The 72,089-nt window shown below is 36.6% G+C and overlaps 1 long non-coding RNA gene across 1 annotated transcript; it reads left to right on the top strand.

Annotated features, from left to right (window-relative positions):
- The first annotated feature begins 17,853 nt into the window (after positions 1 to 17,853).
- On the top strand, positions 17,854 to 21,685 carry LOC140248007 (uncharacterized). The gene is made up of 3 exons (XR_011902796.1): positions 17,854 to 17,907; positions 18,610 to 18,729; positions 21,639 to 21,685. It is a non-coding gene; the product is annotated as an uncharacterized lncRNA (long non-coding RNA).
- Positions 21,686 to 72,089: the final 50,404 nt, after the last annotated feature.

Here is a 72,089-nt window from a genome sequence, read left to right as displayed (position 1 = left end):
GTCTATTCTAGGTATCCTTAGAAGTTACAGCATCTTTTTTGTGCAATATGGTCTTAATTACTTAACATCTGGATTTTTGCTTTTTGTTTTAATTCCCTGACCCTAGCACCAGAGAAACGTATTCATCCACTACTATCCACAACCCATTGTTTTAAAATACTTAGGCAAACGATCTCAGCACATGTCTGTGTAACACCTAGCACAACAGTATCGAATAAAGATGTAATACAAATTATGAATATATTTGGAAGATATTTTTGACCTTAGGCAGGTTCAAGATTGAAATGAGAATGAGCATAAAATCTTATGCTAAATTTAAAGTTTTTAGTTGAAACTGTTCCCATTAAAGCTCATATAGGTCCTTAAGTTTGTGATTTTTGTAAAGAAAACATGTTTTAATCTTTCAGTAACATCTCTGAGATCTTAGACAATCCTTGCTGTCAGTTGAAAAAAAAAAAAAAAAAAAAAAAAAAAAGAGGAAAAAAGAGGAAAGAGGAATGTTTGCTGAAAAGGGAATTATCTGTTCTTGATTTTTGATTGAGAAAGCAAAATTCCTGGATCTGATATACCATAACTAGGATGCAAAAGATGCAGAAGAATGCAGCAACCATTTGGCTATACTACAGTTTGGTGTTTTGTTTTTTTTTTATTTGTTTTGTTTTCATCTGTATGTGTGCTTGCCTTTTGAGCTGAAATTCTCAAGATATAATTAAAAGAAAAACAAAAAAAAAACAACAACAAACAAAACAAAACAAAACAAAACAAAAAAAAAAAAAGAAAGAAAAAACAGCAAAAATAAGTTCACCCAGAGATCACAAAAATACGTACACACCCCCTTGGAATTCATATTCATTCCAGGCCTCTGAGGAGAATGGTGTTGATAACCTACAAAAGTTAAGGAGGTTCTAGTCCCTACACTGCCTGTTCCAGTGCCTAACTGCCCTTTCTGTAAAGAAGTTTTTCCTGATATCCAACCTAAACTTACCCTGGCATAACCTGAGGCCATTTCCCCTTGTCCTGTCACCTGTCACCAGCGAGAAGAGGCCAGCCCCACTCTTGCTGCAATCACGTTTTGGGAATTTGAAGAGAGCAATTAGGTCTCCCCCCAGCCTCTTCTTCCCCAGACTAAACAGCCCCAGTTCCTGTAGTCACTCTTTATAGGGCATTTGTTAGAATTAACAACTAGCCTTAAAAACAACAACAACAACAGCAATAACAACAAAAACTAGATTAACATTTACCAATAAATAAATCTTTCTTGGAAGTTATGTTCCAGAACTAAAATCATGCAGTATAGCAAAATTTTTCAGTTACTGTTCACTATGTTCTTGTTGAAATCCATGCCTGCATACACAAAATTTTGCAATCTTAACCTTTTATATGTTTGCAATTTTAGAATATTATTTGGAAGACAAACATTCAACTGCAGAAAAGCTCCAAGATGAAATTTACACAAGATGCACTTAGTTTAATGTTCTGTAACTGCTGAACACTGAAGAAAGCTCTTCTTTATTGTTGTTATCATGACTACACAGTATAAATCACCAATAAATGTGATAATGACTAGATCTATAAGACTGGGAAACATGAGATTATCATTAAGAAAGAGCTAAAAAATACAATAATATATAAGGGCATTTTTTCTTTCTCTTGTACTTATTGCCTTAAAAGAGCTCCATAGTCTAGTTCCTAAGAACATGAGCATAGGCAAACAGCAGATTTTTGTATTTTCACCATTAGCTAGGAACCCATTCTAGTAACAGAGAAAAGCAATTACATTTTTTTTTTTTTTTTAAATTGGAATGTTCACACTATTTCAAGTATTATTGTTTTTGTTTTAAAAAAATCTACTCATAAGGTCTGAATGCTTATACATCTACGTTGAGTATTTTAAATCAGAATGTTAATTTACTGTTTTTGCAAGTGACGGTGGATCTGGCATATAAACAAGTGCACCTGACAGACACATTTAGTGCATCATAGTAGCACGAGCTGAAAGATGCTTCTTTTTATTATAATAGATTCATAGAATCACAGAATGACTTGAGTTGGAAAGGACCTCAAGGATCAAGTTCCAGCCTCCTTGCTACAGGCAGGGTTGCCAACCACTAGATAAAGTAGATAAGATTGCCCAGGGGCTTATCCAAGCTGGCTTTAAACATCTCCAAGTATGGGGCATCCACAACATCTCTGGGCAACCTGTTCTAACACCTCAACACTCTCTCAGTGAAAATTTTCCACTGGACATCTAATCTAAATCTTCCTTCTCTTAGTTTCTCAAGGCATCATAAAAGTCTCATGTGAATTAGAATAAAAATAGCAGCGGGCTAACATTTTTCCAGTGACTGTCTTATAGCAGTAATGTAAAAGTTATTTGAGTTTGATTCTGCTGTTCTAAGGAATGTGTTGTCTCTGGGAAGTGTCAGCAAACAAGAACACTGTTGATATAAGACATTAACTCTTGTGGCCAATTTGTGTCTCTTTTAAAATATTGCTGTGAGAGCCTCACTGTCACCTACTAAACCCGTGGTGCCAGGCTATACTCCCTTAGTTGTGTGAATGTAAGTGCACTGAGGAGATGAAGCTTGATCTGACCCAGATTTCTTGACTGCATCATCTGAAACTTTTCCTTATCTTTCTGTGTCAGCTTGTGTCATAGGAGTTGCTGTTGACTCTGGCTCTCACTGGATCCATACTCTAAAAGGGTTTGTGAGTGGGATGAGAACTGCTGAGTTTTCTAGTGACTTTATCCACATCATCATGGTCATAGGATAAGGATCTTGAGTATCTTATATATCACCAGCCCAACATGCTCTTTTAAATCTGATTAAGTTGAAGTACTGATTATTCCTAAATAAAGTAGAACAGGAGCTGTTTAGTGTTGGTTTTCTTTTTTTTTCTTCTTCATTTCTTTTTTTTTTTTTTTCTTTTTTTTCTTTTTTTCTTTTTTTTCTTTTTTTCTTTTTTCGGCTCCCAATCTTTGTTGTTTCTCACATAGCTGAACTTCTCTTCCCAAATATATTGATCACATATCTCTAGGAATAGTTCCTGACTTGTACAACACATTCAAGTGACTCCCAAGAATAATCTGAAAGAGAAGTAATTGAGTCAAAACTGTGATGAGAACTGTGCTGATATTATTAATAAGTGTGCTGTTTGAGAACTGCAGACTAGAATATTTACCAGCATATAACCGCAGACTAAGGTCAGTTCTACTGATATTAAAATAGACCTCTTTTTTTAATTGGACATCTGTGTGGTCCCAGTGTGCTTGAATAAGGAAAATTTAAGCATAGACCCAGAGACCTCAGCTGGACAAAGCCTCTGTGTACTGGGCCACAAGTAACTTTTTTCTATGCAAAGTATGTCTCACCACAGCGAGTCAAGAGGATTAACTTGCTCTTCCATGTGTAGTGGAGCAAAAAGAAACCTTTAGTCTCATAAAAATTAGTGACAAGAGAATCTTGTGTCAGCAAACCAAGCAAAACAAAAATCTGCATTCTTCCTAAAGTCTTTAATACAGTCACAACAGTGAACACAGAGCAATAAATTTCACTTCACTCTTAGTTGGTGACAACTTACAAATCCAAAGGTGTTACAGTCTTTCTGTGTGAGGTCCAGGACAAGATAAAATAGGCTAACAGTATAGACTTTCTATATTTGCTTTGTAAAAAGTGCCAATAAAGACAATGGAATTCTGAGGATGACCTGGAAAATGGGGTAATCATCTTCTGGAAAGGGAAGCTGATGATAAAATTTGCATGGTATTACAAATGTGCAGAGGATGAGACAGCATAAAATGATCTCTTACAGGTGATGAACTAGGCAAATCTCATCCAAGGGTCCGCTGAATGGTGGCTCATTCATACCTCTGAGCCATACAGCAAATACATCAACACTTCCATCTTCTAATTACTGCAAGATAGTAAAAAGTGAGATGCAAAAATGTCATTTTTTTAACTTAGTCCAATGACTTTCATATACTTAGTCATTTGTTAAACAAGTAAAAAAAAAATCAATAAGATAAAGGAAAGGGGCTCGTTTTAAGAAGTATAATCAACCTGCTTAGGGGTAAAAATGGGGAAAACTAACAAATGTAGTGTGAATAGCTCTTTTTCTGCCTTTCTCTTATAGATCAGCTGATCTCTTTTCTGTTTTCTTTTTAAACTACCTTATATGGTGAGAAAGTGTAAATATCTGGGTATGCTTGTTCTAAGAAACTCCTTTAAAAAAACCCTGTAGCTCACAGACATGTGGGCAGTGATATTTGTTAAATGAAAATCAGAGCCAAAGGGATGGTTAGATGATCTTCCAGACCCCACCATTCTGAGATTTTATGCCTAACTAAAGCTCTTGGTGTGTTGTTGGATAGGAATCTCCCTGTTGGAAACATAAGTGGACAACAAGAAAACAAGTTGAAGAATGTGTGTGAAAAAAAAATATATGCTAATTATGAATGACACATTTGCAGCATTATAAAATATCAAACAATAATGACAGAACACCAATAAATCACAACAGAGTTTGGGAAGATATTATTTTTCCTTTCTTTTTCCAGCACTTGCTTAAGCACTGTATACTAAACTGAAAAATGACAAAACAAGCAATTTATGTCATTTAAAGTTTTTAGTTTGTTTTCTTCCTTCTTTATTCTCTTGGACCAGTTATTTATCTGTCTATTTCTGTAGGCTGAGCTAACAGATATTACATATGCAGAAAGGCAATTGACCTGCAATTACTGACTCCTTTAGAAATAATACATCACAGCATCATTCTTGAAGATAATGACTACTCAGTGTCATAGATTGCAATTTGGTTTTGCAAAGTTTTTTTTTTTTTTTTTGGGGGGGGGGTTTGTTTTTCCCCATTGATCCACAGTGAACTGAGTACTGGTCTCAAAGCTGGCACTTCAGGCTTGTAGTTGAAAGCAGGCTGATGCTTCTTGCAATTAAATACAGTAGCTGAAAAATTTCTGGTGAAATCCATTTTTATTCTTGCCTTTTTTATTTTATTTTTATTCGTTGTGCCTTGTCCTATGGAACATACTGCGTAAACTCCAAGAATCACAGAATCATAGAATCATAGAACTGTAGGGGTTGGAAGGGACCTCTAGAGATCATCGAGTCCAATTCCCCTTCCAAAGCAGGTTCCCTAAGAATGTTATGATGAAGGTTCTTTTTCAAATTTTATCTAGCTGATTTCAAACCTCTCTACTGTTGGTATCCACAGTCCCGCTACAGTGTGACTCTGCTTTTATCTAGAATATCAATGAAGTCTTCCACCTTTTCTCATACACGAGTTCTCACTCAATGATTCAACAGTAGTTTCATGTTGGCAAGTAATGATATTCTAATTTATTGGAAATTTAGAGTCTGAATTAGCAAGACCAGAGGTAATAAATGAAAGATTGCTCTACAGTTAACTGGCAAGATTGTTGTTTGTTTTTTTTTAGGGAAAAAAAAAAAAAAAAAAAAAAGTATCAGTTTCATTGATTAGAATTCTTATTGAGCTCACTTTACTGTTAAAAATACTATACTTTTATGTTTCGTTGACTGTGAGCATTTTTTACAACATATCCTAGAGTTCTGGGAGAACAGCCTTTCAGAATCTATGCATTAATTAAGCCAGTGCTTAAAAAAACTTTCAGAGAAATATTCAGAGTGGGAGAAGTGGAAAAAGGGAAAAGTCCCAGTCAATCCGTATTACTTATTGTGACTGTAGAGTGCTAATGAAACAAATTAGATCCTGACAAAAACAACAGATTCAGTGATGAGCTACATGGCAGAGTCCATACCACACAAAGCCTATATTAATTAGCCGTGTGAGCACACTAACTGCATTTGATAAGACTGACATGCTTACACTTTCCTTCTCTGAAAAGTTACTTAGTATGAATGACTTTATCATCTGTAGAACCTGTTTGCCTGGATTAACATGATCTAGTTCTTATATGGTCCACACTGCACCTAGACAAACAGTTTTGCTGAACTAAAGTATGAGATATGTATTTTTGTTTGCCAAATTGCATTGAGTTATGATGACTATGGACCTACAACTCCACTGTTTACCTTCATTTCACTGGAAATCCTTAATATCCATGATACTAAATAAAGTCACTTGGTAACAGCAACCATGGTATGACGTTTTCCCAGAGCTTTGAAGAAAAAGAGGCTGTTTAATACTACTTCATTCAAATTAGGGGAGCAGGTACAAACCAGCTAACATTGTTGTCTGTAAAGTTTAGGTAGATTTTGGTTTTGAAATGTAGTAAATGCAAGGCTGCTTTGGGAACTAGTTTTTGATTCAATACATAGACATAAACATATATAGACTTTAGAGTCATAACACAATATATCTTGCCTCCAGTCTTACTACCAAGATCATAGAAAGAAGTATTTTGTCATGAACGTGAAGAAAGAATGACATGTAGGAGCTGTTCTTTAATCAGATCTTAACTTTATCATTCTACCCCGTTGAGGATCATCTCTCATTATACTTAGAATCTCTGTTATACTTGTCTCTGTTTTCTGCATTCCCACCACCTGGCAAGAGGGGTGGACAGCTGTCATTCTTCATTGCTTCAAAACCAATTTCAGTTTTTTAATTTGACCCCTACTCATCTATAGAGGTTAAGAAGAGAGAAAAAGGAGGTCATTATTCCACTTTTTTTTTTTTTTTTTTTTTTCCCAAGAGGAGGAAGAGTTGCTGCATATTTGTGTCTTTGTCTGAATATGAATGAGCTGTTAGAAAGAACAGTTGCTTTAACCCAAACTTACCTATTTTAATGCATCTAATTGAGAAATTGATATAGTCTGTTAATGGGAACTGATCTATTACAAAAATGCAGTATTTTAGTACTAAGGATGAATTATTGATGGTAATTTCTGCTGCTCTCGATTACTCCTTTGATGCTGTTAAAGCTACCTTTGACAATGGAGTTTGATTAGAAAAGTTTTTAGCATAATTTTTTTATGGAGTCTATGAATCAGAGTATTCAAGACTTAAATTTTTCCTTATCAATTTGTTCTACTATTTATCTGATCTTCAGAAAATTAAACAGAATTCAGAATGTCTAATCCTAGAGAAACTGGAGGAACTAATTCTTTCTTAGTATAGTCTGCAAGGCAGACATTGTCTGGTTTAGAGTTCAAAGAAGTTTTTCATCTTCCTTACTGCCATATATTTAAGTGCTATTCAAAAGGCTCATTTTTCCAATACAAGTAGGAAAAGCATGCTTGTGACCATACTTATGTACTCTTGCTTTGAAAATCTTTGGCTAGTGCATGTATTTCTAAACACGAAATGAAAGTATAGGAGGAGTACTGAGAAGCATTTCTACATGGAAGAGAATAAAATTGGATTCAGTTTTAGTCTAGGGATCAAAATCTTTTTTGTTCTTTTGCAAACAAGGGTGCTGTCAGTGAAGGTATCTAGTTTTGGTGCTGGTAGAGAGAAACTGTCTCTAAATACTTCTTACTTATATGCAGCAAAACAAAAATAGATCTGTATTAAAACATAGTTGGAGTTTGACTGTTACATACTCCTACATAAATTGTAGATTTTAATAATGTATTTTATGTCTTTGAAACACAAACAAAGATTATGAAACTGGAGAGAAAAGCAATGGATCAAAATGTAACATTCTGATTCCATTCTGAAAGATTATTTCCTGAAGTTCATATAAATTCTGTATTAACTATGTTTGAAGAAAATAATGGGAAATCTTTAAAAGGAGACTTTCTTCTACAGCTAGTATAATTACAGAAAAATATAAAATTAGACTTAAATTTTCCCTGTTTAAAATATCAAGTAAGGAATCAGTGTAGAAATGTTCAATAATTGATAAGAAAATTTGCCGCTAAATTGCAAGTTTTGTTAGATTTCTAAAGTAAGATTCTTAAGTTAATTAAAAAAAAAAAAATTATGAACTGTGATTTTTGTCTTTCTTCTGAAAATCTGTTTTCTTAATAGAAATGAATTAATTGAATAGTTATGTTGGATTGTTTGGGAATTCAAGAAAATCAATCTTGATGGCTATAAGCAATAAGATCAGCAATCTCATTCAACAATATCCAAACATTTTTGGTTTTTGCAGAATATTTAATTTTCACACTGTCTTGAGAAGCAAGAGTACCAGAGTACTCTAACTTTTCAAAGTAAAAATGTTAATTCAGAGAGAAATTTTACCGTGTATATACTTCGAGAGTCACTGTAGTCCAGGCAAAAGAAGTTGTATGCATGCACACACACACACACACACACACACACACACACACACAAATTCTCTCTTTATTCTTCTGTGTCTGTAAAATATAAAGGTATTTTATGATTCAACTACTGAGTTTAATCTCACCATAGAGACTTTGTCTTGATGCTTTTCTGACTTTGCTGCACTCAGAGCAGAAACTCTTGGAAAACATTTTTTTATTTTTTTTTAAATTAAAAATTAGAAGGTGGTTAAATCTCTAGACTGCTTCAGGTCTTCAGATGTAGTGAAATTTTGAGACACTCTGCAAAAGACATCACTGGAGATTTTGATGAAGACTAAGTATGTGCTTCCTTCTGATAAAGAGGCTAAGTAGGAGTCCAGCTGGGTGCCTAGCTTCCTGAGCTACAGATGAATTCTTAAACTTCATTTTACTGCATGCTAAAGTACATTATGGGGGTTAGGGGCTCATGGGATTTAAATCTCAATCCAACACAATTTGTGAAACAGGAATCATACTAAAAATACATAAATATTTTTTTCAAGAGGGGTAGAAACTTGCCCTATGTTACCATTCCTGTCCATTGGTTAGTATGGAAATTCTTTATTTCCAAATAAAGCAGCTGACCTCTCACTTACTGCAGACAAGGGATTGTTCAGTACCTTTGTTCCAGTCATATCCAAATAATGCAGTGGTTTGCTAAACATTAGATAATTGTCATGAACTCCATCACAGAATCACAGAATCACAGAACAGCCCAGTTTGGAAGGGACCTCAAGGGTCATGTAGCTCCAACACCCTGCTAGGCAGGGCCTCCAACTCCCCATTTACTAGACCAGGATACCCAGAGCCCCATCCAACCTGGTCAACACCTCCAGGGACAAGACATCCACAACCTCTCTGGGCAGCCTGTTCCAACACCTCACCACTCTCATAGTAAAGAACTTCCCCCTAACATCCAATCTGTATCTTCTCTCCTTCAAATTAAAACCCTTTTCCCTTGTCCTGCTGTTATCTATACTTTTGAAGAGTTGACTCCCAACATGTTTATAGGTTCCCTTCAGGAACTGAAAGGCTGCAATGAGGTCACTCTGCAGCCTTGTTTTCTCCAAGCTGAACCCAGCTTCCTCAGCCTATATTCATAGGGAAGGTGCCTGACCATCTTTGTGGCTCTCCTCTGCACCCTCTCCTACAGCTCTCTGTCTTTCTTGTACTGGGGGTTCCATACCTGGACACAGTACTCCAGATGGGGCCTCACAAGAGCAGAGTAGAGAAGGACAATCAAGTCCTTCTCCCTGCTGGCCACCCCTTTCCTGATGGAGCCCAGGATCCCATTTGCTTTCTGTGCTGCAAGAGAAACATGGCTCATGTTAAGTTTCTCATTCATCAGGACCACCAGGTCATTCTCTGCTGAGCTGCTCTCAAGTACTAATCCTTCCAGTCTGTATAGATGTCTGGGATTCCATGGATATGAGTATTTGATATTAAGCTTGTACAAGTCAGAAACAAATATTACTTCTCTTTTTTTGCTGTGCTCTCATAGAGTTTATGTCAAAAGTGTACTTTCTTTTCTGTGTGTAGGGAGAATGGAGAATAATATTTTAGTTCCAGGCAGCATCACTGTATGAGATCTGAGTCCTTTCCAAAGGCTTTACCTGTATACAGTCATACAATATGTTCTACAGAGTGTATATCTCTAGATCCCTTATAACCAGTAATATAATCTTTATGAAATTGTTACTTTTAAAAGGACTTTCATCTTGAAGGTAGCTGGATTTCATAGTTACTCAAAGAAGGGTGTGCTTTACGTCTCTCAAAGTAGAATCCAGTACATTGCTACACTATGACTAATTTTGTGCTTCCTTGAACCAAGTTGCAACATCTCAAGAGATGCATATTGCATCAAAAGGAGCCTGTGTGTACAATGTCACCCTCAAAACCTTAAGTGCAACTATAAAGCAAGACTTTATTGTCAGTATAAATTTTAACAGTCCAATTAATGACCCTTATCAGCCTAGATATACCTACCAACAAATAAAAGCCACTACAAAATAAATAAATAAATAAATAAAATAAAATTGTGCCATGTATACATTAGATACTGTGGGTTTGTTGTCTTTATCAACTCTAAATCCAGTTTTGTCCAGCTCCAGGTCTGCATTTCTTTAAACTCACCACTGGGAATTTGCTCACTGCCATTAGCCACAATTTCTAGGTAAATAGCTCACCAGATTAAAGCTATTTTTGTAGCCGGTAAGACTGAAAAAGTGCTCTGCTGGAAGTGGAAGGAATTCTTTTTTGTATTCAGTTATCATTCTTTACTCTGAAGTTACTCTAAACTCTAAATTCATTCTCACAATTCTTCCTATATATTCTATTGCTTTCTCAGTGAAAGAAAAATTCTAGCAGTTGCATAGCAGGAAGCAATATGGCCACCTCTCTGGATACACTCTTCTCAAGTCATTTTGGTCTGGCTTCAGTAATTTCTAGACTGCAGTAAACTACTTAAGTGGACTTAAATCTCTGCAGAACTCTCACTATCTGTCCCTTCCATTCACCTCAGCTATTCTGAAACCTTTAACTTGTTCCTTGTAAAAAAAAAAATAATCTAAGGAATGCCAGTTTTGTTAATTAGAAGAGTATGGTGATTTGCACAGAGACACTTATCTGAAGAGTGTTATGAATTGCCATCAAAACTGTAAAATTCTCATTCTTAGAAAATTCCAGCTCACTTCTCTTATCTCAGATAACCCATACGAATCATTTATCTAACCACTGAGTAATTTAATACCATTACTATAAGTTCAAAATTGTTGTCTGGCCCTGACCCACTTGCAGAAAGAAATCAAAGTTTATGCATAGACAAGTAAACCTAGGGAACCACATATCCAGGTAAGATTGGACTTCTGATCATCTGTCATACTCTGGTACTACTTGCGACAAAGGGACAGGTAAGAGTTTGAATAAAGGATAATGGCTACTAATTTAACTCTTTCCACTCCATTGGAAATGGAAAACTTCTTTCCCTAAGTATATGAAGATTGTAGTTTAATGAAAAAATTTGAGAAGTGTTGTCAGATTGTTCTGTTGAAGATTCTTTCCAACCTGCAAGATTGATAGAGTTTCATGGCATGGTTTTGTAATTTTTGCTATTGGTATTCCACATCATAACATCATGTGGAGCACAGAGAAGAACTACATGTCCCAGAAAATCTCATGGTCAGAGAGGAAATTACATCATGGAAGTAAGATTGCTGTCTCTCTCACTGCCTGGCAGTGGGTGTGGGTGTGCTTCCAAGCCACACACCTTCAATTTCAAAGTAGGCTTCTTGGCTTTTGGAAAACTCTCTCTCTTATTTTGCTTGATTTATTAGCCTCAGTTTCAATTAGGTTGTATTATATTGTGTTATCTTGCATTCTGATATTATAGTAAAATAAATTTTCCTCTTTAGATTGTTGCTGCTGCTCTGTTTGTTTCCTTGAGTCCAGCTCCCACCTCCCTACCCCTTTTCCCTTTTCCCTTCCCAGTTTTGGACTGGAGGGCCCATGGGCCTACTGCCCCCCTGTCACAGACATAGTTTGATTTATATAACTCCGTTACACATCAGGAGAATTCTACTGGATCCAACGATAGAAATTATTTTAATGGACAACACTTAAATGCTTTGTGAGGCAATTTTTTTACCAAATGTATTCTTTCAACTTTTATGACTATACGTTGTTTTTGAGAGTCATAGAAAATATCTAAAGAAAATGTTACTTATCTGTTATGTTGGTTACAAAGATCAAAACTCAGTAATAATGATAGTCTGGTTAATAGTCATAACTCAGTCATAAAAAGGGAGCCATGGGTTATCCAATCACTGGAGTTGCTACTAGGAACATCAGAAAAGCAGGTAAAAAGCGCAAGCAGGTACCACTGCTTTTCTACATTTTAGTTGAGTTTACGACTCATTACAATATTAGTAAGTCTATTTATTGGCTTTATTGCTCTTTGGAAAGGGCTGTTTTATGTTTTTTTCTGTATTAGCATTATTGCTGTTAAGATTTTCCTTTTCAATGGTGTCAAAAGGAGTGATTTAGAAAATACTTTGTTTTGGCAATATTCTGTTTACACTCTGCTCAGATTATAATTTACAAGAATAAAACATCCACTATCTTGATCCCCTTTCATGATTTTATAACACTGATTGAATACATTGGATTTAATGTGATAATTCCTGAGTGCATTTTTCTTAGCTCCTGTTTAAGAATAACATGGAAAACATTCATATAGCTAATGATAAACTAATCTATTCAAAAGGACAGAATGTTTGTGGCTAATTTATCAGTGACCTGCAACACAGTGTGAAAATAATTTATCAGTGATGTGCATTGTGCATTGCACAGGAAATGAACACAACTATTTTTAGATTCTTATTAATTTCCTGTGATTATAATCACATGACTCCAGTTGCTACTGAAGTTATGTTTTACAGAGTGACTGTGTGTTGTTTTTATACTCTCTCCCTTCTGTTTTTAATTATAGTATCATCATGTGAGCATATCTGGAATTAGAACACTATAACTGGAGGCCAGCAATAGTTTAATTGTTCAAGATCCTGCATAAACTGTATGTTGCTTGTGATGAGCTTACTTTAGAGAAGATTGCCGGACTGCAAGAAGCAGGAAACAAGCATGAGGTTGCTAAGAGTAGTAATAAGAAGAATAAAAAAGTAGGAAGCTTTGTTTGTAAATTAAATTCTAGGACATTATTTAAAATGACTTAACACTGTACTTCCTGCAATTTCCACTTGCCTATCAACAACAGTGTGTGTCTTATGGTGATTAAGAAATTGTAATATTCTTGATGATCTTTTCTAGACATTGATTTTGGTCCTCAAAATGAGCATACATTTAATTGTTTGGAATTATCTAATGTATGTGAAATATTATTCTTTAAATCACTGAAATCAGTAAGGTATAAGAAAAGCTGTCAATACAGTTACTGCTGGCATTTAAAATATATCAGAGAAATCATAGAATCATAGAATCATAAAATGGAATGTACAAGTGTACACAAAATCAACAGTTTCCCTATGAGAAATCTAACATTTCTCTTTGCACAAGCCAAATAATTAAAAAAAGATGAAGATCTACATTTTTCATTATAATAATAGAACTCCAAACTGTTTACAAAATAGTCTGTAAGATTATTTTCATATACCCTTGCTGAGCTTTTTGATACTGAATGCAGTGTGCTCAGAAATAATTAAAAACAAATCAAACACTTGTTAGAACTATAAATATCTATATAGCCTACATAAAAAGAGTTTTCCTATTGATAAAATATGAAAATCCAAATGAATAAACAACAACAATAAACATAATATGAAGAGGCAATATAAGGAATCATTCATTGCACACTGAACATACAAAGTTAGATTTCTATTGATAATGTAATCTTGCCAAGTGCAGTTTTCTGAACACCAGTAGTGAACAGCTGTTTCTGAAGCTGTCTCAGAATGACTATTTTCAGTTAAAAATATCATGAATTTTAATGTTGTTATTGGTCTTTTATTTCATCATCTGAAAAGATAATGTTAATTAAGTAGACTGGTTTTTGTAGTCTTGTCACTGGCATACATAGCAACATATATGTGCTGTTCCCAATGTACTGCCTTCTACTTTATTATTATGTAGGCCCCTTTCATCAGAGATGGATGTTGGTGGTACAGCAGTGAATCTTCCCACCAATAATCCATTACATTTTGTTGCTGTGTGAAAGATGGTAGCAGAGGGACAGTCTGACAAAATGGCATCTGACATGGAACTGCGTATGAAGCAAAGTTGCATCATTGAGTTTCTCCATGTGGAAAAAATTGCACCCACTGACATTCACTGACACTTGCTGAATATTTACGGAGACCCGACAGTGGATGTGAGTACACTGAGGTGATGGGTGGTCTGTTTCAACAATGGCAAGACAAAATACATTCCAGATAGCCACGCACAGCTCTCACATCACAAAATGAAGTGCCTTAACCAGATCCAGAGTCAGGCGAATGAAGAAGACAGATTTTGCAACTTAATGTAACCAGGATATCTCATCTCACCAAACTACCTTTACTGAAACTCTTCATGCAACCATTCACGTGTGAACACTTGACTGAACTGAAGCTCGGAATCAGTGACCAGTTCCTTACCCTCACTGGTGTTCTTAGTTGTTCTCCCTAAGGAAAGGAATTTGCTGCTGTTATTTTTTCAGCTTTCATCTTCTTCCTTCTCCATGCAAGTGTGCTTTTTGTGAATAGTTCGGTTCAGCATTCTCCTGGAGAATGACTATTGCAAGTGACTGGCACTGTTCCTTTCTCTGTTACACATTCTGTTTCTCACCATTTTGAATTCATCCAATGTTCTTTGATTTTCTTAGCTAAATTTGGCCTCAGGTTTTCCCTCCAATAGCCACTTTCTTCAAGGTCAGGCTGACCCATTCAACTAAACATCAAAATTGATTTCATTTCCATTGTTCTTTGCTTTTATCTCTAACATCTCTCGTTCATTGGGAAAATGTGTCTATGCATGTAACTCACATCACTGGGGAGTCCTAGTCAGCATCTCTTGAGATATGGGAAAAGCATTATGGGCAAGTAGATAACATATCCCAAAAGAAAAACATCATTTGAAGACAAGAGTTTTTCCTCATTAACTGCTGTAACTCACAACATAAATTTAATTATAGTGTGTTGTCATGCCTTTAATTCTCCCTGATTCTCTCCAAAGTAGACTTTTTATATATATATATATTTATATATATATATATATATATATATATATATATCACAGTATCACAGTATCACAGTATCGTGTGAGTTGGAAGGGACCTTAGAGATCGTCGAGTCCAACTCCCGGGATTCGAGCCTTTCTGTGTAGCAGAGCAGCATTTCTGCCACTTGCGCCACAGGGGGGATTCAAACCCTGGGCCTCTGGTGTTGCAAGCAGCACCTTATACCACTGCGCCACCGGAGGCACACACACACATACATACATATATATATATATGTATATATATATATATATATGTTCTCTTCAGGCTACATTACCTTCATGATTAACTTTGATATCAAATCTGAACAAATGAGGACTTTTATTCTGTCTGCAGTTACTTCTTAACTGAAAAGCTGAATATTTATATTGCTCTGGTGAAACACAGATTGAATGCTTTCCTGCTGGACAAGGAAAGATCCAGTCCTTCTCCTTTTGACATCTATGACTTTATCTTTCTTGTTATTTCATTCCCTTTGTTTCCACTGTTCACATTCTCTAGTATATGTGATTCAGACGATTGAAGACTGAAGATGCTTCTGCTCTGGAGTGCTATTCTGTCAGTGGATCAGGTGAAGATGACAGAACTCCAGTTGCCTTAATTGATTATTAAAAAGCTGGCATGTGGAAAATATTGCTGCCTTTCATTTCTCAGTCTGGGGAAACTGTGATGTTATTGGAGGAAAAAATTGTAAAAGTTCCTGAAAGTGAAACTCAGTGATGTATTAAAGGCTGCCTGATCTTCTTCTGAGTTCTCACCTTTCCAAAAGTTGGAAGCAGGCACTGGGTGGTGTCATGTAGCATTGCACTGCTGCTATGTCACATATGAAAGGAATCTGCTTTCAGGATTCAGGAATTCTCAGTACTCTCCAGAATAGTCAGATCATGTTAAGGAAGACAAAAGTATAAAAGATGCGGGAATAGTCCTGCAAATGAGAGAACTGGAGGGCAGGCAGAAAAGAGAAGGCTTGTTTTGTCATATTAAGTATTCTCTGAGATTTTTACCTCAATATCACTCATAAAAAGTACTGCTTTTCTTCTTTGTCTTCATAACCAAAATGTTAAAGAACAGCTCTGTTTTCTGCTTTGGAATGGTGAAAGCAAAAAAGTTTGCATTTCAAAGACATGGAAAACTGAACATAAATCTGATCTGTGATTCTTTAGGAGATGCTTGACTTTGACACGCCTTCTGCTAAAATAGAACTGTCAGTGTTTAAACCTCAGAATGCTCATAACAAACAGATTTTGAATGTGTTGAGTTTGTTTTTATACAGTTTTATATAGTTTTTCAATTCAGGCTATGCACATCTGATCACTTTCCTCAGACATAAGGTATTATCAAAATTAGGACAATTCCTGCTCTATCCTCTTACTTACATCATTCTCCATATATAGGTCCAACTTTCATGCCAGCTTGGATAACTTTCATGCTAAAGTTCCTGAGAGCACAGAAGGGCATTTAATACACACATACTATCTTAGTAATTTCACTATACACAGGTGTGTTCCGGGGCACTGAATAAATGAATCGCCCTCCAGCTATTGCAGGAAAAAAAAAATCTCCAAAAGGTATGTGTTCATAAACCAAACTTCCTGTTCTATATGTGTTTGTTGTTGTTGTTTGTTTTTTTTTGCTGCAGTGTTTCTCACTCTTAGGAGGAAATTCATCAGAAGTTCATCACCAATTTTAGATTTTTTAAGAAAAAATTTCAGTGAAACCATGATAGCCACTAACCTTCTAGAACACTCGTGACATGGCCCATTACACTGAATATTATCTATCATATTATATATTTTAATATTGGACAAATAAGCTCAAAACTCTTTGGGGAGGATAATAATCTCATTTGTGGGTGTTATGTATCATAGGGTTCAGGTCTTTCAGTTTTACAAGATCTTACTGCATTCATAGCAGTAGCAGTTGCTCCTGCTTTAGGTACTTCTTCCTCCAGACTGAAATGTGACATAACAACATACTTGAGGAATATTTCTCTCTCTCTGTGTAAAGTCAAGAGACTTTTTATTAAGTTATGTGTGACTAGTATTAAACTTACACTGGGCTGGAACTAATCTCTGTTTTGTTAGCAAAGCAAACTGTGACTGTTTAAAGTATTAAATTATGGAGAATGTAGTACCACGATTCTTTCTTTTAGAACTGAATTTGAAAATAAATCCAATATAAAATAGTGTAATGGATGACTCTGTATGCAATTTGGCTTAGTATTTGCATAACTTGAAGACAACTTTGTTTTTCAGGCATTGGCTTTTTATTGTAGTTACAGGTTACTATGAATTGTGTGTATTTTACTATAGTTTATAATAGCTACTGAATTTCTATTCTGGAAAAGACTAACAATAAGCATATCCTGATGCTTGGAATAAATCTATATAAAAGAACTGTGAAAGTAAGAAGATGTGAGTGTGGCAAGAGGCAACAATGGGAAAAAGAAAATAACTGAAAGGCAAGTGAAATTGAACTTGAAAAGTTTACCTGTTTCCTCAGACCGTGTGTCATGAGTGGCATTTAATGAAGAAAGCGATAAAAATATTAAGTGCTAGATTAACTGTGGAATGAATTTAGGGTTTTCATGGAAGGTAGGTGCATATTAAGCACAACCAGCATGAAATTCATCTAAAAATAAAAGAAATTCTATACTCAGCATTGGTGAGGCTGCATTTTGAGTACTGTGTTCTGCTTTACATTTTCCCCTTGCTACAAAAAGACATCAAGGCCCAGGAGCATGTTTGGAAGAGGGGCAATGAAACTGTGAGCGATCTGGAGCACAAGTCTTATGAGGAGCAGCTGAGAGGGCTGGGACTATTTAGTCTAGAGAAGATAAGGCTCAGGAGTGGTTTTATTGCTCTTTACAGCTATCTGAAGGGAGGCTGTGGTGAGGTGGGTGTTGATCTCTTCTCCCATGTCACGTGATAAGTTGAGAGGGAATGGCCCCAAGTTGCACCAGGGGAGATTTAGGTTGAATGTTAGGAATTATTTCTCTGAGAATGGGCTGCCCAGGGAGGAGATGGAGTTATCAACCCTGGAGGTGTTCAGGAAATGTTTAGATGTTGCATTAAGGGACATGGTTTAGTGGGAGCTATTGGTGTTAGATGAATGGTTGGACTGGATGATCTTGAAGGTCTTTACCAAGCTTGGTGATTCTACAATTTTATGATTCTATACATTGCTGATAAATGTGTAGTATCTTCTGTTGCGGAGTACTGGTGTTACTGTGCTTGCATCCAGCCCCTCTTTACAAGATTATGTGAATGACTTTTAAGAGATGCTGAGTTCTATTTATGTGGAAGTTAGTGAATAATTACACATACTTGACACATCTGCTCTCTTAATGACTTCATGTTTCCAGCAGCACATTTTGAGTCCTATTATTATTATTATTATTTTGTTAAAACTTAAATAGCTTTTTTCCATACCCCTATCAGAGTAATGTTCTAAATTTGCAGAAAAGTCTGTTTCTTGTAAGTATTAAATACACAGGCAGGCAGTTTTATTTTGGAGATGATTTGGAGATGATCTGTAAAATAGAAAATTTAAATATTGTCCTAAAGTTTTCATCAAGCTAATCTATTATTGTCCCAGCTATTGTATCCTGGAGCTATTGCAGGTGGGTTATGTGCCCATAAAAGGCTAATCCACATGAAGATGAAGGAGCAGACAGGTGCACTGGCAGACAGAAGTTTCATAATAACCAAATAACAGGTAAGAACTCCTTTCCACAGCTCCTTCCAGAGCTGTCACAGGTAACTATCATCCACAGTGCCTGAGTGTGAAACCTGCCAAGATGAATTGGTGAGAGCAGATCTCAAGAGGAACATTCAGACTAATTGGCATCATGGAATACATGGAAGAACATGTGGGAATTTTTAAAGCTAATCATGATTTGTTTATGGGAAGAAGTCAAAGGTGAGGAAAGAGTGGTCAAAGTAATTTGGTGAGGACTAATTCTGGAAAATAAAGGGAAATGAGGTTAAGTGGGCCAGATGTGTCTAAACTGGGACTGGTGAGTACTTGCTTCCATGTCCCACGTTTGATCACTGCTGTCTGATCTCTCTCACTAAACTCAATTTGTATTTTCCTGTGTGAGTGAGGGGATCTCTGTTTTGTGTGCATCTGTGCTACTGGACATTTAGGTACCAGCAAGTCAAACCAAGAATCATCTAATTCATGTCTGTGTGGGACTAGCAACTGGAAGGACCAAGGCATGCAAGTCAGTTTCTGATTGGCAGCAAATATCTAAAGCGACTAGGTAGTGATAAGGTTAAGTAGCCTGTGAGCCAGGTACTGAAGTTGTGAGGCTAGGCCAGTTATGTGCATCTGTGAGGAGCTGCCTGCTGGAAGTACAAGCTAGCTGCTGGAGAGACAGCAGGATTTGGGAATTGGCTGAGGCATCAATTTGTATGCATATGTGTGATATGTAATACGTGCGTAGTTAATATACTTTTCTGTAAATCTACCCTTTTTTGAATTGCAAATTCTTACTCTCATTTGCTAAATGTATACGTATAGCATATAAAATTGCCATATAGTTCTTTCACTAAGTACTCTGCTTGTATAAACATAAATACTTCAAGTCTTCTGACATCAAGTATCCCTTCATTTTCTTCATTCATTCTTGTAATTTTTTCCTGCATATATCCTGATTTCACTTTATCTTCTCTGATCTTTACCCATCTGTTGTAGATGCTAACGAGGTTGAACCTTGCAGTATTTGGAGGGGGGGAGAGGTGGTAGGCGGCGAGCGAAGATTTCAGATGTGACGCAACAGGGACCCCTCCTTTTTCCATCCCTCACCTTGTGATGTACCTTGGCGCGCATTTCAAACGTGCGCCCTAGGGGGTGTAGACGAAGTAGTAAGGTATATAAGGTGCTGATTACTCCTAATAAACGCCATTTTGCCACCTTTCTTGATGAGTCACGGTGGTCTTTTTGGCCCTAGCGAGGGTTTCGCTAGTACCTGGGCAAGGGGGGGTTTAAACTATAATTGTGCACGGCAACAGCCATCCCAAATATACTAGTTTCAAGAGCTCTTAGCAGTGCTGACACAAGAAACACTGAACTTTGAATTGTCTTTTTTATGTCTTCACCTATGTGATAATGCCCAATACAGTATTACCATCTACAAAGAAACACAAAATTCCCTATAATCAGTTTGCCATTGCAAATGCAGAGTGAATAGCTGGTGAGACATTCTTTCTTTCACAAAATGAAAACAGCTGAATTTATTGTGGATTATAATACCTTCATTTTTTCAAACTTACTATGTCAGAGAAAGCAGAAAGTCAATTTGAAAAGTGTAATTCAAATGCTCTATTGAAATTCTTCATGTTTTCACTGTTTAAATAGCATTGGTTGTACTGTTTGCATTATTTTCAAATGTCATACAAGATGAATGCAGCCCTTCCTGTTCTATCCATGAAAAATAACACAACCTGGGAGTTAGAAAAATAGAACAAGAAGAAAGTCACATCAGGATGTGTCTGCTATTATCCATATATGCTATGTAAAATATCTTAGCAGAAATAAATGTGATTGTTTTATTTGTTTCTATGTAGATGAAGAGTATATGCATCCTTTCAGGCCTCTTGATTCGATCTAGAAGGACATAGGTTCTTTTGTGAGACCGAGTCCTGAGAATTAGCCTCCAGCTAATTCTAAGTCGCACTTTTTTTCTGGCATATATTTGTGAATGGGTCAGAATTGGAGTGGGGCTGTTACAGGTTGTCTGCAGAGAATTCTAAGTGAGTACCACAGCTTGTTCAGACTGGATGGACATTGCATAAAGAACAGTTGTTGTATAGTGCTGTACTTTAAGTTCTTACAGGCCTTGCTGAAGATTACTGTTTCCAAATTAAGCATCATTAATTTGCTCGTAGTTCTCAGTCCTCTCCAACTATAGCTTTCTAGTATCAGAGCATAGATGTTGTTGGAGAAGCATTACCATGGAGCTGTTTAATGTTTGTAATGACCTCATATTTCTATTGTCAGGAGATTTTTTGTTTTGCTGGAGGGAAGAATTACAAAAGAAGGAGAAAATAAATCCCACATATAAAATAGTACTAGAGGGTAGCCAGGAAGATTTTTGGACCTCTAACTAAAGCTATTTTTAGGAACAGGAATTCTTTTCTTAGTATATAAAATTCTTAATGAGTACTCAGGAAGGTATGCTTCGGAGAAAACTACTGACATACTGGCATGCTTTCATACTCACATTCTTTGCTGTGAAAAAAGGCTGTAATAACATGTCAGTGCTACTCTTAGTTAAACAAGGGCTACTCAGTGTGCAGTGCTCAAAAGAGATGAAAAAAGTTGTTCATCTAATATGTCCTGCTGCAAACCAACATCTGGAGAAAGAACAAGAGAAGTAACCTACGCTATGTTCCTTCTTTCAAAATAGAAAATATTAGCTATACTTCATATCTAGTGAGTTAACTTGCTCCCACTTTTCATCAGAACAAAGGTGAAGGAAAAGATAGATGTTCTCCTTCCAGCTCATTTTTAGGTGTATAGCCTCTTAATTCTAGCCCTCTGATACTAGATACAACCCAGAATACTCATGCTCTTTTAGAAAAATCTACAAAACTTCTTTTTCTTATTTCATTTTTATGGAGGTTTTGTGTTGAAAGGAGTAGCAGAAGGAAAAAAACCTGAAGAGGAGACATTCTGGAATATGAAACTGCTCTCTCAATTTCCAGGAAGAGGTGAGAAGCATAGACATGGTACTGCTTTTTCATTGGACTTTCAAGCATTTCTAAGAGCTCAGTTATGACTGTGGGAATTGGTATTTCTGAGGGAGATTAAACACTGGGGACCTTGCCCCAGACCTCTTCAGTTTCTAGATGATGATTTTTAAGCATTTCATTTATCCTTTGGAAAGAAGTAAAACCTATTTCTTCAAATTGCTATCAATTTAAAATTTAATTGCTTTTTTTTTTTTTTTTTTTTTCCTGTACCCTCATGCCTTCATGCAATTGCTGAAGAATGAAGTAGTATATATCCTGAGAAACTTGGTTGCTTCTATTTGCATTGACATATGTCTACAACAGTTCTAATGTGTTTTTGTTCACTTGTCTTGCTTTTAGAATTGTATGCTGAAATGGAATTTGTACATCATCCCTTTTTGACATTATTTTAATTGCTAAAAGAAACCTATGCATGTTTTTAATTATGTAAAGACATTACATATCCCCCTTGCCTGCTTAAACTATACACCTATACATGTACTTTAGCTGTAATTACTGTACTGGATTTTTTTACCCAAATATCACAACGTATTTTTAGAATTCAATCATCTATAAATAATTGTTTGAGCAAACATAGTGTATGAAAACAGAGTTCCAAGTCATACTCTAGCACTCCTTGCAACAGGAGTAATTATTCTTATCACTTATCTTACTTGTTTGGTTTCCAAAAAACTTCCAAAAGTTTCCAAGAAACTTTTTGTAGATAAATGCTGTTTCATTGTTAATAGATTCTACATGTGTTTTTAACTGAAATTTTGGGTCAGGTTGACAAATGCCGACCAGTTCTGAGTTTTATAATTACAGCTTCCATATGATTTCCTATCTATCTCAGTTGCCTTAAAAACTAGTCTATAGTTCCCCAAAGCTCCTTCTGTACTCAGACAATTTTGTCTTATAAGATCTAAAATATTGAGCAGTCCTCTTGAAGCTGGATATAATACAACTCAGATTTTAGGGACCATCAGAGCAAAGCTGCTTAACAAACTACACAGTCTTGCCTATTGTTTTTTATCCACCTGATGTCCCTCTCAGATTCTGTCATCTGAATGTGTATGTACATATATGTGAAAAGGTTCAGATGGAGATGTACTGAAGAGTAAAATTGGCATGAAAAATTGCAAGTGTTTGGTTTCAGTTTTCTTTGGCTAATTCCAATGATTTACTTTTTGCTTTTAAGGCTGGATGTGGCTCTGGGCAGTCTGGTCTAGTGGTTGGAGACCCTGCCCATTGCAGGGGCATTGAAACTAGATGATCTTTGCAATTCTTTTCAGCCCAGGCCATTTCATGATTCTATAATTCTTGTGGATAGGATGCTTTCTTACTTCTTGAACTCATAAATTAAATAAAAGATCCATTCTTGAGAACGTTTGGTTCTTCCAACAGCTAATTATAGATAGTATCATTTATCAAAGGAAGATGTCATTTCTTGGTCAGGAGATAGCCTTACTGTAAAAGAGTCTGTGACCTTTACTGCATCAACTAGGTATGAACTATTACTTGACTTATTCTGTAAGTGAGTGAAAGGGTAGGATAAGCCCTGGAGCAGTCTGTCACCCAGCACCATCCAGATGAATTATTAGGAAGCAGAGCACTTGTAGCTTAGTGAAACATTCCTCCTATATAAAAACCAACTAAACTAACATTGCTTTCAAACTGCAGGAGCAATTGATTTTGTAGTGATGTTTGGCTGTCTGCAGCAAAATCAGAAAAGAGTGTTTTACCTGATGTTGGACAAATCAGTAGCAAAGTATAGACGGGATAGATTGTGTTAGGTGTGTAAGGTCTATTTACACTGAAAATCAAGTCTTGGTGTATTCTGAGGCTTCCTCAAGCCTGCACAACATTGAAAGTTCTATCTATGCAACATGGCTGGGAGGGGATTTTGAGTTTTGAGAACCTGGGCTGAATAGGCAGTGTAAACATAGTCCATGTTCATTGGGCAAAGGACAACATTTTTTTATTCCTTGCTACAGGTTGGCTTTTTTTCCCCACATCATATCTCCAAATGAAAAATAAAAGAACCATTGAAAGTATACGTAGGGAAATATCAGTCTGTCCATTCTTACATTCCAATTGTCAACATACCATGTAACTTATGATAGCTGTTGATTCAGAAATTATTTCCTTTTGTATCTGTTTATATTCTTATACCTATACTGTTTCAAGGAATAATTTGAGAGTATACAAAGTTGTCATAGCCTGAACGACCTCCAATCTGTTACAAGTACTGTAAAGATCTTTGTAAGATTCATCAAATACTTTTAGATAAGCACAATTAAGGCTTTGTCTAGAATTTAATGAGAATCTCCTTTTCTCTCAGTGCTTTGTCATCTTTTTTTTCCCCTCCTCAGTTCTTTGTAACAACTTATTCTTTATGTACCTTTTAACCTTAAATACCAGAAAAGTCTGGTCCTGCCTCTTTGTCTTTCTTTTAAGTGAACTCTTTCCTATTCCAAGTATTTGTTGTTTTTCTCTCTTCTTTATTTATTTATTTTTCTTGTGATGTAATAAGAAAATGTGATCAGTTTCAGAATCTCACAGTATTTCTAGTCTGATTCAGAATAGTTCTGTCTGAGATATGTTTTATTTGTCAAAATAAGCACCATGTGAATAAACAAATTTAAACAGAAAGTACTAGAGTTTCTCATCCAAGATTTTTTTTAAACTTCTAATTTGTGGTCTCCTTGAAATGGTTGTGTGCTGTAGCTCTCTGTCACTTTAATCATCTTGCAGAAATTCAAAATTTTCCTGCCCCATTTCCTAAGCCTGGTAGATATTTTGTCTTGTCAGGAGTTCCATACTGTCAAGACTAGAGCAAAAATATAACTGACCCTTGGTATCTAATACATTTGATTTCTTTGTTGTTTGATGGCATGTTCTTTATATAGGCTATTGTTTTCTTATTCCTGCTTGAGTTCTGTAGCAATGTTTTTTTAACCTCACAGTCTACATTCTTTCATATCTACTCTTAATAATGATAAAAATTTCTGGAAATTACATCTTTCTGCAGAGCATCCTTTTATTCTAGAGCTGTTTTTGTATAGGAAGAAATGTTTGTCCATTCCAATGGGTTTAGAAACTCTTTTTTTTTTTTTTTATCCCCTTCTTTTCAGCTTGAAGATTCTCTGCAGTCGTCTTATAAATCACACAGAATCATAAAGTATATTTACATTCTGACTTCACTGTGCCCTTTGGCAGTGTGCATTGTATAGACTTTCTTTTACAGATAATGATCTCCTTCATTCCTTATGAGAAAGATCTGTAAAATCGTAGGTTTTGGTTTCTAACATCTCTTTTTAAATTGTTAGATGGCAAATTACTACGTATTTAAGGAACTGGGAAAATGAGTTTTATTTTTTCTTACTTTTTCTTACTTTTTCTTACTTTTCTGTGTTTATGCCTTTCCAGAAATATATGTATATACGGAGAAAAACATATATAGATTCAGTTTATTTATTTAATTATTTATTTCTTTATATTGTAGTATAATAGAAATCAGATCTTAGGTTATCTTTAAATACAAATTAGAATTCTCTCGGGCTCTTGCTGAAATAGATTACAGTCATAGTTTTTCAACAGCTTATATAGAAATTGGGTTGAGTGATGAAGTACCAGTTCCAGTACCAGTTCCTCTAGAATGACAAGAGTCATATTCCTCTATTATATGCTATCTCTAAGGAGATGTGTCTAATATCTTGAAGTATTTTATTTTACAATAGGGTTCTAGGGGTTGGTCACTTGAATTTCAATCTCAATGGCTTTGAAGTCAGTCATGGTTTAACATATATATATTGGAAGTTAAAAATGTTTAAAAGCCTCACATCTAAATCCCCAGAAAAATATAAAACTTATTAAGTCTTTGAGCTTATAAATAAACTTATTTTGGTCTCCTTGAAAATTATGAATTTTGTTTTAATTATTCAGACCTTTATTTATCTTTCCCAAAAGTTTAAAATTACTTTATTAATACAGATAAGAAGTGAATTCAAGTTATATGCCTCTCTAACTTTTGAAATAGATAGGTGTGGTAATACCATGCATTCAAAACAGTGTCATCTACTTTCCATGACCTTATTTTAATAAAACTAATCAGATATTTACAGAGGAGAAGTGGCATGACCTTGAAAGATGATTATGTTTTTACTGCAAAGGTGAATAGTCCCCTGTCACTCAATGACCAATTCCCCCACACAGTCACAGACTGTATTAAAAGCTTCTAGCAGAGTTTAATATATTCACTCTCTCACTTTTAACAACTGTGCTAGAGGCAGGATTTTTAGTTTTTGTTTGGCTTGAACTATGCTCATCTAGATAAAACACACAGGAGCAGTTTAATCTCATTTATCTTAAGGTTTGATGTCTAATCTGAGCTATTTGTCTAGGTTTCCTTTATAGCCAAGAGCTAAAAAAAGAGTCTTCAGATAGCAATTTTTCTCAAATAAAATATCTCTCAGGTGAGATGAATTGCTTTCCATACAAACCAGATCCTTTTTTTTTTTCTTTTTTTTTTTCCCTCTTCCATTTAACAGAAGGAGTCTATATATAGGCATACATTTTTTTTCCTGTAACCAAAATTAGATGATGTTAATCCTAGGTAAATATCTTAATTTAATATTGGTATGTAATCCAGACAGAATTTCTGCATGTGTTGAAATTGCAGGATTTCTGTTCACTTCAAATTCATCTCTTACTTTTCAAAAGAGTGCAAATATACTGCAAATCCAAATTTATTCCTAATCACAGTGAGTGCATTGGGCAAACTTATGCCGATTCTAAGACAAATCTGAATAAAAATGCATGTTTCTAGGGGGATCCCTCCAGGTATTTGTAATTCACTGCCTGGCAGGATGAAGTTCTCTGTACTGCTATAAAGCAGCAGGATTTGGATGTGATTCAAACCACAAGGTCTATTCAGAAGTACGGAAGTTCCTGTTGTATATGGTAAGATGACAGAGATAATTTGAAAGATTAGCTTCAGTTTAGGAACTTTGTTATCAATTTTGGATGTAGAGTGCTTGTTTCTTCTCCTTATATACAGTGCCATTTGAAATATTATGAAATATCTATATAACAGATTTGTCACAGAACCTATGGAGATCTGTGCCTTTCCAGATCAACAGTTACAAATACAAATACTAAAATATAGCTAAAGGGCAACAAAACTGACTCAGTAAGCAGAACGTGATTATGTCACCCATTGCAAAAAATAGCAGACAGTTCACATCTCATAATTATCTGCTTAAACTATACAGGAAGCACAAAGAAATAATCAACCAATAAGGAAAAATGTGTCAGAAAATTTCATTAATGACAATAACTGAAGGCCATGCAACATCATGGTTTGTACCTATCTCAGACATTTCTGATCTTGATTACATTTTCAAGAAGCAAAAATTTAGCAAGGATTAATCTGCACTTTGTGTTTCAGCCTTTGGACCTTGCTTTGTGCTGTTGAAGATGCCTATTCAGGTTTTCTTTTACTGTTCTTCCTTCCTCTTTCTTAGATTCAGGAATGTGCACATTGAAGCAGCTAAGAGTGATAGATTAAGAAGAAAAAAGACACTTCTTGACTAATAAACATATCTCAGAATGCTCATTACAATTCATATGGCTTCCAGACTTGAAGATTTCTTACCTTCTTTGAATACAGTGTTCCTTAAGCACACTTTAAGGCCTCACAGATGCCACTGTCCTACAGCAGCCAGTGTTGCTTGAGATATTCCTCATAACCCCATCCGGACCAGCTTCCCAAATCTGCACCTCAACAATGTCAACCTTTGTTAGCACCACTCCACTTGCCAGGTTTTAGGTAGTTTCTAACGTGATTTCTTATGGGTTCCTTTGCTGATAAATATATTTGTATTTGTGTATTTATGAATACATCATAGTTACAGAACGTGTCATTCCTGAAATGAAACTGTACTTCACAGCTATAACTGGAAAGAACACAGTAGGACTCCATTTTGGAAAAATTAACCCCTGCTATTTATTACCATGAATCTGTAATAAAATGTCAGTGAGAACAGTGCTTTACAGACTTTCCCAACAAAAGTAGCCCACAATATGCTTTTTGTCTCTTATCTGAAATATGCACGGAGGAGGGGTAAAAAATACATATAAATTTGTCAAGTAAGAGTACATCTTCACATGAGTCTTCTTATAACTTAAGTGTTAATACCTTTGGCTCTTAAGGGTTATTTTTTTTTTTTTCCCAAGTGTTTATTTTTTAGCATCATTATTCCTCTGTTAATTTAAAATCATCAGAGTTAGTATGTGCTTTATATGTGTACTTTAGTGTAAGAAAAACTCCTAATACCTGGAGCATTTGGAAAGTGAAGTACAGGAAATGATGGATGTGTGTATGTGTTTTGTAGGTTGATGCAATTTAAACAACACTGAGAATTAGGTAACCCCTTCTATTTCCCACTTGTCCTCTCAATTTCCTGATGTAATTTGCTATGTAGTTCAAGCTGTACTTTGCCTAAAACATATCTTGTGATTTCCTGGAAGAGTTATTTGGTCAGTAGAGGAGTCAAAGTACTGTGGGGTACTCAGCCTCATAACTGTTGGAAGGTTTCTGTTAAATGTATATGAACACTTTATACACCTCAGTTGACTTGGTGAATACCAGAGATTCAGGAAAACATCTAATTCTCTCTCCAGCATGGTTTGATCCAAGACACAGTGATTTTTATACATGCATTTTTTAATTAGTTTGACTTGTTTTTCAAATGTATTATTTTTCAATTTTCAAAGACTTGAAAACTATATCAAGGCTTTCATCTTAACTCTTAAACTGCTAGCTGTTTAAAACATAACTAAAACAATTTAAAGATGCTTAAAAAAATCTTTAATGGCAGAAACCTGAGCTTCTTACTCCAAATATGACTATGAGGGACAGTAAAGGGAAGTGTGGTAGCACCTCTTTTTCATTTACTAGGAAAAATGTCACAGACTGACTGAAACATCAAGAAAGAAGAATGTGGAACTGCTCAGATAATTATTAGGAATCACTAATATGTAGAAGTGCATGAGCATTATTAAATTTAAAGGAAAATTTCAGCATGGTGAACCTGTAATAGATATCCCATCACAGTCAGTGATAATTTCAAGGTTAGACATTGAGACATTAGAGAAAGAATCATTAATTAGGAAGTTTGGAAAAGAATCTTACTTTTTTTATTTTCCTATTTTTTTCCTTTTTTAGCTTTAGCAATAAGGAGAAAACCCACATATGAATTTTCACTGAGGTGTGTAAATTAAGGATTTTTAACTTTATTACATAGTCAATGACTTTAGTTACAAAGGTATATACATATTCATCTAATGTTCTGAGCAAATACTGTCTTTAATAAAACATATTTGAAAAGAAGACAGATTTCCATTTGTATATCCTTGTAGCAACCTGACCTACACACTATGTAGATGCTGGAAAACCTGAGGCAGTAATGACATCTGTCTGATTGCCAATACCACTGACTCAACTCATCAGTGCTTAGTCTTATGTGGAAGCCTATGGAGCAGCCACAGAATTGCTTTCAGTTTGGCAAGAACAGCATAAACAGACCCATGGGCTGAGTATAAGTGCACAAGAGAACTGTAAACAACTTGACTTCATGAATCCCAGCTGAACAACACACTATGTTTTACTACAGTTACAATGCTAGATCTCACAATTGTAACCTTCACAAAGCATAAAAGCAACTGAGAAAGTTGGTTCGTGGTGCACAACTCTTTTTGTATCAAACATGCAGAAGGAAAAACTGTCAGTTTGAAAGCAGAGAAGAAATATTCTTGTCACATAAATAAACAAATAATAATAATTATAGAAAAAAAAACAACAACAACAGAAAGAAGAAAGAACTTCTATAAACTGTAAGTACTTACACTACTCAGAAAAAACATCTTCCTATGCAAATCAATGCAAATATAAATACTCAGATCTTGTGCTTTGTTATCTGACCCCAGGGGTCAAAACAACTGATGCCACCTCAAGAATTAAAGACAGCAAAGGACAGATCATGATGTGTTTTTGTCTTATGTTGATAACTGTTTTTGTTTGAAAGCTTAAGCACAACAATTTATGCACTGGTACACAACATCTTTAGTAAGTGTAATGGTAATATAATGCTTCACAAATTGATAATGCCCTCATAGCCATTTCTTAAGAAGATACAGAAATGTCTAAACTTTTCTTAGTTTTGTATAAATATTATAAAACACGTCTGTAAACAATATTGCATCTCAGAATTATTTAATTAATCAGCAGATATGGAAGGAATGATGAATAAAGCACTTAGCATTCAGGAAAATGTCTTCTCAATTGTTTTTATTTTCAAAATATGATTGCTATTGTTGCAAATTTTTCAGTTGAAAATATTGATTTTGAAATGCATTTAATGTGATCCGCATGTTTACCATGCTGTGCCTGCCTGCAGATTGAGACAGCAGCTTGAAGAAAGCACTCAGGTGTTCTGGGCCAGGCACTGTCAACGTGCATCCTTCAAAAGAGAATATGGGTTTGCCCATACATGTACGAATGTGCTCACACATGTATATATGTGCTTATATATACAACTTTGCAAACTTTTGTGGATTAACTTCTGGTATCTTTCACCTTGAACAGTATATGGATAGGAGGCTGAGAATCACTATTGTGTACATCTTATTTGAAATATTATTAAAAACCTGTGAAAAAGCAAGGAAAGGGTCAACCCATTGGATAGATTCTACAGGCTTCTAAGGAAGAAGAAAATGACTTCTATGTTATGTGCTTTAGATTGTTGGACGTTGTTTTTTGTCCTTTTATTCATATATTTGTCATAGAATTCCTAATTTCACAGGGTTCTACTTGGCAAATAGAATAATAATTATATGACTCGTGCAAACTATGTCCCAGTCATAGTACAAAACCATCCACCTTTTATTCGTCACAGCTTTTTGTTTTCCCAACTCCTCCTTTTCTCATCTCCTTCTCCTTTAAGGTCTGCTGGGATAGAAATCCCACAAACTCCCTAGGCAATCCATTCTAGCCCCTACCTAACCAGAGAGTAAGTCCTAAAGTTATAGGTTGCTCCTCCAGACTTATCAAGTCAAGCTCACTTTGCCTCTCATCACACAGCAAGTTCTCCAACTCCTGAATACTCTGGTAGCCCTCTATTGAACTCTCACTAGTTTATTAATATTTGTCATACAGGGGGAGATAAAAAACAGGACATGGTATTCTAGCTATGGTCTGATGGTCTGACAAGTGTTAAGTGAAGGCGAATGAGCCCTTCCTTGAAAGCAGTGGCTCTGCTCCTGCTGATGCAGCCCAGGAAACTGTTACCCCTTCTTGGTACAAGAGCACTGCAGGCTTATGGCCAGCTTGCTGTCTACCACACTCTACTGTCCTTTTCTGCAAAGTTGCACCACTGCTCTCAGTCCCCAGCTGGCATTTTTCATAAGCAGTTTGCATTTTCTTCTGTAGTGAACGTGATACATTAAAAAAGAAGCTATGACTTATCATAAGAAAATACATTGTTAAAGAAAGTTTTGGGACATTATAAATCACAGTAACCTGTGCAGCAAATTTTTTAACACTACAAATTCAATAGCACAAAATGATGACTCATGAGTTTTTCATGACTCATTTATAATTTTTGTAGACCTTACTGGCAATGCTGTGGCTAATAACTAGAAAATTAATAATCTGCTGTATACCCAGGGGGTAAAATATGGCACATAAGGGCAAATGCACTGCAGGGTAAATTACAGAAATTATAGAGGAAAGACTATAACAGATGGTTGTTCTGATAGTCACTGTAAATTATCCTTTGTAAATATCTCTGGTGGTGCATTCATGTAGCATTTTAACCATGTCCTTTGTACACAGATTTCTCAGTTATTATAGAATTACAGAATCTTCAATCTATTTATAGACCATACTCAGAGTCCTAAAATGCTTAAGGACCCTCAGCTACTGCCATTGTCTAAAATGAGATACCGAACTCATGAAAATAACCCAAAGCTTTTGATATCTGTTCTCTTCCCACCTCCATGTTTTGGCAGATGGCAAGCTGGATGTGATCCAGCAGTGTCTTCACAGCCCTGAAGGCCAGTTGTAAGCTGGGCTGCATCAAAAGAAACATGACCAGCAGGGCGAGGAAGGTAATCCTGCCCCTCTATTCTGTGCTGATGAGGCCTCACCTGGAGCACTGAATCCAGAGGTGGAGTCTTCAGTACAAGAGAGACATGGACCTGCTGGAGTGTGTCCAGAGGAGGGCTGCACGAATGATTCAAGGGATGGAACATCTCTCCTATAGGAACAGACTGGGAGAGCTGGGGCTTTTCAGACTGGAGAACAGAAGGCTTTAGGGAGACCTGAGAATGGTCTTTCAACATCTGAAAGAGAGGTTATAACAAAGAAAGGGACAGGATTTTTTGCAAGATCTGTTGTGATAAGAAAAGGGGAAATGATTTCTAAAGAGAATAGGGGAGATTTAGATTGGATATAAGAAAAAACATTTTTTTCAGTAAAGGCAGTGAAGCACTGGAACCAGAGATGTAGTAGTACTAAATTAATCAGATATTTACAGAAGAGAAGTGGCATGTCTCAGCCCTGGAGACATTCAAAGACACTGTGGTGTCCCTGTTCATTGCAAGGGAGTTGGACTAGATGGCCTTTAAAGTTTCTTTCAACTCAAGCGATTCTATTTGCAAGTGACAGTTTGGATGTAAAAAAACATCTCCTCGGAGAAACTGTTTTCAAAAAGATTTGCTTAATATGAAGAACTATTTTCAAGATAAACTGATTTCAGTATTTTTTTTTTTTTTTTCATCCTAAATAGGAGGAATATTTCAGAAATATTTCATCATGTAGTTTACTTGGAGTCAAATGAGGAAAAAACCCATGAAACCTATCTCTTCTAAATTCAAATCAAATGCAAACAAATGTTTTATGTCCAGTTTGCCAAAGTATATATTTTTGTCTGAATGAGATACATATAATGTTCTTATAGATTCTTCCTTTTGAAAATGCTTTAATTTAAATGCATTCAGTACTGCACTTGCTCTTGCATGGCATTTTATTTACATGTTTAAAAACAGCTTTGGGATTTTATTGTTTTTTATTTTTTTTTCACAGGATTTAAGACAATAGTAGAGTGAGGGTACTTGAGCGGAATTTCTTTACTTGTTCTCTTACTGTGGGGCAGAGATATGATCTCTGATCATAGAACAGGTTTCATTTTTGACTTGGCTGAAATATAAAAGAGAGAAGTAAAAAAAGCCAAGCTGATAATGATACGTGTATTTAATTTTTTTCTTCAGACCTGTTTTTATGAAAGTAAAAGTTGCTACAAAAGTATTACTTAACCAGCCAGAGCATAAGCTGCCTGAAATTCATGTTGAACGCTGAACAGACTTAATGAGTTTCCCCTCCTCCATTTTAGTTCCATCTCTCAATATCTTAGTTCCTTATTTATAATAATAAACCTTCCATTTAGATCACAGTATTGGGAGGAAGCGTAACAGATATTAACAAACTTTCAAATACGGCAGTGGTGATATTAGGAGAAAACCTCTTGGTGCCTATTTACTGAGGATAATTTTAATGGCCAGCAGAGCACAGTTTTTCATGAAGGCCAATAAGAAAAAGCAAAATATTAAATAGCTAGTCATTAAGTTAACACTTTCCATTTTGTGTATCCATCAGGTTTAATAGAAAAATATTTTACTAACTGTAACTAAATGTTCACTACAGTATACATACAAATGAGAGATGAATTATGAATGTATAAGCAGCCTTATTTATAGCATTGCTTAGGACTGGAAAGCTTAACATTGCCGTTGTCATGCTAATTTTTTAGCATGTGTTTAGCAGGTGTTATATGAATATGGGCATGTCCCTAACATTTTGCATTTTTTGCTTTATTTGCAAATGACATTTATTACTATAAAAATTTGCTGGATACAGTCATAGAAAATAAGAAAGTATATTTTAGATTTCAAGTACTAAAGAAAATTAGAGAAATAACCCATCCAGTTACAAAGTGTTTTTTTCCTTCAGGAAAATCTACATGAAATATATTCTGGTTGAAGTTTTTAATAAATAGGAAAAAAGAGATTAGTGTTTTTTGTTGTTGTTTTTTGTTTTTTGGTTTTTTTTTGTTTGTTTGTTTGTTTTTGTTTTTTCCTAAGACTAAACTCAGAAGGAATCCTAAAGAAAAAATGTAGACTCTGTTCAAAGTCAGTAGCAGATTTATTCATTTGCTTTTGTTACATAGAATTTAATATTAATGACTTTAAATAAAAGAAAATGATTATTCTTTATTTGTTGCTTTGCAAATATATCAAGTAAGTGCTGACTATGTTTTGGAACAGTTGGGAAAAACAGATGTTCACGTAAAATAAAAAATATAAATGAGCACTACATAATTATGGTACTACTTTCTAGCAGAACAATGTGATTTTACTATGAAAATATCATATTTTCAATGCAGGTACTGTATATTTTTCTTTTCACATTTATGAAGCATTTTGAAGAGCTACTGAAGTGCTGATAATAATAATAACTAATAATAATTTAGCCAAAGTGAAGCTTTACTATATACCAGATCTAAGCATGGTTGCATAGTGTCAAAAAATTGCCTAAACTTTACAGTGAAGTAAACTGGCCAGGTGCCCTGCAGATATTAAAGACCTTGCTTAGTATGCATTACTTGTGAGACCGAAGACTTCTTCAGCACTATCAAGAAAAGTAAATTTCCATGTGCATCGAATGATAACATTCAAGTTTATTTAAAATTCAAGGATTTAGAATATATATTATATTAAATGATACACTGACAACTTTTGGACATTTTTCTCCAGCAATTCAAACTCACTAAAATGACTTGGTGTCGTTTCAGAAAAATTATTTAAATCCATCTTACCTACAGGAATACACAATTTTGAAAATAAAATGTGAATTTTAGGGGAGGAGAATCTCAAAACTATAAACAAAAAAGCCCAAAAGCAAACAAGAGTTATAAATATTTACATGGCATAATCAAAATTCTTACAAAAATTTATCTCATTTCCCTTTTAGTTTTTACTTTAATTTCTTTAAATTCTCAATCAGATGATAATGTACATTGCTGGAGAAATGATACTGAGCTGGTACTGAAAAAAATTGGCACTGCAAGTATTTTTTTACAAAGCATACCTGCCTGTGTGCTGAGCATATTACATTTATTGGCAGCTGCTCTTTGATGCTTGATTCTGTCAGAAATGTTTGGTTTAGCTGTCAGATACTCATCCACTCACTCACTACTGTTAGTTAATCTTATCATGATATTCCTTTCATGTTTCCTCATTTGCTTAATTGAGGTCATTATCCCTCAGCATAAAACAAATGAAAAATGAGATGACATTGGTAATGTTGGAAATATTGCAAACAGCAGCATTAGGTACTAAATGAAGGCACAGAGTAGAAATGGCATATAATGTGTTTAGTACAGACTAACTGGTCAAGCTTATTGCTTTCAAAAATGAGAAAATACATGAAAACCTGTAAGTTTTGAAAGAATGACAATAAAATTGTTTAATCTTCAGGGAATGTCTTACTGAACTGTTAACATATTATGGATTGTCATTTGAATGACATCAGTTTAATGTTAATGGCTGGCATATACAAAGTGTTTTAAAGAAAACAATTGTACACAGCATCCAAGTCCTTCCAGTTTGAAACAGTGAACCTTTATGGAAAAAGGAGTTTGACAACAGAAATAAAGTGATTTTATTTTTTGTGTCTTCAGCAACTAAAGTTGTTTCATCATTGCAAAAAGCATTCAAATTATTAAAAAGTAATTGACATGATCAAGTAAGTAATGTTATCAAATTCCAATTCACAAGTTCAAATGTAAATCTAAAACATTATTTTTATTCAGTTAGGATTTTTTTTTTTTTAATGCACTTACTAGCTGATGTTATTAAACTACTTTCTTTACAAAATGATTTTTTGTTTTGTTTTGTTTTTACCTTGTTACTATATCAGTTAACTAAGTACAGCCAGTTCTGTAACTTGTAAATTCTTGAGAGATATATGGATATTTTCCTTTGAACTGATGCTTTTTGTCTCAAGTAACTGAGAAGTATTATGTGTGATAGGCACAGACATGTTTAAATAATTACTTTTAAAAGCATTTCATTTTACTTTTCTATGTTTCTAAGGCATATTCAGAGCTTTCTATTAAACAAGCCCTGGGAAAGTACTAGGATAGATACTATTAAACTCAGAAGCAAAGACTCTCTGCAGTTCACTTTGAATTGATGTTGTTTTAGGACTGTTCCTTTCCTCTACTGAAGGGGATGACTCTATAATGAGCAAAGACCATCATAGATACAGGCAAAAAAGGTTGGGTTAAGAAGAGATAAAAGCACTGATAGAATATCTAGCATTAATAGTTAGTAGTAAGAAATTCAAATTGTTGGAAATCTAAGACAATAGTAACAAGAAGAGAGTAAACTTGAAGTCTGAATAAGGAAGACACATGAATAATTTTGAAAATGTTGCTTCTACTGAACTGTGAAGACTAAATATTTTGTTGCTTCTTCCTTCACAGGCTTTGATAGCATTTAGAACGTGGGGAACACTGAGAGAACTAACAGTTCCCTTACTATTCTAATTATTTTCAAACTGCACAACATTAGAGAAATTAGTAATTGATTGTGTTGACATTTATAGTTAATCAATTTTTTTCACTGTTTCAGAAGAAAATATAAGCTGCAACATACTGCACATAGTAAAATTAGTAAAATAGAAAAAATAAAAATAAAAATAAATCCATCTCAGTGTTTTACAGTCTGGAAAAGTTGTTTCCCTTCCAGATCCATTTGTAATCAAGTATTTTATTTATACTTAATATAAATTTCTTTTCTCGAAGGTCTTGAAACATGATGAAATTTAGAGAAATCTTCAGGTTTTATTCCATTCTTTCATGTCCTAGTAGAACTGACCCATAGCTGCTTGTTTTTAGTATGTTATCAGCCTGAAACAGAATACCCTGGTCAGATCCGAAAGCCCTACATAGAGCCCCATGGAAAATGGAATAAGTCCTAAGGCACAGCTCACTTTATTGAATGATGTCCTACTGGAGCTATTAGTCCATTGCCATGCAAATTCTGGGCAGAAAAGTTGTGGGTTTGATGCATCAGACTCCACCTGTGGTCTCCACAACCACTGGCTTTTGGCAGATCAACTATTGATTGGTAATTTACTTTACAGCTAGTAGACCTGTTATTCCTATAAATTCTTGACAATTTGTCCAGCTGGTGTTGTCTGAATTTAGATTCTTCATAGCTGTAGGTAGCAGCAGCAGAAATTATACAAATATATAATGTTAGGATCAGGGAATATATGCTTTGCATTTGCCACTCTTGTAGGTTTTACTTGCAGTTTATACGTAATTATTGAGAAACTGATAGTTTACCTGCTTGATATAATACTAGACAAGTTGTTCCATTTATTTCTTTTTGGATTTTTCCTTTTTTTCCAGAATTGCTTTTTTTTTTTTTTTTTTTTTCCCCAAAGAAACTCTGAATATACTAAAAGTATCATTTGTTCAGTCATGTTGGAAACACAATGGTAATATTTGTACTGGGAATCTGAACAGTTCAGGCATGGGTTCAAGCACTCACTGTGACTGACTATACTGTTTGGGCATAGTTAGGGGGCCACCAGGGACAGCAGATCATTCCTAATAGGCCATTTGGACTGTTCTGTTCTACTCTGTTCTAGGAGGGAAGAGAGCTTAGCTCTTTCAATTGATATGAGCAGTACAGTGCCAGCTGGCCTTAGGTCCAAAGAAAGATCCATGGATCATTTAATTTACTGGTGTGGATGCAGCCAGTAGAACCGCAGCCAGTAGAACCACAGCCAGGGAAAAAAAAAAAAAAAAAAAAAAAAAAAAAATAGGAAACAACAAACAAACAATCAAACAATTGAAGAAAAAAGTTTCAGCAGTCAATATTTTCAGCTTAATGTCGCCTGCACTCTGAATCATCTTTTTCCTAGATTTGCATAAGTCCTTATTTTCTTGAAAAAAAAATGTTGAGGTTAGAAATAATTATCTTTGCCCTTCTGATTTAAGATGTCCAAGCAAGGAAGCATTTTTTTTTGGTGCTCTGAGTGATTTTATACTTATCTGTTTAATTATCTTCACTAATAATAAACTCTGCTTTGCAACATAAGGTACTGCTCTGCCTTATTCTAATTAATGAATCAGTTAGTGGAAAACCTGCAGAGTCAAAATATGCTTATTTAGAGACATTCTTGTTGACTTGATGAAATCTACTGATTTGGTCCAAGCTATCCACTATTTGGAACAATAAAACAGAACAGCCCTTCCTGACAGAAACCAATGAACACTGTTGGTAAAGAGTTTGTTGGAAACAACTGTTTCTTTAAATCTGAAAAAGAGTAGCCCTCAAAATGATTCATCTTTAAAGAATTTTCATGAATAATACATTAGAGAATGAAGAAGATACTATGATTTTGTATTAGAACATGGTTCTAATGCATAACATGCACATATCGTTTTTCCATGATCAATATATTTTTTGTGTGTAGAGAAGTAATGATACCGGTATCCTGAAAGACTGTAATATCAAGCTGAATGTGTGGTAACTGCAGATAATAAACAGAAGAGTCTACAGCATTGGCAACCAGTCAATAATTTGGGTGCCTATATTTTGAATAGCACGGGTAATAGAGAACTCTCTCAAGATTACCCTAGTCAGCTATCTGTCAGAACAAGGAACTCTATTAATGGCACACATAAAACACAAGATAAGGAGTCAGAGAGATACAATGACTTATGAACAGCAAATAGCAGAATGGAGAAAAATAAGTAATACTTTTGTGCTAAACTGTAAACAAGAATGCTTCTGGGGAGTTAACTGGCATGTTTATATGAACACCAGATAATAGCAATTAAAAAGAACTCTGTAGAAAAGAATAAAGGATTTCTACTCTTATAGAAGATCACTCCTACAAAAACTAATAAAGATCAGGTACTATCGAAAAAAAGACACTTGAAAATGATGAGAAGCAACAACACAGAGCACAAGTATCTGAGTCCTTGAGCCTAAGACTGAAGGCAATGAGTTTATAACAAGACTGCACTGTCTCATTAAAGTCTTAGTTTTCAATCTTTAAACCTGTGTGAGTATTTCAGATAGTGAAATGTATTTCTCTGTCCACATAACATTATTTTGAGGGAGATCTTGGGGAGATCTTGCCGCTCTGCTACACTAGAGGGCTCGAATCCCGGGAGTTGGACTCGATGATCTCTAAGGTCCCTTCCAACTCGCACGATACTATGATACTATGATATGATATGACACTGAACAATGACAAAAATATACTTTAGATAACAGGTATGTTGGTTGAAATAATATCTAAAATATAATTTATAAAATTTCCTGGTATGAGCAAGATAAAAAATCTGGACTTCACAGGAGTACAGTGTTTTTTTGATCTGACAGATTTGCCGATGTGTGTAAATAAAGAACTAAGCTCAGTAAGTCTGGTAACTCTTTATCTGATTTTCAGATCCTACATAGGAAGAGATTAGGAAAGCTAAGTAGTGATTTGTTTACTGTAAAAGTGCCATAATTTAAAGGTCTGTTAAGAGAGAGAAAAGAAGTGGAAATTTCATCAAGAGGAAAAGAGGAAAGAAAAAAGTTGAGTTGTCTAACATTTTAATTTCTTTCACATGATATTGATGTAACAGGAAAGAATAACAAGGTGACAAGGCATGATAGTTACCAAAATTACTCAACTCAGGAAAACCCTCAAAGACTTAAGAACAGAAGAACATTTATGATGGATCTGATCATTAATAATCTTCATTCAGTAACTTAATTCTAATACAAATATTTAGGAAAAGACCCTACAAAGAAGAAAGGAAAACATTAAGACTTTCTTTGCATATAAAAAATTCAAGGAATATAATGAGTTGGATGTACAACTTGATGTCATGTGAAATTCAAGAAATGCTATCTAATACATATTCCTGTAAATAATTTGATCTGTACAAATTAGTGGGTTCTAAATTGGGTTCTAAATTAACTGAATCATCTTTGAGGGAAATTATATATATAAAAAAACAAAAAACAAAAAACAAAAAACAGGGAATAAATGTGAAATATATGAATATATGCATATATATATATATACACACACACACATATATATACATATATATATATGTACATATATAATATTTCTGGAGTAATAGAGAGATACCAAGAGTTATTGCATTGAAGGCTGAAGTGAGCCTAACTGGAAATGAGAGGCAGAAGCAGCCCACTGTGACTGACCCAGAGGGTCTGTGCTTCCTTGGTATAGATCTCAAGACAGGGTACTCAAGACAGGTATTGGTGGGCTTTTGGTATAGCTGCCTTGGAGATGGAGGACATTAAACAGCCATTTACCTTATCTGGTCTTTCATAGGACCCTTCAGTTGAGGAGTTGCTAAGAATATACATGAACATGTGTACTTTACGATACTGGCCCATGATGTCACAGGCAGATGTCAGTGGGATGACAGCAGAGTGAGAACCATCCCACCAATATTCCACTACATTAAGTTGCCACGTGAAAGATTATAATGAAAGACAGATTGTGTGGGCAACATTTTCCAAGCAGCTATGCCATCGTAGAAGCTATGAAATAGTGGGTCACCACCACTGATGCGAATTTTTATGAGTGCAGAATGCAGGCTCTTGTTCATCGCTGGCAAAAATGCACAGCTAATGGTGGTGACTATGTTAAAAAATAGTATTTAGCTAATAGCTGAGAATTTGCTTTATCAAGTAATGTACTTGTACTCTTAGTATCTGTTGTAGTTTCCACAGAAACTGATAGGAGGTGCTACATTTGATGCAATCTAAGTGTGTGTGTATGTGTATATATTATACACATTTTTAATAGGTCTTCATAACCTGGGGAACCAATGTGAACTCATTATTTGCTATATCAGTACTAACTGTATTTCAACACAGCTTGTAGATGCTGATGCTCTACTGTACTCATGTGCTGCACAGAGAACACGAAATCTCTCTAGCCTAAAAGGCCTTGCAAACCAAGTGTCACAACAGACAGGCAGATGTGAGAGAACAAGGAAACAATGCAGCAATATTGATTGGAAGGATAAGCAGTGGTGTCAGATTAATTGACCTTTGCACATTGTGCCATTGCACATTGGTGGTCAGAAAGGAAACAACATGTTAGCGTGTATAATGCCATTACACGAATCAATGAGTTCTAATCTTCCTGTCTCAAAGGCTGGAGTAAAACCAGAAGGAATTCAGAGCTAGATGACAGAAATGATTAAAAAAGCAAAACAAAGCAAAAGCAACAAAAAACAAAAACCAGAAATGTGGGATTCAGAGGCTGGTAATTAGATGGAGAAAGAGGTTATTAGATGGAGAAATGTTTCAATATGTGTACATATTAATGACAAGCAAAGCTGATGTCAAGTGGATGTCCCTAATTAGCTGTTCTACTTATGTAAAACATAGCAGACAAATAAAAACACATTTAAATTGTAATTTTCCTCAAATGCTGGATACTTATGGAATTATCTGTTGTCTAATGTAACTTCAGACACATTCAAACTGAATCTGCAGGTTATTCTCGATAATGACATGTGTAAACTTAATTTTCTTCTTTTAATGGAATGCACATCTCTGTGTAGCTAGACACTGACAGGCCACTAGCTCATGAAGAACAGGAAAATATTTTCTTCATGGGCAGTTTAGTCTTTAATTGTTCAGTACTTGGTTTCTTGCTGCTGTATCTGAAGACCTCACTGTTAACTATCCACTGTGCAAAACAGGACACTGTTAGATTGGTATGATCTAGAGCAGCATTGGCTGTGACCTTTAATGAGAAACTCTAAAGAACTGTGATTATAATATATACCTATAAATAACTGGCAACATTTTGCTTTTAGTGAGCTTTTGGTTCTCAGTTCTTACTCAGCATGTGAGGGTAGCTGCAGTAGAACTGATAGGAGCATTTTCAAGGATGTCCTTCCTTCTCTCTCCTCTAGTCCTGAGGAAGAGAAGAGAGAAAGGGAAAACAGCAGCGTTGAGCTGAATTAGCTACAAATGGTTCAGCTAACTTCAAGAACAAATAGAAATTGCACAATGAATAATTCAGCGTTTTGTCACTTCAGGGGCTTCCTGTTCTGCCTTTATAATTCAGAGCCTTCCTTCCCTCCCCCTTCTTGTTAAGTAGAAATTCTAGACGGAGGGGCAACCTCCAGAGACTGCCTGCCCTATTAACATGCAGGTGGCATTTCCAAGGGGCTGCAGGATGACTCCAGCTGGAAGCATGCTGACTGCATGCATGTGGGACCTCTGTGCAGTACAAGTCCCGGAGACCCTCACGCAAATGCAATACATAAGAAGGGATTTCCTGCTAAAATGAGGTTGTTTTTTCCTTTCTTTTTATTCCTTACATTGTTTGGGGAATGACATGTAATATGAAATTAAAGGCAAATAGTATTATCTAATAATCCTGAAGAACTAATAAATCACTTCAGGACTTCAGGGTTTATCTTTATTTTATTTTATTTTTTTAATTTTGTTTCTCCTTTTTCCACCTCCATCAGGGAAAACTGTTACTCGGTAACAACAGAGTCTGATTAAAGACGGGAAAAACGAGTAAGAGATAAGTGGGCAGACAGATGTGTACTATAAGCACAACAATTTTCCAGCACTGTGTGAGGAGCTGAAGACATCTTGCTGTACTTCAAAGGAAATTGCAGGCATTCAGTGCAGTTTACATGTACAAATAAACAAATAAACAAAAAACCCTTCTGCACAAAAAGCCTTCTCTGCTCTTGCTGTTGCTGTCAATATGAGCTCTGCATTCTGGTGACAAAACATTGCAAGAAGAAAACCTGTACTGAAATAAAAGCTTCAAAATAGACTTCCAAGGACAGCATATTGTTCCAGCTCAGAATAGAACTGTGCTTCTAAAAAGTCAGGGTTTGCAAGTCAGTGTATTTATAGTGCCATGATTTATTGTTGCAGTGTTAGAATTTATATACACAACACTATAAATTAAGGTATAAGGGAATAACTAATGCAATCAAATGAGTACTAATATAGGTGTTTCTTTTGTACATCGTACATGAAGTTAGCAAATTTTCTAGCATGTTTCAAAGAAGTATTTAGGCCAAATTATGCTTTCAAACAAAAATGACTCCAACATCACTGCACCTGTCTACTGCAATGAAGATATTAGTAAACGCATGTCAGTATTTTTCTGTCCAGGAAATAATTACTCTTCCCACATTTACCTCTTTCTCACATACTAATAAAATGCTATGCCTTACTGAATGCCCCTTTAGGACAACTATTGCACAGGGAATAAGATGCAGATTCTAATCTGATCATAAATCAGGGCAAATAAATTCTCTTAGCACCACTTTTAGAGTCCTAGCTTTCCAGTGTGCTTTTTTAGCAAGGTACTCAGGGCAAATTATCTTTAGCAATGCAATCATGGCAAATACCACAAACAGTGGTTTGCTGAAGTTTGTCAGAGACATGGTTTCACTAGCTAAATCTGGATTGCCTTTTTCCTTCTAGATGAAAACACTCACATAGTGTATAGTTCTCAACAAAATCACAGACTTCATCCCATTAAAAGTCATACACAGAGGAAAGAGAATTGATTTTAGTAGAATAGTCCCTGACGTGTCTGATTGCTTGGTGGTGAAGTGCAGTAAAATGGCAGGAACATGATGAAGAGTAGTGTGAATCACAAATTTCTGATCAGTTTCCAACAACAGGCAACTGCACCTCCAGATTTTTCCTTTTGTACTTTTCCAGCACTCTGGTGTCCCTAACACACCAAGTAAAGGCCCAGGATGATTATTGCTTGTATTCTCCATTGAGAAGAGCCCTACTTTTCATTTGATGATAGAGTAAATGTTGTATTTTGAATATACTTTTGTGGCCTGTCTGCACTGTGTTTAGTAAGATGTCTTCCTATATAAAATGGCCCTTTCCCATGTTTAGATGTCTATCTGTAAAGTGAAGACACATCAACCAGACTGTAGAGAATAACACACGTTTTAAACATTTCTTTACTGACAATTTTGCTGAATTCTTGCATTGCAACACTTCTGCAGATAAGGCTATAAGAGTAGGTTTTTCCATGAACTACAGAACAGATGAAATTAGTCATTAGCTGTGACTACCCAAAGCTGTGCACATTTTTGTTTGCCAGTCAGTATGCTTGGCTGACTGGCCAATAGGTACATGTATTCTGCTGCCAAAACAAGATGTACAACAGATGAATTCTGCCTGACTTTCCCTTCCTGGTACTCTCCTCTAGTCAGCCAACACTCTTCATGAAACTTGCAGGAATTTCATTATTTTTGAGACTTCAAATCCTCATTCCAGTGTGCTCAAAATTAATCTATAATGGAAATGTGATAGTCTGACAAAAAAATGTCCAAAATAGATGAATGGTATAAGCCTTGTGAAATCAATTTCAGAATACAGATTGGAAAGAAAATGTTGGGAAGAGACTTTCCTCTAACTGTCAGTGTATTCTACATTGCAGCTAAGAATATAAATACATTTTTATGTTATTCTTGAAACACCTGAAGGAAATATTTGAGAAGCAATCTGACTTTGAAAAGATATTGAATATCTTTTGTTTTGGAGTATTACTTCCATGTTCTTTTTGTTCGTGCAATCTTATGAAAGTTTATTTACTTCCTAGATCTTCTACTGCAGGTCACTAAACTTTAGGCAATGATAATATTATTATGCTAATATTGTTTTAATGTGCTATTAATCAACATTATATAAATGTTTCATAAGCTAATTGCCTGAAATCATAAGGGCTGTAAAAATCTTACAAGAAAAGCTTCACATGAATAAAGACAGTGTAGTCTGCTCATCTGCTCTGAAAGGTTTTATGATCCTTAGTTTGGTTTCCATATATAATATGGTCCAAGAAAAGGTTTTGCTTCTTCCTACAAAGACTGTCCTTCTCATACATCTACAACTGTTTTGGCTATAACACCAATGTCTCATGACTGACTGTGCAGTCTAATTCTAAGTTATTCTACACTGTGTGGGGAAACAGGTTAACTGTTTTCCTGATTTCCAAGGTTGGATGTAGCTTCAGATGGCTATTGCACTTCTTAAAATTATTCTAAAGATGAAAATTTCACAACAAAACTGATGTTGAACTTTCACCTCTAGCCTTAGAATCTCCTCTATGCTCTTCCAATATGTATCTCTCCCCATGTATATTTTTTAAAAGAGCAGCTTCAGTCACTCTTGTATTGCAGCCCACCTTTTGGATAGGTTGCTCAAGTGGAAGGGATAAGGTTTCTCGGAAGTCTGGGCAATTATCAGCTGGATATGTGTACAGACTGAGGGATGAGAAGTTAGAGAGCGCCTTTGTGGAAGGGGATCTGTGTGTTCTAGTTGATGTCAAGTTGAACATTGTCCTGCTCTTCTCTTCACTGGTGTGTTCTTACTTTGAACAAACTGTAGGTTTAGGCACCACAATATAAGGCCATAAAACTATTAAAGAGTATCCAATGGAGGGCTACAAGGATGTTGAAGGGTCTAGAGGACAAGGCATATGAGGAGCAGCTGCGGTCCCTTTTTTCAGCCTAGAGAAGAGGAGGCTTAGGGGAGGACTCACTGTTGACTATAGCTCCTCATGAGGGTAATGGAAGGGAAACACTGAGCTCTGCTCCCTGGTGACCAGTGATACAACCTGAAGAAATGTCATGGAGTTGCAACAAGAGAGGTTCAGGTTGTGTATCAGGAGAAGGTTCTTCTTCACCAGAGTATAGCTGGACACTGGAAGAGACTCCTCAGAGCAGTGGTCATGATGCTGAGCCTGCCAGAGTTCAAGAAGCATTTGGAAAACTTTCACAGAAATATGGGTTAATTTTGGGTTAGCCTGTGTGGAGCTGGGAACTGGTGTCAGTGATCTTCATGGGTCTCTTCCAACTTATTCTATTATTTTACTCTATGACTCTATAGTTCTGTGATTCTCTCTTGTATCTCTGGTTGTCAGAATGTATGTTGGTATTTAAACTGTCTTTAAAAGTAATTAATAATTTTAAAGTTCTTCCCTTTTTCTTCTCATCTACTTTTAAAATATATTTTAATATCTCTTTACACTCTATCTTTCTGTCTCATGTTTGCATATTGCTCATTTCAGTAGGTCTAGGTTTAGTCTATGATAGATATATCAGTCTGTGAATACAGCATGGTGATAGTAGAAAAAGAAGGGTAGGATAAAATCAAAACCTTAGTGTTGTTAGAAGATAGAAAAATTCTCATCCATTTTTCCACAGAAGTATCTACACATATGCTTATGTATATGCACTATATATGTATAAAGATTGTGTACTATTATAACTTCATTACATATATAAGATATATCATAGAATTATAGATGTGTGTATATATACTTTTGTGTATGTAAAGGAGAAAAATATACTTGATATCCTTCACTTTTCCTTGAGATCAGTTACTGTGATTCTGATTTTTCATTCTAAAGCTGCATGAAGAGAATCAGTACTGCTGACAGACAGCTGGGATAAAGACACTGAGATCTTCACAGTAAAATTCATTTAGGCTAAGTGGCTGAACTAAGCATGTGCTTCATGATATTGGGGAGAAGAGAACAGACTGTTATGACTAGCACATTTCAACAATCCATTTTTAGAAATGCCTATTTCTCTGAGTTATGCAGAAAACAGCCCCTCACAGTGCTCAGACCTAAATCCTGAATTTGAAAGATGGCCATAACTAACAGCTGCCAAAATGGAATAGGTAAAATGCCAAACACCTGAGTTTCTCGTGCTACTTGTGCCTGAGGGAAAACACCACTGTAGGTTACATGCCATGTTACATGTGTGTATGGTCCAGATCATTCATGAAATACAGACTGAGGTATCACATTACAATAATCTGAAATCCCTTTAAATTAGACTTGGCACCCAGTGCCTCAACACATTCAGATTCTCAAAGTGATCCTGGCTTTCCATAGTTAAGAATGTTCAAGTTTTATTCCTTGCCTTTCAAATAAACAGAACCTTTCCTACTGTATCACTTCGTAGGTTAATCCTGTTTGAAATAATTCGGTCATGAGCTTCCTTGCCTAGTTTTGCAATGCTGTTACTTGGTAATACAATAAAAATGTATAAATTGTAATGTCTTATTTCTTAATGCAGAATCTTTTTTACTTGTGTCCTGTATATATGATTTTGTTCCTACAAGCTTCAGCAAGATCCTCAACCTTTCTTATTACTATCACATATCTGAATTTCAGGATATCTGAAAGAACACACAGCAACAGCCACCACTACAAACTCTATTGTGAAGGCTGGTTGCTAACATCTATGACAACAGAACTTTTCTTGATAGCCCTGTTGGCCAATATATATTGGAAGATTCAAAGTATTTGGTTAACAGAAGTAGCTGTTCCCATGTAAACCTCTCCTATATGGGGATGCCCCCTCTCTGGAGACATTCAAGGCCAGGATTGATGGAGCTTTGAGAAACCTGGTCTAGTGGGAGATGTCTCTGCCTGTAGCAGGGGGGTTGGAACTAGATGATCTTAAAGGACCTTGCCAACTCAAACTATTCTGTGATTCAATGATTCTATGACTTCTACTCAGAAACCCACCAAAAGAACTTCAGACTGCCTTTTCCCACACCATTCATAAAATGGAAACTCTGTTCCTTAATGACATGGAAGGGGTTTCTAGAGATTGCCTTTTCAATTTCTCTGTTCAGAAAATACAGACTCCTGAATGAATTTAGAATGCACCACTTTCAAAGGAAAACAAAAGAAAATATCTTTACTTACAATAAATATTAGATGTAGCAAACTTATTGCCAAAGGATGTTCTGGATAAAAACAATATGAAATTATAGAAAACAAAGAAATATTCTTTAATTAAATTATTAATTATTAAATAGACAAAGTATTTCAATCATAACAGCTCCTCATTAGTACACAGCAGACAGATTTGCATGGGAAAAATGGGGAACATGCTGCTATCTCCCTGTTTTTACAGCTGGTTACCTTCCTGTGCCCTCTTCTTCTGTTCTCATGACTTAATCTTTTGGATGTTCTTGTAAGCAAGGTAGTGGGTTAGCTGAAATTTTGGTTTGAAGCAATACATCCAATCTTGCCTTCTTTAACTGCTTAATCCTGTAAGAACCTGAGTTCTGCATGTACCTTCTAGTGTGGCATGGAAGTTCATTGTGTTATGTCTTTTTCTTCAAGAAACTACTTCAAGAAATCTGTTCTACTTTGGGATTTCCAAGTAAGTTAGCTAATCATCTCTAGCAGTGAGTAGGAGTGTACTCAGGCAGTAGGTGACCTGCTGCCCAGACAGAAGTGTGTTACACTGACATTCTTGAATGCAATCATATACTGAGCCTCCTAATATATCCACAAAGCAGTTGATTTTGCTTTGTGAATGAAAATCCTTGTTCAGCTGCTAAAAATATTTCTAGTTAATAAAAGATCATTGCTTCCCACCCCTTGCTAAGAAGTGACAATATCCTGGTTTATTCAGGCTTTCTTCCTTGAGGCATTCTGCACATATCAGAAACCTGAGGATTTCTGTTCCATTTCCCTCCAGCGTTACAAGCAAGCCCACCCTGAGACACTGTATCACATCAACCAACATTGCAACTTTGAAATATTAACCAAGAAACCCACAGTGACTGCTAACATTTTAAAGCTAGCTGAAGGGGTGTATTAAAAATAAATAAATAAGTAAATAAACAAATAACAGCATGATAAACTTCTTCACCACCAGAGTCTAGTGACTGAATGTTTACTTTCAAAAAAGCTTATTCACTCTGCTTTTTATTATTATTATTATTATTAATATATATATATATATATATATTTTTTTTTTTTTTTTTTTTTTTTTTCAGGGGAGTAAAGGAGAATAGAGCCTAGACTGCAATTTTCCCTGCTTTCAGAAAGAAAATCTCAGCAGTATGCATGAAGGCTTTTTTGTTTGGTCACTCATCTGGATTGTTTGCCTCTGCTTGGAAGAATTAAAGCATTTTCAGAAAAGTAATCTCATCACATGAGAGGGTAATTAGACATTTCATAATCCTATCACCCTTGTGCTGAAATTACCGTGCCCAGCTGGCAATAACTCTGCTTCTAAGAACAGACTGAGCAGCAGCACAGCATGAATTATTTAACTCGAAACTGCACTTCCTGTTTTTAAATCACTGGAATAATACAGGCACCACAGACAGTAATTATCCCCAGTGTAGAGAGGAAACAGTTAATGGAACCTGCCTTTTAAATCAATATTATTAATTCAAGAAAAGAAACAGCATGTACTATCTGACGCCTATGGAGTTTTGATCTGGGCTTGATGTCACACCGAAGTAAGGGGTTGCCATGGAGATTTGAGCGTATGTCTGCATATCCTTGCCTGCCAGCAAGCTGCAAGGAGTGTTCTTGGAGAGGAAGTGCCCATCTGTAGTCAATCGCTATTGTTCTCACCAAGCCACATGCTGGCCTCACTGCAGCCCGCCGAACTGCGTCACGGCAGAGCAGCATCAGCTTCTCTGAATAAAGACTCCCTGTTGGACCAGATTTATCCACCCTGCCATTTTCACTGTCATTTGATTATCTCCTTATATATTCTGGCTGCGCTAATGCAGTCTCTTAGTGCTGTTATCATAGAAACTATAGCTTGATATCTCCTGAAGCTGGAAAGATCTCCTTGTGTTTGCTTGTTTTCTTCTTCACTCTTTGAAAAAGGGAAAACACCCATATTATGTCAGTCTCCTTGCTCCATTTCCTTTCTCTTGGATGCAGAAGACCTTGAAAGTGTGCTTTCTCACCTTGTACAAATTCAAGGCAACTGAAAAGTACTTACAATAGATACTTGTATTAAATCATCATTATTAATTGCCAGTAAATGTTTCTAGAGAAAACACTGACGCAGTCCACTATGATTAGTGAATATATCTGTTTATCAATCAGTTAAGTATTGAGCTACTGTGCAAGTGGCATATAAAATCATAATATTATTTCTAATAGGATCACATCACACAAATTTTCTTATACTACCAGAAAACAATGTGAACATACGTTTTCCTGAAAACCAAACGGAGTTTGGGGAGGTTGTTTTCTTGTACAGTATTTAAGTAAAGATCTGATGAATTTGTGCCATAGATTCTAGGGAATTAATACCTTGAATACTATATATGAAAATAATAATCTAGAACAGGGAGTTAGATTTTATTTTACTATTTCTCTTTACAGAATCATAGAATCTTTAAGGTTGGAAAAGACCTCTAAGAACATCTGTTTCAACTGTCACTCATCACCACCATGCTCACTAAACTACGTCCCTCAGTGCCACGTCCACATGTTGCTTGAACACTGGGGGAACAGTGACACCATCACCTTCCAGGGTCTCAATGTCTTTCTTGCATGAAGGACCTAAAACTGAACACAGTACTCTTGGTGTGGCCTCACCAGTGACAAGTACAGATGAATGATCTCCCATCTAGGCCTGCTGAGTTTATATTTCTGATACAAACCATGATGCCATTGACCTTCTTTGTCACCTGAACACACTGCTGGCTCATATTCAGATGGGTGTCAACTAACACCTTCACATCTTTTTTCTCCACACAACTTTCCAGCTACTCTGTTCCAAGTTAGTAGCAATGCCTGGGGCTGTTGTGACCAAAGTGCAGAACCTGGAGCTTGTTGAAATTCATACAACTGGTCTCAGCCCCTTGATCCAGCCTCTCCAAATCTATTTGTAGGATCTTCCTACACTTGAGCAGTTGAACGCTTCTTCCGAGTATGGTCTCTGATGCAAACATACTGAGAGTGTACTTAGTGTACACAAACTTTTCATCCAGATTGTCAATAAAGATATTAAACAGGACAGGCTCCAGTACCCATCTCCAGGGAACACTAGTGACTTGTCACCAGCTGGATTTATCTCCATTCACCACCACACTCTGTGTGTGGGTATCTAGCCAGTTTTTTTTTTTATCCAAGAAAGAGTACACCTGTCCAAGCCATGGGCTGTCAGCTCCACCGTGAGAATATTCTGGAAAACAGTGTAAAATTCTTTACTGAAGTCAAGGTAGATTAAATCCACTTAGCAAGTCACCTGTTAAAATAGGATAAAGTTGGTCAAGCAGGATGTGCCTTTCATGAACCCATGCTGGCTAACCCTGATCTCTGACTGTCTTGCACATGCTGAATGGTTGAACTCAAGACAGTTTGCTTCATAACCTTACCCATTATTGAGGTAAGGCTGACAAGTCTGTAGATTTCCAGATCCTCCTTCTGACCCTTCTTGTTGATAGGTGTCTCATTGGCAAGTTTCCAGTTGCCTGGAACCTTCCTAGTTGACCAAGACTTATAAATTATTGAAAATAGTTGGTGAGAACTCCCACCAGGTTTGCTTCTTCTTTCCTCCTCATTTCCATTCTCTTATTCTATTTTCTGCATCACATGTGTACTTGAGCTATGAAGACTTCTATTTGAAAGAGGTTTTCAAAATAGTCGATATATTTTCACTCTTCTGCTACCATTCTCAGAAATGACCAGACCAATTTTGCAGAAACATTGAAATGAATCAGATTTGAGCAGACACCTGGCATTGAATGCTGCAAGAAAAGCAGTTAAAGTTTAGTAAATTCCAATAATAATAAATATTTTGATTAGAACAAATGTCGTTGGGTGTGATTCTGAATCCTCAGCTAGCCATTGTATATTGTCTAAATTCACTGCTACTGTTGGTAGGTATATTATGGCTTGAATATCCTTAGCTTGTGCACAAGTACAGTGTTCATATTTCAGTTTACACTGTACACAAATGTTCCTAATTTTGTGATGAATACAATATCATACTTGCTGTCTTCTCTGTTACTATAAATATCAAAACTTATTTAGTCCTAGAAAACATAGCACAAATCAAACAACAACCAAAAATAATTAAAAAAAAAAAAACAAAAAAAAACAAAAAAAACCCAAAAAGAACAAAAAACCCCAAGCTTCTCTGTGCTCACCACTGCAGGGATGCACAGGGATGGAACAGCAGCTTTCTCCCATCCTCCTTCCCATCATGTTGTATCTCTTCCAGCTGACATGTACACTGGTAAATTTGGAATCCCTGATTCTGAACTGAAGTGCTGCAGGAGACTTGGCAAGAATTCAGTGAAGCTGGATTGCACTGCAAATTTTCTAATTATACTGTATCTGTGAATTTTAAAAAGAAGTTTCAAGGGGATGTTTCTGAACAGCACTATCAATTCCATGAGACACATGTTCTACTAGGTTTTCAAAGGAATGTCCAAACAATTTAATTTTGGTGTTCTGCTGTATTGTAAGGCATAACAAGTAATTTCTGAAATTTTGGGAAATGCAGTTTGGATGAAGAGACCAGTCTCACCTACACAAATAAAGAGAATCTTCATACAGAAAAGTAGCATGTCTAACCCAAGCAAGTAAACATAAACTTTCACGTCTGGAGTTGGGTGGCTAGTTGGATTCCAAGACAAGAGAAAAAAAAGGGATCACTTAGATGAGTACCTCCATTCTTTGCAGCCATGTCAGGGAATACAAATACTGGCTGCAGTATCAGATGAACATGCACTGAAATTTGTATACTTCCACAGAACTTGTGCATGTCATGGAATTTCATTTCATCATAATTTTCCATTAGAAAACAACTAGGCAGGCTAATGTTCTTCTGTACAAGGTTCTGAAATTCTGGCATGACTGGTTGAGAAAACTACCACATCATAGGAGACCTTAGATTCTGTGATTTTTGAATAACTACTCTGATAAGCCATCAGCAGAGATTTCTGGTGTTAATTGGATCTCTGGCTTCAATTCAACCTGCTAAGTACTCAAGATGAGTGGGTGAGGCAATCTGTAAACTACTTTTGTTCTCAATGTGGAGTTTTTGCATTTGAAAAAGGAAATATGCAAATGAAAGTTGTATGGGTCCCAGGACAAATGAGCATCCTAAATCAGAAGAATTCTCATAAAATACTTCCTACACTTGAGCTATACCCCTTGAGTTTAATTATAAATTTTATTATGGCAATGTTTACCTCTTCTGCAGTACATGTCTATTTCCAGATGGAGAAAACATGATTTGTTGACACTGTTTGTTGTGAAAGGTTTGTTTTTTATTGTACTTCCATTCTACAGAACAACTTCCAGGAAAGATGTAAAGCTGCTGAATGCAATTGCAATTTTTCCTGCTTTATCTTTTTCCCTACACATAAAGGAATTAACATTTTTTAGGAACCGAATGAGTCTGTATGTTAGTTAGTAAACACTTGTGTTGGTGTTGGTCACCAGTTATGAGACACTGAGGTGGAAAATAGCTGTATGCTTCCTGTTTTAGAAATAGGACTTGATTTGTTTTTTTAAAATGTGATGCAAAATACTTGAGCACTCTTGTGATCTAGAAATCCTAGGACGTTTGCCTTGCTGGAGACTCTCTGTTATGGAATTTCTAGACTGCTATAGCAAAAGTTTTATATTATAATATTCCTAAAATCAAATACTGTGAAATTTCAATTTCAGTAGCATATTTGAGTTTTAGAAACATTAAAAAAAAACAACTTTAATTCTTTTTATTTTTGGGTGGAGGGTGTCATGGGGAGTCACAATTTTTTCCTGACCTGAGATCTTAACTCTTATGTTGTTAATACGACAAAGTCTTGAATCTATGCTCTAAACATGAAATGAGAGAAATATAAATACGTGGTGTGTTGTTTCTTTGTTTGTTTGTTTGTTTCTTCAATATATGCTTTTTTTTTTTTTTTTTTTTTTTTTTTTTTCCCCAGTCACATTCATTCAGGTTTTTGATGTCTTTTCATTGCATGCAAAAGGACATTTTGAACCACTACCAACAACCGTAGCCTATTTTATGTCCTGAAAAAACTTGCCAGAATGGCCCCCTCCAGCAACAAATGACCCAATTTATTTATGACAGTGCCAAAAAAACTATTTCCAGGATGTTCATAGGTCAAGAGCTCTACTGAAATAGAGAATGCCTTGAAGACCTATTGCATTGTTTATTATTTACTGTGTATGTTGTAGACATGCCCTGAGGTCACAATCAAAATCAGGGAAGTTGAGGGAGATTGAAAGAATAATGATCTTGCTTCCAGTTTGAGACTATCCGTATAACTTTGTCACTCTGCGTCTTGTCATCTCTTCCCTCTAGGACATTAGTTTACCCTTCAAACAATTTTCTTTTAAAGATCTCCCTCAGTTATCTTTCCATTTCTATCTTGGCAAAGCTGCAATCTTAAATTGAGACTACTGGCTACTCCAATAAAAGGCATTTCATAATGGGTGTTTCAAGTTTCATATTTATTTTAGATTCCTTCTTTTACATATACACATAAATACACACATGAGCATATTAAAATAAAATATAATATGAATGAAGTGTGTCAGCAACTTTTCAGGGTTATTTTTTTAAACTGAGAAGTTCAACATTCACAGTTTGTCTTTGAGAAGAAGAATGCTTCTCAAAATGACAGCAGCTACAGTAACTGCAGAAGCAAGTCAGGTGGGGAACTGGAGATTTTTCAAATAAGTCAAATGGAAACAACTTCAGTTAAGACCTAAACCATTCTATTGCCTTTTACCCCCTTTCCTTCCTAATCTTCCCACACATTTATTCTGATTTGACCTTTCCCTCAGTAATGTAATGAAATTACACTGTGTGATTGAGACCTACCTTCCTATACTAAGATATTTTAAAGGGATAGCGGAGGAGTTCTGAGTAAATCACTGAATGTGAGATTAACAAGAAATTAGTGGCAGTGAATTAGACTGGATGTGTTGTTTGTAGGAAACATATGAGGGCTTCTCCAAAATCAGTTTCCTATTTTATTATGCTGGCCCAAGATACCAGAGGAGGATGTTGGTGGTATGGCAGCAGAAGCTGAAGCATCCTACCAATATTCTGTTACATTTTGTTGCCATGCAACAGATGGCATCAGAGTGGCAGTCTGACAAAAGGGCATCTGACATGGACATACATATGAAACAAAGGTGTATCACTGAATTACTCCATGTGGGAAAAAATTGATCCCCCTGCCATTCATCTACAATTGCTGAACAGTTCTGGAAATCAAACAGTGGATGTAAGCACAGTGAGATGGTGGGTGCTGCGCTTCAGCAGTGACGGAAGCAGTGTGAAACACAGGCCATGTGCAGGACGGCTGTGCACAGCTGGCACACCACAAAATGAAGTACCATCTTTATCAACTCATTCACACAAATTGGCCAATGATGGTGAAAAAGTGTGTTTTGTAGCTGAGGATTTGCTCTTTCAATTAATGTTATCGTAGTTTCCATGGAAATACAACATAAATGAGGAGCCATTACTTTCGCTATGACTTATGTAGATTTTCTACTGTTTTAAAAAGATCCATAGGAATGTAGTATTTTTATTTCAGTTATTCAGTTAATGTGAACAAAACTCATTTTTAACTCAATATTTCATGAAATTGTAGGATCATATAAAACATTGACCTGGAAGGGACCCATAAGAGTCACTGATTCCAACTCCTGACATGACACAGAACTGCCCCCAGATCAAACCATCTGATTGAGAGCCTTGTCCAAATGCTTCTTGAACTCCAGAAGACTTCGTGCCATGATGCCCTTGGCATCCAGTTCCTGTGCCTGATATCCTTCTTGGTGAAGAGCCATTTCTTAATGTCCAGCTCAATGCAGATTCCTTTTGTTCCTTCAGGTCCTATCACTGATCTTCACAAAGAAGCCAATATTTGTAAAATACAGTGGTTCTTTTTCTTAGCTGGCACAAAACTTTTATGTAAGGTAATAATCAACAATATTAACAGTATTAATAGAATGAACTTTTTCTTACTGATGAAAATATCACAAAGTATAACTAACAAAAATATGCTTACAAATTGTATAGTGTTATCAGATGTACTCAAATTCACCTTACAATTTCCTCCTTTTGAGGCAAAACAGCTCTGAAGAAAGAGAGGGTTAAGCGAAGGATTTGATGTGATTTCACGGAGTTAAGAGAGCGAATGGTCAATAGGAATTAATATATGATTGTTCTGGCTTGGGGATAAGTTTTGCAGAGGTTAAATAATTCATGCTCTGTTCATTTTTTTTTTTTTTTTTTTTTTTTTGCTTTTTTTTGCACTCTGTGGAAATGACTGTTATCATTGAATTTATTTTTTCCTATAGGAAAATGTTATAATATCATTTTCTTCTGTCCACTGGGTTAGACAGGGGTCCAATTACTCATTACATCAGGAATTTGCTTTTCTGGAGTTTGAATCTCTTGAAGTCTTTTTATGTGTACACTCTCCATCAGGATAAACAGAATGAAGAATGAGACTGAAGAGTGCTGAGATCAGCAGTGTTTTCAGCATCTGCATGCAATAATGTGATTTAACTGACCTGCATGAGCTTGAGACTAAAAACTGCAGGAAGGATTTATTTAGGCTGTATTGGCTGGCATGTGGAAGAAGCTCCCACTATAAAAGCTATGTGGATTACAATATTAAATCATTTTCATGAAAAGAGACAGGCTTATCTCAGTTTTTGATTCATTGCTTATTTTCCACCAGCTAGTTTCTATCTCACTGTTTGTGAAACAGTCGGTATATCTTTAATAATTATATAAAATTGGTTCAGAAAATTGCTAAAAATTCTATTTATCTGTCTTGCATGGAGGTTTGGTTCACCAGTCTATGAAGAGACAGACAGAAGGTAGTATAAAAAGTACTTTGTCTTCAACACAATTCAGGTTACAACACAGAACCTCCTACTCACCACACTTCAGTGAATCATGCACACTAAACATCATGACTCTTCTCTTTTTTAATGTGCTCTGAATCTGATTTTCTCATATACAGTTATAAATGTTAAATTAATCTTAAAACAGCTGACAAAGTCATGTTGCTTAAAGTATATAATAATGTAACTGTGTATTTTAACTGATTCTCTCTCTCTCTCTTTTTTTTTTTTTTTATTGATATACAGTACTGTAGTTATTGTTCATTACCTTTGTGCAGTATGTACCCTGACAAAATATAGGATAAGAAGCTATTAACCATATCTGTGAAAGCTCTTCCTATGTGATTAGGTTTTATATTAGCAAATTTGAATAAAGCATTAATCATAGAACTGTTGAATTGCTATGCAGCATATACTAAAATGTTGACTGAAAGAGACTTCACTTTCAACTTATTACCTTCTTTTTAGAACTGAGGTAAGCTACATAATCAGTTTTTTCATGTTTGTAATATATGTCCTTTATTTGTTGAAAATGAGACTGAATGCATTTCAGCCCAAGCACAACTCCCTGTTAAAATGAAATGAAAGATCTATGGGAAATATACCACCTTCAAGATTCTTCAGTGATATACAGAGATTTACCTCTACAGGTGAAGAAAAAAAAAAAAAAAAAAAAAAAAAAAAAAAAAAAAAAAAAAAAAAAAAAAGAATCCTATCAGCTACAAGAAGCTGTTAAGTGTTTTTTATGATCTGGATAAATGTTCCCTTATGAAATATCATAAGGTATTAGCATGTAAGTACAAGGCAAAGTATTTTCTCCATCTTACTTGAAGGATGATGCAATCCTGTCTAGGAAAGGAAGTTTTGGCCCATTGTGTCTGGTTGTTCTCTCAAACTGCTGCAGAGGCTGAATTCAAAATACTACATTAATACCAGAACAGAGTGCAATAACTTTGCAACCTTAAAGATATTACATTATTTTGTAGCTCAAGTTATTTTTTGGAGAGCCCATGATTATGACTATTTCATGTCATGAAATGCTAGTCAAAGGTGCCTGTGGTTTCTGTAGCAAAACAAGAAGCAATGAAATTTTCATAGTTTATCTGTTACCTATATTTCGAGTTACACTGTAAGTGAAGTTTACATGAGACTTGGCCAAAGCAATTGAGAAAATTTAGTTTTGAGGGCTGCTCTGCTAGTCATATCTCCTACTTTATGTTAGCCTACAAAGTCAAAAATGAATGTTGGTGGCATGGTAATAGAGGCTGAATCTTCTTGCCAGTATTCTGTTACATCTTGTTGCCATGTGACAGATGGCAGAAGAGGGGCAGTCTGACAAAAGGTCATCTGACACAGAACTGCATTCAAAGCCAAGGTGTGTCACTGAATGTTATAAAATTGCACTTATTGATATTCATCAACATTTGATGAACAGTTATGGAAACCAAACAGTGGATGTGAGCACAGTGAGGCAGTGGGGGATGTGTTTCAGCACTGGTGAGAGCAACAGTGGGTCATCTTTGCTGGTGCAGATTTTTACAAGTGTGGCATGCAGTCTCTGTTCGTCACTGTCAAGAAGGCATAGCTGATGGTGCTGACTGTGTTGAAAAAGATTTTTTTTTTTTTTTGTAGCTGAGAATTTGCTTTATCAAATAGTGTTCTTTTTTCTTTGTATCTGTTGTTCCATGGAAATAAATAGAAGGCATTACATTCAGAATGACCTTTGTACATAGTTTTTTTATATATTTTTTTAAAGTACGCCTGGACTTACCTTGTTTCAACCCCAAATCAGATGGTAGAAACAAGTTATAACCCAAAGGGTCTGTGCTCAATTTGTTATGATAAAGCTCTTTTAGGCCTATGATACATTTGACTCAGAGTTTATACGTTTCCTGTCATGATGAAATGCAAGTAGAGCAAGCATGGGTCTAGACAGAGGACTGAGGATTTACAGTGCATTATGTAAGGCCAAGGCTTAACTGCACAATGACCTCCTGAAGTAGGGGTAGGAGATAAAGGTTTTCACTCATTCACATAAATATGGGAGACAAACAATACAAGTCAAATGAGGTAAATCAAAATACAGTACTTTATCAGGAATGCACTGTAATATCTTAATATTTTATTTGAAAGAACTTGCACTCAATAAAACATCTCTGGATGAGTCTCTGTGATTTATAAATTAAGTTATGTATGCTATGCATTAGGCACCTTTTCTGACTGTATGTTAAACACAGTCCAGTGTTTACTAGTGCTCATGTTCCCTGACAAGCCTGTAGTCTTTTTTCTGTTTCTGGTCAGGAAGCTCTTCATGCTGAGATGACATCAGGGATGCCTGCCCACAAAGGCCAAGTCAGTACTGGTAAATACAACTGGTGGCCTAGAGAGAATCCAGGCACTTCTGATGAATGAGCAAGAGCATATGTCTAATTTTCTCAAACAGCGATATACATCTACGTTGAGAGAAACTGAAGCAACAAGTACACATGCATAAAGAAAGGTGACTTCATGTAAGACAAATATTTAGGTTTCCATTTTAATTAATGAGGAAGTAACTCCAAAACCTAGCACAGCTGTCTTCAGAGACATTCTGGTAACCAACACAGTTTCCCATGGCTGTGCCTAAAGGGTGTATGTCTCCTGGAGGTTCCATGTCATATATGACATCCTTCAGCTGACATCTTGGACACCTGGAGGATATCATGGTGCTAAAAAGTAAAAGTTATATAACTGATTTAAATACATTCAATACAGCTAGAAGAAGGGAGAAAGCTATTCATATCATCCAAATATAGTTGTTCAGTTTTGACTATCTCAGTAGCTCTCTGTACTGCTCTAACTCAACTGACTAGATTTGTGTGGAGGAACTGTTAGGTCAGGGCTTGAACCAGTGACTGAGCACCTGGTGAAGTTGTGTAGCTGGCCTAGGGAGTGCAGGCAGATTGTTTGCACCTGTGCTCCCCACGTGACAGGAAGGGGTAAGCCCTGGATGCAGCCAACCTGGGTTCATATAAAGACTAGCTTCTAGAAAGTGAGCATCTCTTCAGCCTGAAGTGCTTATTGAGAAGGGATGCTGCATAACTGGAGATCTCTTTCACTAGAGATTACATACCTTATAGCTACCTTCCTCATTATGTTATTTTAAGTTAACATCATACAAGAATTACTCCTGCTTTCCACCTTTTTTTTTTTTTTTTTTTTTTTTTTTTTTTTTTTTTTTTTTTCTTTCTGAAGATCCCAGAGTTCCAAGTTTTGTCAGGTTATCAGTGAATACAGCAACTTAAACTGTCTAAAATTCTAGTGGTTATCTTTTCATTCATGTACAGTTCTTTTGTGGTGTAAGTATAATGTTTGACAAAAGTGGATTATTTAAAGTAATGCTATTAGCTATGCAGATTTGAAATGGACTTTTAATGCAGGACTCTGTGAAGGAGCTTGGGCATCCTCTATGCACTCCAATTCTTAGATAAAAGCCTAGAGAACCAGATGAAATGCCTCCACAAATCTACCAGATACTGAACTTTCCATTGCAACTCTTCAATGAAGTAAGATTGTAAAGTGTAGCACAAGCAGAAATCAATGCTGCGGTTCAGTTCATGTAAACACTTGTTGATATAATGATACTCAGAAAATGTAACTTTCATTAGAGTTTCTGGATTAGGGACCATCACCCCTATCAGCCCAGATGGAAGTTCAGTGTAACAACTCAGAACTTTTTTAGGAATCAGCAGTTCCTCTGCAATATGGGAATTTTGAAATGATAGATTAAAAGGTGAAGTAGAAAACTCAAAAGATGAAGAAAATCAACTTGATTTAGTAGTGAAATGACTTAAACTTATTCATGCTGGCACTATTACTCAGTTGTATATCACTGAAAACCACATCTAATTTAATTAGACTCTTGAAGTTTGATATATGTACATGAATACAGAGGGTTGATAAAAACTGCGAGATAGATTTGGCTGTGCAGTGGCATGGAAGGAAGCAAGGAAAAGCCCTTTTAAATCTACATGTATGCTTAAATGATTTGGAGTTTGCTTTCCACGAGTTTCCTTATCTAAAGAAAGAATATGTTGTATTCAAATAGCTTTCTTCTTTCCTTAGACAGATGGAATTGGAATGATGTATGTGATAGGCAACAGCGAATGAGTCCCAAGAGCAAAGGTGAAGTGAATTAAATTAGGTTGTCTTATTTGCCTTCATAAGGCACTTGTGGACAACTGCAGCCATATGATCAAACCATGTAGTCTATGAATGCAAATTGTGTGAAGTACCTTTGGACACAAACATTCTTCAAAACTTTTCTAGCATTCATTACAAGTGTAAATTCCATTTTCCCCCCTCCCCCCTATTATAGCTGCTATGAATGAGGTTCTTCCACATTTCAATCTGAAATTTCTTAAGCATTTATCTTTGTTTAGATCCATGTATGTCAGCCTATCTTGCTTTTAATAGTTACATTTTGCAAGGAGTCTTGATTAACAGCAATTTGAACCACATCCATCAGTATGGCCAAGAAGACCAATTGTATTCTGGAGTGCAGCAGCATTCCCATCTAGGTAACAGGAAGGGATTTTCCTTTACACTGTGTGATCTCACCTTGAGTACTGTGTGCAGTTTTGGGTGCCCAGGAACAAAAAAGGTCTTAAAGCTATTAGAGCTATTAGAGTGCTCAAAAGAGGGCTACAGAGATCGTAAAATGTCTTGAGGAGAAGATGTATGAGGAGCAGCTGAATTCCCTTTGTTTGTTTATTCAAGAGGAGAGGGAAGATCTCATAATGACATTCAGCATCCTTGGAAGAAGGAGCAGAAGGACAGGCATTGATTTCTGCTCTCTGGTGACAGTACCCAAAGGAATGGCATGGTGCTGCATCAAGGAAGGGTCAGGTTGGATATCAAGAAAAGGTTCTTCACCAGAGGGTATTTGGGCAATGGAACGGGTTCCCCAGGGCAGTGGTCATGGCACTGATCTTTCTGGAGCTCAAGGAGTGCCTGAATGATGCTCTTAGTTATATGGTCTCACTTCTGGGTGGTCTTGTGTGGAGCCAGAAGTTGGACTCAGTGATCCTTACAGGTCCTTTCTACCATATTCTGTGAAAACCGTAATGACACAAAATATTTAAATATAAAATTAGGCTATGTTTTGTTTTCAAATTTTGTGTTGAGAACGGACGATCTGGTGAGTGAGAGGGAAAGAGAGAATCATAGAATCATAGAATTACCCAGGTTGGAAAAGACCTTGAAGATCATCAAGTCCAACTGCAGCCTAACCAGTACCCCATCTCTAAAAAAACCTCTGCTAAATCATATCCCTGAGTACCACATCCAAAAGGCTCTTGAACACATCCAAGATGGCGATTCAACCACCTCCCTGGGGAGCCTATTCCAGTACCTAACCACCCTTTCTGAAAAGAAGTACTTCCTAATATCCAACCTAAACCTGCCCTGGCACAACTTGAGGCCATTTCCCCTCGTCCTGTCACTTGTCACTAGTGAGAAGAGACCTGCCCCACTCTCGCTGTAAGAACCTTTCAGGTACTGGAAGAGTGCGATAAGGTCTCCCCTCAGCCTCCTTTTCCCCAGACTAAACAGCCCCAGCTTCCTTAGCCTCTCCTCGTAGGGCTGATTCTCCAAGCCCTTCACAAGCCTCGTTGCTCTTCTCTGGACCTGCTCCAGTACTTCCATATCTTTCTTGTGCTGAGGTGCCCAAAACTGGACACAGTACTCGAGGTGAGGCCTCACCAATGCCGAGTACAGGGGCAGGATGACTTCCTTAGTCCTGCTCACCACACCATTCTTGATACAAGCCAGGATGCCATTGGCCTTCTTGGCCACCCTGGCACACTGTCGGCTCATGTTCAGCCGTGCATCAATCAGTACCCCCAGGTCCATTTCCTCCACACAGTCCTCCAGCCACTCCGTCCCAAGCCTATAGCCCTGCCTGGGGTTGTTTTGGATGAAGTGCAGGACTCGGCATTTGGTCTTGTTGAACCTCATCCCACTGGCTTCGGCCCAGCTCTCCAGCTTGTCTAGATCCCTCTGTAGGGCCTCGCTACCCCCAGGCAGATCCACACTCCCAGCCAATTTAGTGTCATCTGCGAACTTACTGAGGGTGCACTCAATGCCCTCATCAAGGTCATCAATAAAGATATTGAAGTGGACAGGCCCCAGCACCGACCCCTGGGGAACACCACTCGTGACCAGTCACCAGCTGGATTTAACTCCATTTACCACCACTCTCTGAGCCCGGCCCTCCAGCCAGCTCCTGGAGGAGGCAGTTTGAAGAGTCTTGTTTAGCAACAGTTATATTTCTGGGGAGCTGCAGCATTGCATTGTATACCTTGGCTGAAAGTTTCTCATTTGGGTACCTGAGCTTTACAAACTATTTCTCTGTATTCAGTAGTACACTTTTCCTGTACTGATGCTATCTAAGGTCTAATCTGGATATACATATTTTTCCTTACAGATGGCAGTTTATATTTACTGTATAAGAATATTTTGTAAAGGAGATTAAGAAGACTCGCTGTGTCTTTTATGGTGATTGTGGGTGCAGAAACAAAATAGTCCTAAATCCAATTCAATAATCTGAACAGTGCATTTATGAAACAAAGCATCAGTCACTTCCCACTAAGGACAGTGTATAGTTACTTGTCATGCCTTACTTCCTGCTTCCTTACTTCCTGTGTCTTGAGCAAGGTATGAAGGTTTCTCAATGAACTGATTTCTCTGTGCATACTTTCTCTTTTCCCTTCCCATCTCCTCATCCTTCTAAAGTGCTGATGGATATTCAGTGCTTCTGGGAATATCCTGATTGCATACCTAATTTGGACTCACAGTTTTGAAAATCATGACTAAGGAGTAGGGGTGGCCTCTAGTCTGATTCTGCTAGAAGCATATTTACTACAGTGTTCAAGCCTTTCCAATGCAATTGTGCTGCTGTAAGGAGGGAAAGAAATTACTTACCACAGAAGAAATGAGCACAAGTGGGCACCAGAAATGCCGGCTGCTATATTTAACTTATAATACTAATATTGGAACGTCATAGTAGTGTCCATGTCCTTAATGGCAGTCCTGTGAGATTCTATCTAGATTTTATGATCTTATATGGAAAGTAATTCAGCTATTTAGAGAACTATGCTGTGTGCTGTGTACAAACAATGAGGCTACTTACGTCTGTCCTCCGTGTTATCAGCACTGTTAAAAAGTCACATCAGCTGGGAGGATGTTCTGCTTTATAGTTTCTGCTGTTATTGTTTCTAGGGAAACCACTTCACTTATCCACACTCACTGTGCCTGCCACATCCTCAATTTACAGACACTCAGGTTAAGGAAAAACCGCACCTCAGAAAATGTGCTCCTAATTGATACATTAATAATAACTGTAAATGCAGTAGAATTACTTCCTAAGTAAGACATTCTGATTTAGCAAGGATCCTGTGTCTTTTCAGGTTTCCACAGCAGTGAGCTAGACCAAGGCTAAAATTTTGTTCAAAGAGGCTTCTGCATTCTTTTTCTTCTTAGTTTGACAGAAAAGACTTTGTTGTAATGGAATATGAAGGGGAAACATTCTTTTAGAGCAGAAAATGATACCAATGACAAGGTCAACATAAATATTATTTTCACCAGAATCTGCTCCTTTTCCATATTTCATTGTGGATTTTGAAAGACTGCTTTCCAGAATGATAGCTTTTATCATACACTGCTATTTTTAGAGCTTTCAAAAGGTTTTATTGCTTAAGACATTTTAGGCACACGAGGAGCTGGATGTGCTCCCAATACAAATGAGGTAGACTTTATAACCACACACAAACTCCCATGGACATTTTTAGAAGCACTTGGATGACACTGAGATTAAAAAAAGAGCAGAGGTCTCTTTACCCTCATGGGCTCCGCATAGCTCTGTATTTTAGCAGTTTAGTAAGTGCTGAGAACCATTTCACTGATGAAGAGGATTTACTGACCTGTGATTCTAATTTTAGCAGTACTAAGAGGTCTAACATGAGAGAACTAAATGTCCTTTCACAACAAGACATTAATTATCTCCACTGAAACTTCCTTGCTTTTTTCACTTGTTGTGAAAGTATGAGTATCCTGTCTCTATATGTCAGAGACAGGATGGTCTAGAATTGAGGTAGATTTTCTGTTAGCATGTAACAAAGCAGTGGCTGATGAAAAAAATTAAGTACCATTAAGTACTTCTTGAAGATAGAAGATATATCATAGAATCATAGAATTACTATATAATACTCATGGAAGATTCATTCTCAACATACAACAAGTAGGCAAAGGGTTTAGAACTAGTTACAAGTTTTCTGCTGGAGTGACATTCTCTTTAAAGTTCATAGAATGGCTGAGGTTGGAGGAGATCTTAAAGATATCTTGTTCCAATACCTCTGCCATGGGCAGGGTTGCCAACTGCTAGATCAAGATAGCCAGGATCCCATCCAACTCAGATTTAATTTAGTTCAGTTTAATTAAAACTATTTCTGGAGAGAATATTGATTTTTTCAGTAAAAGACTTTGAAGTTTCAGGAAAAATGTTATATTTATGTACAGGGGATGCTCCAAACGTAATGCCTAACAGTGGATGTGAGCACAATGAGGTGGTAGGTGGTGCATTTCAGCAGTGGTAAAAGAGATGTGAAACTGAGAATGGTCACTGGTAGATTGGCTAATGTAATCTGGAAGAAATGTGGTTAAACCTGCTTTGAAATTCCACTTTCTCTTAAGCAGACATCTTAAAATGGTTAAAACAGAAAGGTATCGCAACCATTTATGAAGCTTCCCTGTACACAACAGTGTATGTACAAGAATATTGTGCATGTGTAGATTACATGAGAAGGTTTTACAGCAGTAGTCTAGCTTGCATGTGCATTTATTGGTAGTAATAAATGCTTAAAATTGGCTTTGAAACATTTCATAGTTTCTCAGTATAGAAGCGTAAATCTGGCATAAAGGTGAAAAATGACTCACAAGCGTATTTCTGAATAAGTGTTAAATGTGTTTCATTTGTGCATTGTTATGTACTATAGGTATTTGATCCTCCATACAGTATATTTTAATATACTTATGAAAACCTACAGCTGAATGTAATTTGGCATGAATGGTTATCCATTTGAAAGTGCATTCATTATTATCTGTTTTCCATGTATTATTCCAATCATCAAACAATTGAGGAACTAAATAATACTAATAATAGTAATACTGCAAGAGTTAAGTAACCAGTCACAGCAAGATTAGTTTTCAGCATGTCAGCATGTGGTAGGAAAATACTTCGGGGGGGGGGGGGGGGAACACAATAGAGGGGACAGTCACAGTCTATCAGAGTGATGAATCTCACAGTTACATTTGCAGAAGTTAGGGCAGGCTTTCTGATAGCTTGGGAACAAAAATGCCTGCGATTGTGGTAGCTCTTAATTTCTCTGTAAGTATTTTTCTAGACCAGTTTCACATCTGCTCATGTGTACCACACATGCAAAGTCATCCAGCAACTTCAGGTCCTTGATGGAAGGAAAATTCAGCATCTGGTTTCTCCAGGTTCTGTTTCTATGTCCTTACAGGACAATTTCATTGTTTCAAAATGAGGTGTTCTGCAAAACTATGTACTTGAGGCTTAACACAGGTGTAAGCAAATAGAGACTGATGTGGTTTGTTTCATTCATGACATGGTCAATATCATTGTGTAATGCAGAACCATTTCATAAGCAATAATATCACCGAAAATGACATCACATATTTTTTAAATTAAACCCAATAGCATTAAGCTGTAGAGTGAAAAAAGTACATACAGTATCCCAGCACAGCTACTAGATGTTATCTGCCTGCCCTTTTACATGAGCCAGGAGAACCAGGACATTAACAAACAGCTTCTATTCTCACTCCTTGAAGAAGAAAAGAATAACAAATTGCATAAGTGGAAGCAGAAATATTAAATTCTGTGTTGTTCCTTCCCCCTCCCCAGTCTTTTGAAGTGTTATTAGTGCCAGAGGTAAGTAAGAATGTTGCAAAGGTTTAGAGTCCCATTGTCTCTCAGTTCCTATGTCTATTTCAGTCACTGAGATTTTACAACCAGCTGTAAGGAGGTTACTTAAAATCCATCTCAGTAACTATGAGGAATAGTTTTAAAGGAATACTAACATGCTGGAATCATAATTCCTAAAGATTCCTGGTCTAGTAGTATAAGAACAGAGATTTACAGCGAGATTTGCAGGATTCATCCAGCAGTGCTTTAGGCACAAGCAAATAAGTGACACTGTCATTATATTCTGGTTGTCTCTTCACTCTAAAACCTGAGGGAAGCAGATGGAAACAATGATGTTTTCAAGCATACTTTACCAATTATTTTTGGATACACGTAATGACATGCTGTGGTGTGCACTATATGTACAAATAGCCACAAACACATGTATATGTGCAAAAATCATTTAAGTGTTTATAATAAAGATAAATCCATTCAGAGGGACCTCAACAGACTTGAAAGGTGGGCCTGGGTGAACCTAATGACGTTCAACACGGCAAAGTGCAAGGTTTTGCACTTGGGCCGGAAGAACCCCAGGCACTTGTACAGACTGGGAGGAGTGATCCTTGAGAGCAGCTCGGCAGAGAAGGACCTGGGGGTACTGATGGACAAGAAGCTTGACATGAACTAGCAGTGTGCTCTTGCAGCTCGGAAGGTGAACGGTGTCCTGGGCTCCATCAGGAGAGGGCTGGCCAGCAGGGACAGGGAAGTGATTCTCCCTCTTTACTCTGCTCTTGTGAGGCCCCATCTGGAGTACTGTGTCCAGGTATGGAGCCCTCAGTACAAGAAAGATGTGGAGCTGTTGGAAAGGGTCCAGAGGAGAGCTACAAAGATGATCAGGGGACTGGAGCACCTCCCCTATGAAGACAGGCTGAGGGAGCTGGGCTTGTTCATACTGGAGAAAAGAAGGCTGCAGAGTGACCTCATTGCAGCTTTTCAGTACCTGAAGGGAACCTATATTCAGGAGGGGAGTAAACTCTTCAAGAGGGCTGGTAATAGCAGGACAAGGGGAAATGGATTTAAGTTGAAAGAGGGAAGATTTAGGTCGGATGTTAGGGGAAGTTCTTTACTAGGATAGTGGTGAGGTCCTGGAACAGGCTGCCCAGGGAGGTTGTGGATGCCCCATCCTTGGAGGTGTTCAAGGCCAGGTTGGATGGGGCCCTGGGCAACCTGATCTAGTAAATGTGGAAGTTTGGTGGCCCTGGCAGGCAGGGGCGTTGGAACTTCATGATCCTTGAGGTCCCTTCCAACCCGAGTCATTCTGTGATTCTGTGATTCTGTGATAAACCGTCACAGATCCTGTCAGTCTGTAGCTTTCTGGCAGATGTGTGCAGTAGAATTGACTTTAGGACTCTTATTTTGTTAAGGGACATTATTTTAGGTGTGTGGCAATGTGCCAAGCAGCTCACTCTTTATAAATGTCCCCTAATAAACATGTACTTCTACTTCTTGTATCTACAGGACAGAACTATTGTGTGAGGTCTATCTTTTAGAAAACTTTACTTCTGGTCTGAAAATGAAAATATGAAGCTCCTGGTGAAATGTCAGGCACACACAACTATCTTTTAACTGTATGTATACTATATGACCAGGAGTACTCTGATATAATATATTGTCATTTACTTACCTTAGGGAACTTCTTCTCCATTCATTTTATCATCACAAAGCAGGGGACAGAGGGGAGGGGATCCAGCCATGTCACAGCCTGTGCCCTTCACTAAAGCCTATTATAACAAACGTGCTCATGCAAGTGCTGCCTATTATGCATGAAGAGCCCACAACCACTTACAAACACAGCCATTTCTGGAAGTGGAGACAAATTTTTCTGACTGGAGTGATATGCTCCCATCTGCAAATATTCTGTGTATCTTCATTTCAGTGGCAAAGGGTGAGATTATACAGATGAACACACTCCTTATTCCCTCTGCCCCTCATCCTGCAAATTAGTTAGGATTAGGTTAAAATATATTCATGCCTGCTTACTCTACTTAAATTCCAAAGTGTCATTTCTTTTTCCAATTGCATACTGCACCCTGGCAGAAGAAATGAGTCGGTTTGAATTCCTTTCGCTGATATTTTGTATCTTAAAGGATGCTGGCTTAGAACATTAGTGTCCTGTTAACACAGTTTATCTGACCCATTTAATGTGATCTCAGATGAAAAGCTGCACTCAGACATGGGAAGAGCATAGACCTGAGCTGGTAACTTTATTTCTGTTGCTCACCTGGTCTCCAAAGTATGTAGTGTCAGAGTGTGTCTGTCCTATATCAGAAAAAAATTATGAACTAAAAAAAAAAAAAAAAAAAAAAAAAGGATATCTTCTAAAAATGGGTGTTTTGGTTCAAGCATCTTTTGCAAAATCATTTGAAGGCTTTCATTACCAAAACAGGGTCCAAACAAAGTCACTGTTAGGAATCTGAACCTCAAAGTGTGCAGCAAAATGAAAACCCTATGCTCTGAACAGCTCTGGCTCAGGTACCTTACAAGTATTTTTCTGTTATGCCAAATACAAAACCCTGGCATGTCCCCAAAGCAATCTATGAATCTGTAATTGCTTTCTTAATTTACCAGAATCAAGGCCAGTGTAACTGGGAATGCCAAGAAAAGTAACAAGGCATGTGAACTGTGTTACCTGGTGCTGTCAAACATACTTTTACAGTGACTTTGGATTTTCCAATACAAAGCTGCCTCCTTGTCCACTTTATGGATGGAATAAACTGTGATTATTTTAGGTATGTCCACCATGAAATATGTCATTAAAATGGGTGCATTCTTAAATATAATTGCACCATTCTTTTTTTGTCTTATTTATTTATTTATTTATTTATTTTCAGGAGATCTGCATCTAAAACTGTGAGATGCTTGCAGTGCTCTCCCGAGTACTCGCAATCACTGCCAACAAAAAAGAAAAAAAGAAATCCTCTGAGCAATGCCAACAAGATTTCCATCACTGGAGTCCCATAAAGTAGGATTACCCATTTAGGGAGTTAAACAGGAGCAAGTATTGCTACATCTGTCTCAGAATGAATGCCCCCCTCCTCCCAGTCCCCCCACTGTGCCTCTGACAGTATGAGCACATTATTTCTCAGTGCCACCTTCTACTGTTGTCTTATGAAGAATTTATATGTTTTGTGTTTTCCTTTGTGGCAGGCATCCAGCGGGGCTTTACTATAAACCTGCCACAAAGAATGAAAAAAGTGCTGATTTCTGTTCATCTGGGGCCCAGACTGATGGGTTCAGACAGGCTCTGATGGTTGGTGGGGCTGAACCTTTTCTGGTTCACTCAGCACCATTGCATTATGTACTACTAAGGAGGTGGCAAATATTTTTAAAGACTAATTACTTGAGAAGGTTGTGGAGGGTGATTAATAGCCCCAAATCCTTTATTGGAGTTCTCCAGAGGAACCCAAATGAAATAACAAATCCAGAGAGAGAACAAATTCTTTTCCTTTTTTGGCAAGCAGTTACTTAAGCCGAACAATGCTGCCAGCTGAACGCATCATTAAAGGGATGGCTTACTGTTGCACACCGAAACCCCCACTGTGATAAATGGCAAATAAAACATGTCTTTCATCCAGACATCAAGGCAGATGAAGATGAGCAGAGCAGAGTTCCAGGAGGTGGAAGAAGGGTTCGGTTTTCGCTGTTTGCAGCCGCTGCGATGGCCTCTAGGGGGCGCTGGAGGTCCTCTGCTGAGGCTCCTAACCCAGTTCCGCAGCCCGCAGCTGGAGGTTGTCTAAGGTCATCCTTTCTCTGAAGGGCTAAACAAAAGGATCCTTCAGCGCAAGCGGGCATTTCCCCCCCTTTTCTATGGCCTTGCTGTTTCTATGCACTGTATCCAGACACAACTTTGCCTACGTTGTTTGGATTATCAGATGTTAGAAATCGACAGTTAAATGTGAGTCTACCCTGTAAATGGCAAAGTGAAATAAATAAATAAAGAGAGAGAGAGAGAGAGAGAGAGAAAGGGAGAGAGCGAAAGAAAGAAAAAAGAAGCTTAGGATAGGAATGAACAGTCCCAGCATTTTGTGCCTCACTGTCATCTTGGAGGGGATTGTATGCAGAGTACAGATGATGTGTTTACATGGATTTAGATCATTTTCTCAAATTCCTAGAGTGATCTGGGATATGCTGGGGATCAAGTGCTGCATTGGCTATCACTTCTTTAAAGCAGACTGTCTGGTAGAATGTATGTCAGATTTGGTGCATACAGTGAACACCTGAACCCACTACACAGGTTATTTCTCAAAGCACTGAATTAAAAAACAATGTGAAAGTAAGCCCCATGTATGCAAAAGTGCATGGAGTCTGGAGCAAATTATTCTTACACATAGATTTCATGGCAATTAACTCCTTGTCTTATGAGTTAATTATATGTTTTAATTGCATGGAACCACAGTGTTCTGTCTTAAAAATATGACCTGTATTGTAGAGAGGAAGAAGCCCTTTCACATTTGACAACAGCTGTGTTTTAAATCACCAGATCTTGCTATGCTTAGCTGCATGTGTAGAGTTGAAAAAATCAGAAGAAATAGATTATTACAGCAACCTCAGTTCCTGTCTTTCCTTTTCTGGCTACGGTGAAAGGAAGAACCCTCTAAAATTAGTGAGGGTAAGCGGTTGTTTTTCATTTGTAGTAGAGTTCTCTAGCAGAAGTCCTATGACAGGCCTTGACAATACCTTCTGGCATGGACAATTTTGATTATTTGCCTTTTCAGGGAAAAAAAAAAAAAAAAACAAAAAAACAACCAAAAAAAACCCAAAACGTTATTTATTTTTCTGTAGTGATTTCATGCTCCTATTTCCTTTCTCTATGTTACCAGGATGGCTTTAGCTAGGACAAAAGTTACGTATGATAATACTATACCCTGTTCATTACTCAGTATGTAGCAACACAGCTGTAGAAGTAATCTTTGCTTTCTTGCTTTTTACTGGGTTTCTGAGTAAGCCACTCAATGTACCAGTTGGTTCTAACCTCTGATAGCTACCACTGTGTTTCTGAAACAGTTTGCTGTCAGTACGCAGTAACTAATGGAAAGAAACAGTGCAAATGAGGGAATTGTAGGTAGCAACAGGTAGCAATGACACCGTCACCAGGTGACAGAGTACAGATCTCAAGACTACTGAAGGATGTGAACAGAAATACAGCACAATTTCACTCAAGTGTTTCCAAGGCCTTATAGGGTCGGATCATTTCTTTTTCTTGGCTTTAGATCACCCAGGGTAGGGAGCCATTCCTCTTCACTTAAGTGGCTGTGTACAGTGAGAGTTGAACATGGTGACAGGGGGAATGTCAGGCACATATACAAATGTTATAGCTTTTATTTGCTATGTGGGTAACTGTAAGTACATGACACTGATAGATGTTGGAAAAGAGAGTTGGGCAGTGGCTAAAATTAATATGAAAACATTAAAAAATATTTATTTTTCCTGGACGTGATCTGAT

This window comes from Excalfactoria chinensis, chromosome 1 (assembly GCF_039878825.1).
Source record: "Excalfactoria chinensis isolate bCotChi1 chromosome 1, bCotChi1.hap2, whole genome shotgun sequence".
Classification (NCBI taxonomy): Eukaryota; Metazoa; Chordata; class Aves; order Galliformes; family Phasianidae; genus Excalfactoria; species Excalfactoria chinensis.
Note: the sequence above shows the minus strand (reverse complement) of the source record. Positions and strands in the feature narration are given on the sequence as shown.